This window comes from Vigna umbellata, chromosome 2 (genome assembly GCF_029865625.1).
Source record: "Vigna umbellata cultivar VRB3 chromosome 2, Vumbellata_1.0, whole genome shotgun sequence".
NCBI classification, from domain to species: Eukaryota; Viridiplantae; Streptophyta; class Magnoliopsida; order Fabales; family Fabaceae; genus Vigna; species Vigna umbellata.
The window spans coordinates 18,883,036-18,955,124 of NC_142166.1; the positions used below are offsets into that span (position 1 = coordinate 18,883,036).

At 35.6% G+C, this 72,089-nt stretch overlaps 4 protein-coding genes across 6 annotated transcripts in view; 2 read left to right on the forward strand and 2 right to left on the reverse strand.

Annotated features, from left to right (window-relative positions):
• Positions 1 to 14,661: 14,661 nt before the first annotated feature.
• Positions 14,662 to 16,020, reverse strand: LOC124848221 (uncharacterized). The gene has a single exon (XM_047325859.2). It carries the CDS (start codon positions 16,018 to 16,020, stop codon positions 14,662 to 14,664), a length of 1,359 nt encoding a protein of 452 aa, XP_047181815.2.
• Positions 16,021 to 24,662: 8,642 nt separating this feature from the next.
• On the forward strand, positions 24,663 to 31,955 carry LOC124848227 (protein HEAT INTOLERANT 4-like). The gene is made up of 14 exons (XM_047325867.2): positions 24,663 to 24,970; positions 25,148 to 25,186; positions 25,275 to 25,328; positions 25,424 to 25,487; positions 25,611 to 25,669; positions 28,179 to 28,303; positions 28,400 to 28,459; positions 29,735 to 29,793; positions 29,942 to 30,021; positions 30,155 to 30,193; positions 30,720 to 30,782; positions 30,867 to 30,914; positions 30,984 to 31,112; positions 31,598 to 31,955. The coding sequence occupies exons 1-14, from the start codon at positions 24,851 to 24,853 to the stop codon at positions 31,643 to 31,645; spliced, it is 987 nt and encodes a 328-aa protein (XP_047181823.1). The 5' UTR covers positions 24,663 to 24,850; the 3' UTR covers positions 31,646 to 31,955.
• Positions 31,956 to 36,967: 5,012 nt separating this feature from the next.
• Positions 36,968 to 40,642, reverse strand: CPR5 (protein). 2 transcript variants are annotated; one of them, XM_047325860.2, is made up of 5 exons: positions 40,153 to 40,642; positions 39,811 to 39,867; positions 39,305 to 39,340; positions 38,345 to 39,184; positions 36,968 to 37,867 (listed from the first exon to the last, which is right to left on the reverse strand). In XM_047325860.2, exons 1-5 carry the CDS (start codon positions 40,408 to 40,410, stop codon positions 37,334 to 37,336), a joined length of 1,725 nt encoding a protein of 574 aa, XP_047181816.1. In that variant the 5' UTR covers positions 40,411 to 40,642; the 3' UTR covers positions 36,968 to 37,333. The 2 variants fall into 2 exon arrangements, with proteins under 2 accessions (XP_047181816.1, XP_047181817.1); XM_047325861.2 differs by lacking the exon at positions 39,305 to 39,340.
• A 24,651-nt stretch (positions 40,643 to 65,293) lies between these two features.
• Positions 65,294 to 72,089, forward strand: part of LOC124848217 (protein ACTIVITY OF BC1 COMPLEX KINASE 8, chloroplastic-like) — a 15,822-nt gene continuing 9,026 nt past the window's right edge. Inside the window, exons 1-6 of one of the 2 annotated variants that reach the window (XM_088106354.1) lie at positions 65,294 to 65,886; positions 65,973 to 66,108; positions 69,439 to 69,605; positions 70,720 to 70,840; positions 70,934 to 71,034; positions 71,803 to 71,901. In XM_088106354.1, the coding sequence (XP_087962480.1) occupies positions 65,419 to 65,886; positions 65,973 to 66,108; positions 69,439 to 69,605; positions 70,720 to 70,840; positions 70,934 to 71,034; positions 71,803 to 71,901 (1,092 nt within the window). In that variant the 5' untranslated portion in view covers positions 65,294 to 65,418. The remainder of the gene's footprint in view (positions 65,887 to 65,972; positions 66,109 to 69,438; positions 69,606 to 70,719; positions 70,841 to 70,933; positions 71,035 to 71,802; positions 71,902 to 72,089) is intronic. The other variant, XM_088106355.1, reaches the window with a different exon arrangement.

A 72,089-nucleotide genomic window follows, 5' to 3' on the forward strand; every position in this document is an offset into this window, starting at 1 on the left:
TCTTGCTAATTTATCCTTTTCTCAAGGTGTTATATGAAATTATAAGACTTCACTAATTCTACATCTTGGAGTAAGTTGTGATGTATGTGTATGCCTTGCTCTCACTTGGAGTGGTGGGAGCATCGGTCAATTTCTTATGTTGTATGTCAGGTTGACCTACTCTAGTCTCTTTGAGTCTGGCATTAAGGAGAGGGGTTTAAGCTCCCACGTGAACTTCATTGAGATGGTAGGATGTGCTCCATATGGGGATTGCAAGGGTATTTTCATGGTAGTTTGCCTGAGGTTGGGGAGATGATCTCTCACTCTCTAGGTCGATCAACCTTTGTTGAAGTCCTTGATGTTCGTGATGTTCGCCTGTCATTGAGCGCGCATGACCTCAAGCTCAATATTGTATTGCTTGTGCTATTCGTTGTTATATTTGAGAGTCACCAACAGGTTGTATTCCATCTCGTGGGAGAACTGAGTTTGACCTCAGGTGGTGACATCATTATTGAATTTGACATCGTCGTTGTTCTAGTCACCAAACTCAACCCTAAGGAAATCGTTCTCTAGGTAGCGACAACTGTTGCGACATAGGGATGGTTTTCAATAAGTCATTTTTTCACTTTTCGCAAATGATGATGACAATTGCTTTCATTGTTGCCCTTTCAATCCTGGACCCGAGCTTGTCGATGTGCCTGAGAAGAGCATTTTCATGTGCTGCGATGATTTTGAGTCTTGGTCCTCCATACCTATATCGTTAGCAAGTATACAAAGCAAGAACATGTTACTTGTGAGGGGCAATGTTGAGATGATGGCATCCACATCCCGATGACGTCGACATCATTGAGATCAAGGATGATGTTTAGGACCACCGAAAAGCTTCTCATGTTAGTGAGTTTCATGCTTGTGAGCATCGCTTGTTTTTACAAATCAGCACCTAGCATGGATAGCGTCGAGAGAGAGAAAGGCAACATATTTCATATATGGAGATAGGATAAAGTTTTACTTAAGCCCCACAATGGGCGCCAAATGATCTTTCCGAGATCTCGTGACATCCATTGTAAAAAATAAAAATAAAAGAAATGAAAAAAAAGAGAATCTAAATCTTCATAAATTGATGATTTCAAAGAAAACAAATTGACTCAGCCAAAAAATGTCAAATAGTTTTATAGTCTTGCATCATGTACAAAAATCAAAAACCAAAATCATGTACATATCTTCATAAACTGTGAACTTGTTTTTCATGAATGTTTATCATATCTTCTTCCTTCAAAAAGACAATAAAACAACAATCAACATACAACAAAGTTTATCCTTCAATTTCAAAATTTACATCAATCATGTCTCTCTTACATATCGGGGTTTCAATACCCTTATCCTTGTACAAAGTTCCAACACCTTGTTTATCGCTTTAAAGTCATAGCTTCAACACTATGCCAAGGTTTTAAAACCTTGTTTCTCATATTTCTGATCAAGCCATTTCAATGAAATTGTCACTAATTTCTTTTTCAAATAAAAACATTCAAACAAAATTCACCAAATTTAAAAAGTTTCCAAATCAAAAATGATCAAGCAATTTTATATTTCTATCATTGGTGTCTCGACCCTCTGCAAAGCATTGGTCGAGCCCAATTTAAAATTTTTGTCATTGGAATCTTGATCCTCTTTTATGCAATGATCGTTTTCTGGGATATTGACCCTCTATTGTGCAATGGTTGAGCCCAATTTTATTTTTCTGTCATTGGTATCTCAACCCTATGCTAGGAAATGGTCGAACCGAATAATTAAACTTATTTCTTTCATCCTCAATCACTTCATCCATAAGGGTTATGACACCCTCCATGAGGTTGTCACCTCACTTCACTTCATCCATAAGGTTAGGACACCCTCCACGAGGTTATGATACCTCACTTCACTCTTCCATAGGGTTAGGACACCCTCCACGAGATTGCGACACCTCACTTCACTTCATCCATAGGGTTAGGACACCCTTCACGAGGTTACGACACCTCACTTCACTATTCCATAGGGTTAGGACGCCCTCCACGATCACTTCATCCATGAGGTTAGGACACCCTCCACGAGGTTGTGACACCTCACCAAATTCATTCATGTGTTAGCATAAAGCTAAAGAGCAAAAATTTTGATGATGTATCAAAGTCAAGTCTCAAGTGCTCTTATTGCAGGAAGATCTTCATGAAGACTTGTTTTTATATTGAAGTTTTTATAATTTAGTAGATTTATGTATAGGATGTGGTTTATATTTGATTCTATGTATTGTTTGTCTTAGGTTGCGTTAAAATTTATTTTAAATCAGAAAACCTCATTTTATACTCAAAATAATTGATTATCAATTTATAATAATCGATTATCAGTAATCAGTTATGACTTGCCATAATTGATTATAGTGAGCAATTATGAGAATTTTTAAGCAAACTTTTTTACCGTTGTGCATTCATTAAATGCATAATTAATTACGATAATTGGATAATTGATTATCACACGTTAATTAATTGACAACAGATTTTTGAAGGTATCCTTAAGTGAGATCTCTATAAATTTAGATTGGGACTCTCATTCTAATATACAAAATACAAAATACGAAATAAGTGTATTTTGAAAAATCTTATCTACAATGTGCGGTGATAAGTGTTATAGGGTTTGTTGAACCTTTGTGTTGTGGCTTTGAGAACTTGGTGTGTTGGCATAAAGCAAGAACTTTCACAAGGAGTATGATTGAGTGTTGTTGTTGTTGCTGAGTTAAAAGCCTATCATCCTTCGTGAAGCATTCGAAGGAGGTGTTCATCCTTTGTGAAGATTCACAAGAGGTGTTCATCCCTTGTGGGTTATAGGGGAAGTGACTTTCATCTCTTGGGGTAACAAGAGAGGTGATTTGTAAACTTTTACAAATTGTTTCTTTGTGATTGTAATTTGTAATTGTTTTGTGAGTAGTGAATTGTTTATCTTTATTTGAGATAAGCGATTGGATGTAAGATTGGTAAGATCCGAACCAAGATAAAATCATTTGTGCAAATTTCTCTCAACCTTACTCTTGTTATTCATTTATATTATATGCTTAGTAAGTAAAACTGAGAAGAAATTTAAAAAGGCACACTTTATTACTAAAACCAATTCACCCACCCCCCTCTTGGTTTGTTATTCACGCTAATCATTCCGCTACAGCCGCTCTGACAGTTAGGACACCCTCCACGAGGTTACGACACCTCACTTCACTCTTCCATAGGGTTAGGACGCCTTCCACAAGGTTACGACACCTCAATTCACTTCATCCATAAGGTTGGTACACCCCTCCCCCCCCATGAGGTTGCAACACCTAAACAAATTCATCCATAGGGTTAGGACACCCTCCACGAGGTTGTGACACCTCACTTCATTTCATCCATAGGGTTGGTACACTCTTCACGAGGTTGCAACACCTCAACAAATTCATCCATAGGGTTACGACCCTCCACAAGGTTTGCACCCTCAATCTCTCATATCTTATATACTTTGTTCAAAATTTATTGTTGTTTCCTTTCTTCTTGTTCATTTTGAAATCCGAACAAAATTAGTGTTTTTATCTTTACTTATCTTTTACTATGATAATATGTAATACTAAATTTTCATATCATCTAGTAAAATATAAGTAAAGAGGGACAGTTGTCAACATCCAATTTTGTCCGGATAAATAAAATTCATCACAAAAATAAATAAAAAAAAAGAATAAATAAAAAATAGTACTATTTGTTTTACTGTTTGTACCCCTAAATTGAATTTTTAACTCTTAACCCAATGGCCCAAAATAATCCTACATTTTTTTACTTCCTCACCACTTTTTTTTTTCTTATCTCACCCATTTTCCACATCATCCTCCACATTACCTTCCACATCACATACATTTTTCATTTACTAATACATTTTTTATATATTTATTTTTATTTAATATTTTTTTCTAACTTTTCTAATTTTTCCACTTACCTTTCTTTATTATATTTTATTTCACCTTATTTTTTCATCCACTTTTTATATTATTTTTTTCACTTATTTTTCACATTAACTTTTACTATTTACTATATTTTATTTAACCTACTTTCTCCACCAACTTTTTATATGGGTTAAATATGTTTTTAGTCCGTAAACTATTGGCCGTTTCTGGTTTGCGTCCCTCTTTCAAAATAAGGTACAATTTGGTCCTCATTCTTTTCAAAATTTTGGTTTTAGTCCTCGAAAACTAACACCGTTAAAAATGTGGTAGTTTTCGATGTTAGTTTTCGAGGACTAAAACCAAAGTTTCGAGGACTAAAACTAGAGTTTTGAAAAGAATAAGGACCAAATTGTACCTTATTTTGAAAGAGGGACGAAAACCAGAAACGGCCAATAGTTTAGGGACTAAAAACTTATTTAACCTTTTTTATATTATTCCTTTCACTTATTTTTCACATTAACTTTTACTATTTACTATATTTTATTTCACCTAATTTCTTCACCCACTTTTTATATTATTTCTTTAAGTTATTTTCCACATTAACTTTTACTATTTCCTATATTTTATTTCACCTACTTTCTCCACCAACTTTTTATATTATTTCTTTCACTTATTTTCCACATTAACTTTTACTATTTACTATATTTTATTTCACCTACTTTCTCCACCCATTTTTTATATTATTTCTTTCACTTATTTTCCACATTAACTTTTACTATTCACTATATTTTATTTCACCTACTTTCTCCATCCATTTTTTTATATTATTTCTTTCACTTAATTTCCACATTAACTTTTACTATTTACTATATTTTATTTCATCTAATTTCTCCACCAAATTTTTTATATTATTTCTTTTACTTATTTTCCACCTTAACTTTTTCTATTTTTCCACTCATTTTTTAAAAAAATTATATTTTATTTAACACTTTCTCCATCCTTAACTCTATAAATACTCATTCATTCTTCACTCTATTTTTATACACAAAATTATATAATATTCATCTCTTCTCCCTCAAAACCTCTTCATTTCATCCCAAAACTCTACTTCATTTTTCTCTCATACTTTACTATTTCCCAATACCTCTATACATATTAAATCTCATACCACATTTCTACTACAAAGTCATCTTCTTCACCTTCCATCTTCCTCTTCTCACAACTTATTACAAGTAAAGTTTTCCATTATTCAAACCCTCAACAAGGTACACATATTCTTCTCATTCCCTTTATGTATGCATTTTAATAATTTTTTTATGTTTGTAAATTTATCTTGTTTTCTACCACATTTATTTTATTTTATGCTTTTTACATTTGTGTCTAGTAGATCTTTCAACTCACCTCTTATTAAAACAAAATAATTAAAAAAATAAAAATGATAAAAATATATAAAAATTTAAAAAGTATATAATAATATAAATAGTCGTCTGAGTACTTGTGTCATCATCTATCTAGTACTCAATACGCAAAAGAATAAAATAAACCAAAAAAGTCGTATGAGTACTCGTTCCATCATCCGCCTAGTACTCAATACGCAAAACAATAAAATAAATCAAAAAGTCGTGTAAGTACTCATGCGATCAGCCTAATACTTATTACTCAAAACAATAAAATGAAACATAAATTTGTATGAGTACTCATGCGATCAGCCTAGTGCTCATTACGCAAAATCTAAATATTATATTAAAATACCCAAAAAATATAAAATCTCCAAAAAGCTAAAAATATATATCAAACTTTCATGCATTTAATCTATGCTAGAACTACGTGATCCTTGATTCTCCATCAAAAGTGGAGATACGTAGGAGCAAGGTCAATCCTTGTCAAGCTCACCTCCCAAAAATCCAAAATTTTCCTCAATCATTTTCCAAATAAATTTCTTAAACAATTATCCAAACATATTTTCCTAAAGAACTACATACCCCTAATTTCTCAAATGAGAATACGTAGGAGGAAGGTAAATCATTGTCGGGCTTCCAAAAAGTAAAAAAATATTTTTCTTTCATTTGAATTGTCTTGCATTGTTATTTTTGGGGAAAATGACATTTTGAAAACCACATCATTTTGCACATTTAGTTAAAGGTACTATTTTTGGGGAGACGTTGTAGGGTGCTAACACCTTCCCTATGCATAACCGACTCCAGGATCCATAATCTCTTGTTTCGTAGAACCAGCCTTATTTTTATAGTTTTTTCATAGTTTTCAAGAATAAACTATAGTGCCGACTCCAAACTCTTATTTTCAAATAATTAATTAGTTTTAAAGAGTCTCGTGAGTCATTCCTCGTCGCAATCCCGGTTGCGACAAGTATGAAATGAATCTCTTTTTGCTGAGAGGGGGAAATCCACCTACAATATATAATAACATAATAATTAATAATCATAACCATAATACTAAATTGTCCAAATTAGTAATGATGTATAGATATTTTTCCAATATATAAGTTTGAACTGCTTCAGAATGAAAAAATTTTAATGAATCTTGTTAGATCATACTCTTTAGTATGTTTATTAACCAAATAACAACAAGTAAAATTTAGTTTTTATATTAAAAATAATAAATTATGTATATTTTCTTTATTGTTTCTAAATGATAAAATTTAATCACTCTCGTTTCATTACATGACATATTAGGGTTCATTTAGATAGGGTAACATAAACTTTTATTAATTATTGGGTAAGTCGTTGAAGGATTTTTTTTTAATAAAGTTATTACTTATACTATATAATTTGCTATGTTTCTCAATTACTCAACAATAGTTTTTAACCACTACTTACCTTAAACCTGGTTAATTAGCGATGTGGCCGGCCGGTCTCCCGAAGTTTGACTTTACGACCGCCCGGCCCATATAGGCAATCTGGTTAGTTGGCGATATGACCGGCCGACCTCATATGAGTTGTTGTTTATCCGGATGGCAAGCGGCAAGGTTGCGTAATCATGGACATACGGACGTCCGGCCTATCACGCCCGACCCCTCCCGATGGCGAGCAGAAGGGTAGCGTGGTTGGACCATTATGGTTATGCAGACGTCCGGTCTGTTTGATGTCGGGTCCCAACTGGTACACAAACCCCCCAATCCCCAATATACGTAGTGTACGTAGGACTTTGGTGTTTGCCCTGTCCGTGGGGTAGCGAGGATCAATGGACTGGTATTGGGCTGGATTTCATGGGCTTTGGGATCTCGACTTTTTCGATTTGGATTTGGGCGGGAAATACACGTGTCACGTTTGCAGTGGCGAAAGTTGAAGCGGTCTCGCATCTGGAGCGGTGATCGTGCTAGCCTTCGACAGTGCAGATGTGCTCGACGGTTACCGAAATTTTTCTATAAATAGGGAGAGGGGGTGTTGTCATTTTCACTTTCTCCGCTTTCATTCAAGCTCGTTATTATTTTTCCCTCAGGTAATGAATGGCTGCAGTCCATATTGAATCTTCTTCTGAGTCGTCGAGCGGAGTCCGGGGGAGTTCGACGAGGGGCGATGGTGAGCACAGTGCTTCTCCGAGTTCGGTGTCGTCGTTGTTTCTAGAGGAGACCGTCCGGGAGCCTAGCTCTCAGGGCGGGGCTGATGGTCGGATCATCAACGGGATCCCCATCTTTTTACTCAAAGGCGGTTTTCGCGTCGACGGCTCCCCATTTGAGCCGGACGGTGATGGTACCGTGGTGACAAAAGACGACTGGGCTCCTTACGGTGCCAATCTATTTGCTTCAGCGTACGACGCTCGTGACTTACTCGCTTGGAGGGTCGGTCGTCTTCACATCGTCCGGGACGTGGGGTATTCTCGGTTGGTCCGGGCGGGGATTAGTATAGGAACGAAAGAGTTTACTATGGGAAGAGGTCGAGCCCGGACAACTTCTTCTATATTTATGCCAACGTTTTTGCTCAAGTCTTCGTCTGTGTGCTTTTTACGGAGTTTCAGATGGCCATCCTTCGGGAGGCCAACGTTGCCCCGGCACAATTGCATCCCAACTCCTGGGCGGTCGTGCAAACATTTTTAGCAATGTGCCTTACCGTGGGAGTGACTCCGACAATCCCCGTCTTCTTCCACTACTTCGAGGTTCGTCCGCCCTCTCAAGGCGGTTGGGTGTCTCTAACTTCCGTTCAAGATCATCATTGATGATTCCGGTCATCATGAGTTCCATGACTCCACGGGGAATCCCTTGTTCCCTTTTTACTGGACGAGGGAACCCCGAAAAATAAAAGCGTTCCTCGTGGGAGTGTTGGGTCCGGCCGACTTAGAGGCCGTGCGCACCATTAACGCCCTCCCCCGCTGAATTTCCGCCCGTCACTTGGTCGAATGCCTTCGTCATGAGGATTGTGAACGAAAGGCGTTCGGTATGGTATTACTACGTTGAATTCATTTTTCTCTAGTATGTCGACCTTAACGTTTCTGAGTTTTCTTGTTTTCTCCAGATCTCATGACGGCTCCTGCACCCCGCCAATCCAACTTCATGGCCTCCAAGAAGCGAGCCGGGGCCAGTTCGTCCTCATCCCGGGCAAAGGGGGCACCGAACGCTCCTCGCCCAACTCTCGTGAGGTGATCCTCTTCAATTGGCCGGCTGCCCCCGATACCCGTGGCACCACCACAATCGGCCCTCCTCGAAGCGACCAGGGGATCTGTTCCTGCAAGTCGGGCGCCCGTTGTAGATCCCGTCCCGAGCCTTGCGGCCGTGTTTATGGATCCGTCTTCTGAGGCGGCCACCGTCTCTACTGCCCCCTTGGTGCGAAAAAGGAAAGACCATGTACGCGAGGGTCACAAAGATAAGGAAGCTTCGTCGTCTCGGTCGGCGTCGAAGAAAGCTCGCAAGGGCAAAGAGAAAGTCCCCTCAGCGCCACTATCAGGCGGGATATTTAGTCCGGCATTCAACATGTGTGACCGGACAAAATTCCATATGAGCTCCTCTTAGCGAGCTTTGATCGAGCCGCTCTCTGAGGCGGAGCTAACCAACGCCATATTGGAAATGTCCACCCGGGCGGCCTCCCTCGCCTGGTATTTGAAAGAGTTTGCCGACCGCCGGAGGGTGGATGACGTCCGCGCCGAACTCTTGGCCGAGAAGAAGAATTCGGCCTCCCTCCAGTCGGCCATGGAGCAGTTGATCCTAACCCACGATGATTATGATAGAAGGATCGAGCTGCTAGAGGCCGACCTAGAGAAGGCCAAGAGGGAGTCAGCTGATGCAAGCGACCGCCTGGCCGTCGCCCGGGACGATCATGAACGGCTCTTGGAGGAGTGCAGCCAACTAAAGGCGAAGGTCGCTTGTCAAAGAAGCTTTGAGGTCGGGCTCCTCAAGTCAAACCAAGCTCTGACCGATGATCTCGCGAAGGCAAGGGAGAAGATATCTGAATTAGAGGCGGGTATCGTTTTTTAGCACGAGGAGGGTTTTAACAAAGCCCTTCGTCAGGCGTCTGTCCTTGCCGGTATACACGAGCCCTTTGCCTTGGGTTTTGACATTGAGAAAGACGTCTTTGATGGCGTCTTGGTCGATCTTAACACCATGGCTGATAACGCGGGGCTGGAGGCTGAAGGGCCCTCTGGTGCCGCGGGAGCTAACGAGGCGGTGGAGGTCGAAGATGACGATGAAGAGGCGGATGACGGCGATAATTGATCGCCTTTTGCTTTTTGCTTTTAGGATTTTTTGTTCAGATTTTTTTATGTATTCTTGAGGCCGCCCGTCCAACATTTTGGATTGTCAAAATGTTGGCCAGGTCGTCCTTTTGTTAATGCTGGCGTTTTTTTGTGCCTTTGCTAATGAATACATTACCTTTTCGTTCATCCGGTTGTTTTTATTTTCACGTTGTTATATTTATTTTCGCTTCTTGCTCCATTTACAGTTTGTCCAAGTTGAGAGTGGTTCTCGGGGGAACTCTCCGTTCATCAACTTGGACTTTTTGAAGGTTCGGACGGCAGTAGCTCTTCGAAAAGAACTCTCCGTTCACCGTCCGGCCAAGTTGACAGTGGTTCCCGAGGGAACTCTCCGTTCATCAACTTGTGCTTTCCTCGTGTTTATTGAGACTAGTCGTAAGAGAAGGCGGACGTCCTGTCATTGAATTAATCGTTGAAAATGAAAATACAACTTTTAAGAATAATTTAACTGAAATAAAAATTTTAAATGCGTGGCGTTCCAAGTGTTTAGAATTGGTCGTCCGTCCGAGTGTTGTAGTCTGTACGCTCCATTTCCTAGTGCTTCGACCACTCGGAAAGGTCCCTCCCATTTTGCCATGTGTGGTCACTCGGCGAGCCTCTCCAACCTTTCTCCACACTAAGTCTCCCTCCTAAAAGCTCCTCGGTCGCACCTTGGAGTTGTACTTTCTTTCCACCATGCGTTTGCATGCTTCGGCTCTTAATGTCGTCCGGTCTCTACGCTCGTCCAGAGAATCCAGCTCGATTCGCAGCTCTTGGTCGTTCAGCTGTAGGTCCTCTACCGGACGTCGTAACGAGGGCTCCCCTAGTTTGACCGATAACATGGCGTCAGTGTCGTACGTCAAGTTAAAAGAAGTTTCCTCGGTCGTTCCATGGGGCGTGCATCAGTAAGCCTACAGGACTTCTGGTAGCTCGTCGACCCATGCTCCCTTTCTTTCTCCCAAGCGCCGCTTCCGCTCGGCGACCAGGGTTTTATTCATTGCCTCCACCTGACCGTTCTTCTGGGGGTGCTCCACCGAACTGGTGACGTGCTTAATTCCCAAATTTTTGGAAAATTCGGCCAGTTTTTTATCGATGAATTGTCAGGCGTTATCCGTGATGATTGTCTAAGGGAGACCAAAACGACACATCAACAGAATTTCTGAACCTGGGGGGCCGTTACGGTTGCTAAAGGCTCGACTTCCACCCACTTAGTGAAATAGTTCACAACTACCAGGAGGAACTTCTTATGGGCCCGGCCTATGGGGAATGGTCCAACAATGTCCATGCCCCATTGAGTGAACGACCATGGCGCAGCTATCATATGCAAGGTGTGAGGCGGCAGGTGGGTATTGTTAGCATGTGCTTGGCAACTGAGGCATTTCTGGACGAACGTCTTCGTGTCCGCTTCCAAAGTCGGCCAGTAGTACCCCACTCTCAGTATCCGGGCTTTCAAAGCCCTTCATCCGGTGTGAAAAACGCAGATGTCGTTGTGGAGTTCGTTCATCACATAGCGTGTTTCCTCCTTTCCCAAGCACTTGAGGAGGGGGGTGGAGAACCCTCTTCTGTACAGGTCGTCCCCCACCAGGAGGTAGCGGGCGATCCTCTTTGCTTCGCTCGGTTTGACTGGCCGTCCGTCATCCTGTTGGGATATTATCTTTCGGATTTCCGAACGCCAGTCCCCTTCCTCGTTCGACACCGCCAGGCTTTCGATCGAGGGTTATAGTAGCACTTGTCGTACGACAGTCATTAACTGCCCCTTCTCTTTTCCCGAGCTGAGCTTGGACAGCATATCCGCCCGGGTATTCTCTTCCCATGGGATGTGTTGGATGTCGACCTTCTCGAACGATTTCGCCAGTTCTTTTGCTCAATGGAAGTACCGCAGCAATTGTTCCTCCTTCACCCGGAAATCGCCGTTCATCTGGCCCACGACCAACTGGGAATCCGTCCAGCATACGATCGTCCTAGCCCCCATGTCTCTAGCCAGTTCTAGGCCGACGACCAGGGCTTCGTACTCAGCTTGATTATTGGAGACCTTGAATTTGAATATCAAGGAATGCTCCAACAGGAATCCGTTCGGGCCCTCCAACACTACGCCCGCCCCACTAATCGATCTACCGGACGCCCCGTCCACGTACAGGCTCCACTCATCGTGGTTTGTGTGGGGCAATTCTGCTGCAAAATTAGCTAAGTATTGGCGCTTGATCGACCCCCTTGATTCGTATCGTAGGCCGAACTTCGACAACTCTACCGCCCACGCCACCATGCGTCCCGCCAGATCTGGTTTTCTGAGGATTTTGGAGATGGGGAAATCGATTCTGATGATCACCTGGTGACTTTGAAAGTATGGTCGGAGCCTTTTAGACGCGTTTAGCAAAGCCAACGCCACCTTCTCCACTTGTTGATAGCGAGTTTCTGCATCCAGGAGGGTACGGCTGATGAAGTACACCAGCCTTGGTTGGGGTCGTTCTTGCGTTAACATGACGCTAATGGCCGACTCCGACACGCCCAAGAAGATATGCAGATCTTTCCCCGACACGGGACGATTCATCACTTGCGGGTTAAGCAGGATGGTCTTAATATCCTGAAATGTTTGCTCGCACTCGGCATCCCATACAGAGCCTGCTCCCTTCCTCATCTTCCGCAGGACGGGTTTGACCCTCTTGGCAAGCTTCGGGATGAATCGCGACAATGCTGTAAGCCGACCGACAAGTCTTTGGACCTCTTTAAGAGTGGTCGGGCTTTCATCTGCAACCCCAATTCGCACTTGTCAGGATTAGCTTCAATCCCTCTGGATGTAAGCATGAAGCCCAGGAATTTCCCAGCGGCTATTCCGAACGTGCATTTGGCCGGGTTCAGCCGCATCCCGAACTTCCTGACTTGGCGGAAGACCTCCTCTAAGTCCCGTACATGACCAACGCCGTCCTCCGAGCGGACAACCTTGTCGTCCACGTAAACGTCCATGCATCGACCAATTTGCTCCCTGAAGATCATATCCATCAATCGCTGATAGGTGGTCCCGGCATTTTTCAAGCCGAAAGGCATTACTTCATAACAGAAGTTCGCCCTCTCAGTGATGAAGGTCGTCTTTTCCCGGTCTAGTCCGTACATCGGAATTTGATTGTACCCTCAGTAAGCGTCCAGGAAGCTCAGCATCCGATGTTCGGAGGCGTCGTCCACCAAAACATCTATGCTTGGTAAGGGGTGTGAGTCCTTTGGGCAGGCCTTGTTCAAGTCGGTGTAGTCGGTGCACATGCGCCACTTTCCATTGGCCTTTTTCACCATCACCACGTTAGCCAGCCAGGTGGTGTAGGTAACCTCCCTGACAAAACCTGCCTCCTTCAGTTTTCCCACCTCCTCCTCGACGGCTTTCCTCTTCTCCTCGCACATCCGTCGCTTCTTCTCTGCCACCGGACGGGCTTCCTTGAACAATGCCAATTTATGGAACATGACCGAGGGGTGGATCCCCGGCATGTCGACCACTGTCCATGCGAACAAGTCTTTGTTCCTCCACAGGAGCGACCTAAGCTCCTCCTCTACCTCGGGCTCCAAACCCTTCGCCATGGTAGTCGTTTGGGAAGAGTCCTTCCCTGTTAGGATGGGTTGGGTTTCTTCTATAGGCTCCAGTCGGTCCTCCGAGGTCGGCCATGGCCACTTTGGAATCGGTCGCTCTCCTCTTCCCTTGTCGGGTATATAGCTTGAGTCCGGCGACGTAGCACTCCCTGGCCGTCTTTTGATCCGCCCGGACAGTGCATATGTTTCCCTTATCCGATGGGTACTTCATTGTGAGGTGGGGAGTGGATACGATTGCTCCAAAAGCATTAAGGCACGACCGGTCAACCAACACGTTGTACGAAGTGTTCGCTTCCACCAGCAAATATTGGACCCTCTTCTCCTCGTTGGACCGCCCGGTCCCCAATCTTGTGTGCAACTCTACATAGCCTCGGGTGTCTATCCTCTCACTCGCAAAGCCCACTATGTGCCCGTTATAGGGGACGATGAGGTCCTCCAGTATATCCATCTGCTGGAAAGTTTTCCAGTAGAGGATGTTCATCGAACTCCCCTGATCCACCAAGACTTTGTTGACACCGTACCGGGCGATCTCCGTATTTATTACCATCGGATCGTCCTGGTCGGGGTCGGGGGCATGGAAGTCGTCGTCCGAAAATGTGATGGGCGGCATCGTGCGACAGGGCTTATCCACCGAGTGTACGGACTGTAGGGCCCGCACGTGTCGCTTCCGGGCGGATGAAGATGACCCTTCTCCAGCGAAGCCTCCTAAAATTAGAGCCGTCAAAATGGGTTGAAACCCGTGAGCCAACCCGGCTCATCACGGGTTTGAGCCGGGTTGGGTTGGAGAAAAATGTCAAATTTTTTATGCGAGCCAATTTTGACCCGGCTCACTAAGAACCCGGCTCACATGGGTTGAACCCGTGGTGGGTCGGGTTGGCTCACCAACCCACCTATTTTTTTTTAATTAAATCAAATTAATTATTTAAATTCTATTTTTTTATTAAAATTAAATTAATTAAATTAAGTATTCAAAATGTATAACTTTTACTTAGTAATATATAGTCTTTTCACAAATTAAATTAATTCAGGAATATATCATTTGTTTTATCTTGTTTTTAGACCTATCTACAAGCATGACAGTTTTATCTTGTGCTATATATTTTTATTAACGGCTATATGTAATTACGAATGTCTCATTAAACTAAATTGGCAAAATTTTATGCTTAATAACTTAAAATATATATAACAATATATTTCTTTTGTTTCATTTTTTTTATATTAATTGATCCAATTATTACTGCTTAAATTTGATCGATCAAAGTAACATGTTATAAGAATCTCGGAAGAAGAGAGTGAAAAAGAAGTTAATTAAGTGAGCCAATGAACCAACCCGTTTAACCCACCAACCCGTGGTGGGTCGGGTCGGGTTCGAATTTTTTCGACTCGCTAATAAATGAGCCGGGTTGGGTTGGTTGACTAAGTGACCAACCCGTGGTGGGTCGGATTGGGTCGGGTCGGGTTACCCGTTTTGACAACTCTACCTAAAATGGTGTTAATGTGTCCCCTCAGAGGACGCTTGCAACTTCTACTACGACTTCTTCTTCGTCGCCGTTCCGAGCGCGGGCGATGGATCCGATCGTTCTTAGACCTGTCGGGTTGGATGCTTGCCGCGGGCCGAGCCGTTCTACGGGTGCCTGAGAACGGTCAACCCGAATGTATTTTTTGAGTTGCCCCGCCCGGATTAATTCTTCAATTTTGTCTTTTAGGGTCACACACTCTTCGGTGGTATGACCCATATTTTTGTGGTAGACATAGTGTTTGCTCCCGTCCGCGCCTGATGGAGTAGGCCGCTTCATGGGTTTTGGGAGCAAATCCGCGCTTAGCGCCTCACGGAGGATCTTCTCCCTGGGGGTGTTCAAGGGGTTGTACTGCTGGAAGCGGGGTCCTCGTCTCGGTTCCTTCTGTCTAAGGCCGCTCGGCTTTCCTGCCGAATTGCCTGACTTTCCCCCGTCCGCCCTTTCCCCCCTAAGCTCCTGGCTTTCCTTCTTATACGACAACTTCATCTCTTCCACCCTAATTTCGTCCGCCGCCCGCTCCCTCAACTCTTCCATAGTTTTGGGGGCCCGTCGATAGACGCTGTCTTTGAACGGTCCTGGCTTGAGTGTGGGGAGGATGTAATGTAGGGCAAGCTCCGGGCTCAATGCCTTTACTCGTCGCACGGTCTTTTGATAGCGATCCATAAACACTCTCAACGTTTCTTCCTTGCCTTGCTTCAGGGTAACCAATTCGAAGACGGTCAGGTCCTGAGTGTTGTTTACGGCAAACTGCCGGATGAACAAGCACTTCAAGCTGTCGAAATTCTCTATAGAATTGGGAGGAAGAGAGTTGAACCATTCAAGTGCTTCTTCTTCTAATGATAGCGAAAATGCCCGACACCAGATGGCGTCATTGCCCGTCCTAAACGCCATCGCGTTCGAGAAAGTCTTGATGTGGGCCTCGGGATCCATGGTCCCATCATACATCTTGAATTGCGGCGCAACGAATTGTTCCGATATCTGAACATCCATGATTGGTTGAGCATAGGGGAGTAATAGTGTGGACGAAGGCTCAGGCTTCACCACCATCCGTCTATCCTCCGCGTCACTCTCTGCGTGTATTGATTTGGCTTTACTCCCTTTGGCCTCGGGCTCCGTCGACTTCCAGGTTTTATCGCGTCCGCTATTGTGCTTAGTGTGATCCTCCGCGGCGGCCTTTCCCTTCTCCTTCGCCCGTTCGTCCTCACCTCCCTTCCCAGCGATCTCTCGGGCTATCCGGGCCTCACACTCGGCCTTAACGGCCGCGAGCTCGTCCTCATGGCGCTGTTGCATCTCGTCCATCTTTTGCTGTAACATTCTGATCATCTCAATTGGGTCATCCATGCTCATGTTTCTCGTGGTCACCATTGGGTTTAAAAAGCAACTCGGCCCCACAGTGGGTGCCAAATGTTTCGGTCGTAGGGGCTGAGTCGTCCAATGCCTCCACGTCCTCCTCTTCTCGTCTCTCGAACGTTCGGTTCTCGCTCCTTACTTCTCGATTTCCTTTTTTGCGTGCGGGTGGGAGACCTGCGAAAGATTCTCCGATGCCAAAGTCAGTTTGAGAGCAATGACGTTTTTCGATAGAACAGTAATAAATGTGCAGTAAATGCAACCTATCTACCACTCACCCTAGATCTGTATTTATAGTTTTTGCTATGGGCTTGGGATTAGTGAAAAGTTAATCACGACCCAAATTTAGCCCAATAGTTTAACCACTACTTACCTTAAACTTGGTTAATTAGCGATGTGGTCGGCCGGTCTCCCGAAGTTTGGCCTTACGACCGGCCAACCCATATAGGCAATCTGGTTAGTTGGCGATATGATCGGCCGGCCTCATATGAGTTGCTGTTTATCCGGATGGCAAGCGGCAAGGTAGCGTAATCATAGACATACGTCTGACCTATCACGCCCGACCCCTCCCGATGGCGAGCAGAAGGGTAGCGTGGTTCGACCATTATGGTTATGCGGACGTCCGATCTGTTTGATGCTCGGTCCCAACTGGTACAAGTATATTTAATATCTTTATATTGTTTAAAAGTTAAATATAAGTGTAAAGGTAAATTTAGGTGGATTTTTCTTTTTCATTATTTTAAAATATTTTTTAAAAATAAAATTGTTCAAAATTAGTGTTGTCAAAACGGGCTACTCGGTCCAACCCGACCCGACCCATCACGGGTTGACCTTTTAGTGAGTCAACCCAACCCTTATTAACGAGCCGATAATATTTGAAGTCAGCCCGACCCATTACAAGTTGGTGGGTTAAACGAGTCGGCTCATTGACTCATTTAACTTTTTTTTCACCCTCTTCTTCCAAGATTCTTATAACAGGTTACTTTGATCGATCAAATTAAAACAATAATAATTGGACCAGTTGATATAAAAAAGGTTTTGCATAAGGAGGACAAGGGTTTGAGTTGTAATGTTTTTTGTTTTATTGAATAATTAATTAATTTCATTTCATTAAAAAAAATTTAAAAAGGTGGGTTGGTCCCTTCTCACCACAGATTCAATCCGAGTAAACAAGATCAAAATTGACTCATATCAAAATTTCAATTTTTTTTAACTCAACTCGACCCTAGAACGAATTGAAGTACGAATTTCAACTTTGATAATAATATCAACGATGAAATCAGAATATTAATGTTGTATTGAAAACGATAGTTTTAAGCACAAACGTAATTCCTTCCTAAATTAGAGAATAAAAAAGTAGTTCAAAGATAAATTCTTTAAGCCTCGATTGTAAAACTTATTTCAATATGAGACAATTATTTTTTATAACTTAAAACTTGAGGTTAAAAAATATTTAAATGGACCATTCTCTATTAATCCTCCTATACTTGATAAAACTCAAATTTTCAAAACCAGAACAACACTTTAAATGCGTCATTAGGGTATGATCTTAACATAATTAAGAAAAAAAAGACACATTTTATTAAAATTCATTCATAGATACTGAATCCGTCAATAATTCATTGGCAGTTCAGACACAATGTTTGCATCATCACAGTACAAAAGTTACAGTGTAACGAAAAACAGAGGCACCAAAATGAATGGAGGCATGTCAACAGGATGATGGTTCATTGAAAATGACAGTAACTCTCAATAACATACAACTTATTTAAAAAATGAATGAGGAAAAGGTGAGCCATACAAATGCCGAGAGGATCATGTAATAAAAAAAGAACAGAGTAATGTACGAATAATTGGTATTTATAGAAATTAATTACATGAAAATATTGGTTGAATGCGTTACAACATATTTAGCAATAAAATATGTTGAAGTCTTAGCATTTAAGTTTGAAGTCTTCATTGCTTACACCTTCTCCTTATGTGTGGTCTCTCCCTAGTAACAGTGACTACATCCATTTTAGATTTATAATTAAAGATACCCAGACTTTTATCTAAACTACCTAACCTATTTTCGAATATAGGATATATTGGAAAATGAACTATAAAATGGTCTTTTAAACAAAAATAAAAACAGTTGCAGTTTAACATTCCACTAATATAATTATGTTTAACCAAATTCTATTTGCAAAGTTAAGCATACGAAGAAACTTATTCCCGTCACGCAAATAATATTAAATGATGACCATTTTTTTTATAAAAGTAAGTATTTTTCAATGAAAAACAAATATTTGTAAATATAACTAATACAAAAAATATATTATAAAATAAGGTCAATTTGCACATGGAGTAAAGAGTTTTAAATATAGATGACATAACTCTCAAACATGTGAAACTCAAAATACAATAGAATAACTAATGCAAAAGAAATTTCATCCCAAATAAAAAATATATTTGAAAAGACTTTTTTAATCTATGTGAGACTTCATTCACTACTAAAAAGAATACATAAACAACGTTTTTTTTTTCTAATAAACAACGCTTTTTAGACATTGTCTATTAATAGACAACACTTCTAAAAAAACGTTGTCTATTGATAAGCACCAATAGACAACACTTATTTGAAAAACCGATGTCTATTGGTGTCTATCAATAGACAACACTTATTTGAAAAAGTGTTATCTATTGGCATTTGTCAATATACAACACTTATTTGAAAAATAATTGTCTATTGGTGTTTGTCAATAGACAAAGCTTATTTTAGAAAGAGTTGTCTATTGACAGCACCAATAAACAACGATTTTTCAAATAAGCGTTATCTATGATCCAATTTTTTTAAAATTTATTTTAATTTCTCATTAGACATCGCTTTCTCAAATAAACAATGTCTATGATTCAATTTTTTTAATTTATTTTACTTTTTTAATAGACAACACTTTTCCAGATAAATGTTGTCTATTGTCCAATTTTTTTTTAAAAATAATTTATTTAATTTTTCAATAAACACAATTTTTTTAAACCTACATAGATATTGGTCCAATACACACAATTTTCTCAAAAATGAATCCTCATTACTTCAGTGTATGAATACATGATCGCTCAGAGTACTAACCTATAAGCATATATACAACCATGACATGATTATCTAAGCATATGTACAATCATAACATATTAACCTATAAGCAATTACTAACGACATAAAAACATCAATCTTCCTAACTTCAATGATTTGATTATCAAAATATTGTTGACATTTACAATTAGGAAAATACTACAACAAAGGAAAATAACATAAAATTAGTCAATTAAAATTTGACTACAATTAATTATGTATAGAATTAAGATAACTTACATATGTAAGACAAATGTAATACCTGCAATCATTGTTGTTAGGTTGTTTTGGATACTAGAAAATCAAAAATATAAAACATTAATATAATTGGTATCAATATATTTATGTGTGCATGAATGGGAGGCATAGATTGGACCGAAAAATACAAATCCAAAAATACACATTATAGCAAGCAAAAACCCATACAAAAATCACACCGTTATTTAAGCACAAACTAGCCAAAAATGCTCCTTTACAAGCATTGAAAACAACATTCAAAAATAAGCAAAGTGGAGCAATGATACACCAACCAACATGCTTGGACATTCCCTACACATGAAATAAAACAAGCCAAAATAGTAGGACAATGTTTACAAAACCACACCAACATGAAAGACCTCAAAACCTAGGAACTAACCATCTAAGATAACCAAAACAACTCCCGCCCTGAACTCACTACATCAAAACCATAAATATTAGCTTATCATAAATCAACTTAGAAGTTCAAAGCGTTGCACCTAACACCCAAAATTGGTTCTACATTGTCTGCTAAAAAAATTAGTTCAAGACTCACTTAGAAAGCTTGTCGAGGACACACAAGGTCATATTATACTCCATCTAGCCCCTACACCACATAACCATGAGCATCTTATGTCAAAACTGAATTATGGCCTACATAAAAAGACCTTGAACAACTTCCACCAAATTGGATTGTGGTCTACCCAAAATGCTTATGCCAGTGGCCAATAATTTGCATCAAAAAGAGTTTTAGTCTGCCTAATGCTTCTGTCAGGGGCCATTTCTTATGCCAACAATTAACCACAACCAAGTCTCCAAATAGCCAAATTATCTATAACTTACTGTTGCAAAATGGTCTAACCAAAACAACCTATACTATCTAGAGACAAAGCACAAATCAAGCTGGAAAAGCACCACAACAGTTAATTCGTTTAAAGAAACACACAACACCATCTTAGGTTGGGTGCACCTAGCAGTTAGAGATATGGCCACATGAATCGGTTTATGACTTATTTTATATCATCACAATCATTTAAAAGCATTAATCACTTGAGATAAATAATTGCAATGCACCTTTATTAGTGTCCACTTTATATTGTTTAACTTAGAAGTCATGTATCCCCTTTGAGCTCGGTAGGTTTGTATAACCCTAATTAATACATAAGTTTAAAGCATATGTATAAGAAAAACATTACAACTAAAAGTATACATATATGTGAATAACACTTATATTCTTACATGTCCAACAACTTCTTCAATTCTTGCCTCATATTGATGTTTACTATGAATGGGTCAAGATAATGAATTATCTTTAGTTTAAATTTGATTTCGAACAAAACCCATTATTGGCTAAAATATGAAATAATCGAACAACATTAGAATTCATGCATCTAATTTTGAAAATAATACATTGTTGATAAAGTTGGAAAATAAAGTATTATCCCGATACGTGCAAGAACAAACTTATGAATCACCTCATTATCAAGAAAAAGAGAAATTATTTTTTGATTCTCTCTTTCATTGATGGTTCATGTATTGTGATTTGCGGTGATAAAAGAAAGAACACCTTATCATTTAATAAGATTTTAATATAGATACCTTATAAAAGAAAAATATAAGAATATATTAGTAATATGACAAGAGATGTCAAAGAATGAACTTAATGATAAAATGTAATATGTTGTACCGAAATTGGGGTGTTAATATATATATATATATATATATATATATATATATATATAAATATAAATATAAACTTATGTTTATTCTTCTCTGATAGAATATGAAGTGCACTTATACAAATTATGTCTTCAAATGTTTTTTTTAAATAGGTTTGTTTTTTAAGAAAAAGAATATCATATAATTTAATATATAGTTGAATTATAATGTTTATCTTCGGTATTCAAACTAAATTGTTACTAATAAATCTATTATATATTTTTTAATTGCACTCAGAATAACACCTGCAATCTATTATATTATTATTATTATTTTTAGGGTTAAATATGTTTTTAGTCCCTAAACTATTGGTCGTTTCTGGTTTTCATCCCTCTTTCAAAGTAAGGTACAATTTGATCTTCATTCTTTTCAAAACATTCGTTTTAGTCCTCGAAAACTAAACACTGTTTAAAAATTTGATCCTCATTTAGCAACAAATGAGGACTAAAACCAAAATTCCGAGGACTAAAACGAACGTTTCGAAAAGAATGAGGATTAAATTGTACCTTACTTTGAAAGAGGGACGAAAACCAAAAACGACCAATAGTTTAGGGACTAAAAACATATTTAACCCTTATTTTTATTATTTAAGTTTTGATAAGTTTTTTTATTCAGAACTAAATTAAAAAGATATTTAAGTTTTGACATGTCAGAACCATTAAAAACGCACCCAAAACCCCTCTGAACGGACGCCAGGTGTCAAGCGACGAGGATCCGAAAATCAGATAGTGGAATGCAGGTGTCAGCAGATGAGCGGACGTTTGTTTTAAACAAAACTGAGTTTTTGAAAGTTTACGTCACACTCTCTGCATGCATCTTCTTCTCCAAACTCTGATATTCTCAAATTCTCCTCCTTCTCACTAAAAGCTCTCCCTTCTCTCTACCAAATCTCACCTTTTCTTTTCTTCGATCACCGTTCAGGCACCGTAGAAGTACTTTTGGCGTCCAGAGCTTCAGTTTGAACCGAACAGTTTCGAGTTCTGAACTGGTAAGTTCTTCTTATCCTTAGCCGTTCGTTCTCTGGTACATGCAAACCAAGTACCGGTTGCTTGCTGTTATCTTGTCTGAACCATTATTGGTTTTCTGCTGTTTGGTTAGTTTGAAGAATTGTGGAACGTAAGGGTAGAAAGATTTGTAGTCAGGCGAACCGTATTTCTGTCGCTAGGACATTCGTTCCCGCTCAGAGGTAAGGGAAGCTTATTTAATTTAATTTGTATGTTTACTGTGCTGCATGAACGTTCGTTGTGTTGTTAAACTAAAGTGAAACATGATTGTTGAGATATTTGACTATATGAAATGTGATGGTTATTATGTTCTGATGTATGAGGAATATGAAATGTACTATGATATGAATGTATGAAATTATGAAGTTATATGTTGAGAAATGAGTTTGAATATAAATGAATTCTGGATATGAAATTTTCCTATGATAATGTACGTTCGTCATTGAACGGTCATTGACCGTTCGGTCGTACTAGTAACCTTGGATAAAATTGGATTCTTTCATTTGGAAGAATCCTAGTTGAGGACGAGCGTCTTCGTGTGGTAATACTATGCTTGAGCGTTCGACCAAGCGTAGTTGTACCTGAGTATTCTGTGATAAATTTAAATTTGTAAATATATATAATTGTATATTTTAGTTATTCTTAAACACTATTCCAATAGTATCTTATTATATTTATTAAGCTTTTTATTTATAAGTTTAGTAGTGCTTGGTCTTACACCAAACGCTCGTAATGAGTAGTGCTCGGTCTTATACCAAGCGCTCGTACTCGTTTCTTGTATGGTTTATCTTGATGAAAATAGCGTTCGTCCAACTTCAATAGAATTTGCTCTCTACCGTGTTCGGTCATTGACTAGCATTCAGTTTCTAAATGTGAATCCTTATAAGTATTTTCCTCTGAAGGTCTTAAAGTGTATACATCCATTCGGTTCCGGCTTAGAACCTTAGTATTTGGCATTATTCTTTCGGTGTTCGGTTAGAACTCTCAAGAGTCAGTTCATTTAATTGGCTCACTTTGTAAGTAACGTTCGTTTTAGTCATTCTTGCGATATATAGTTGTACTCGGTTTCTTTCGTAACCCGACAGTAACCCTCTCGGTCTTATTCTATTTTGGAACTAGAGACCTCTCTGTCTCGTTCCAAGTGTTCGTCCTCGTTCTGAGTGAGGATTTAACGTTCGGTATCTGGTGTCTTTATAAATCTTTGAACAAAGAGGAAATTGAAATGATTGATAATGAAAGATGAAATTGAGATGATGAATAATGAAAGATGAAACTAAGATGATTGATAATGAAAGATGAAGAGAATAGGATATGAATGAAATGTGTTGGATTATGAACTAGCGTTCCGGGGAGGAACGACTCATGAATGAATATTGGAATTTGTAAAGTATGAATGTGGTTATGCTAAGCTGGTGGTTCATCCTGATGTTCCGTGAGTACTCGTCCTCACGTAGAGGAGGGTAGGTCATGTGTGAGAACGGCAGGAGGTCCTAGTCCTTAGGGGTACTTTGGACAGATAGAACTAACCTCAAGTGGCAGCTGATGAGGACATTCTAGTTACTACATCACCCGGATGCACGAACGTCGTAGCTACACAGATTTCATACAGTCCGGACAGTCAGTCTAGTATTAAGCTTTATATGAAACGTATGAAGAAATATATCTTGTGTGTATGATTTTGTGAAAATGTATGTTTATACATGAATTAAATTACATAAGCTTACCCTGTGTTCCTGTCTTGTCTTGTTTTGTACGTTCGTCTTGTCATTGCAATGATCATCCGTGTGGATGTGAGCAGAAGGAGACGAGCTGTTGGAAGATGCACTAGAAGAAGAGAATTTGGTCGAGGTAGAAGTGAAGGCCGAAGAGTAGGACGTTCGGTCATTAGTGTAGTCTATTGTAAGGTGGTCGTTCGATCACCTTCCCTTTTATTATGTATGACCGTTCGATATTTGATTTTGTAAACCGTTCGGTCAGGTTTGCTTATCTTATATAGTTTATGATCACTCTTTTGTAAGGCCGTTCGACCGTAAACGTACGTTCGATTTTTAGTATAAAGACTGATCTGAATTATTAATTAATGTGATTATTCTATTATATAGTTTTGGACGGTATTTTTGGGATGTTACATGACAATATAATTATAATCTTATTATTTTTATGACAAGAAAGAATAAAAAATTATAATTATTGTTGTTATTATAATTATAAAATTAAGCATAAATTGTTTTTATAATTTTATTTTTAATGGTTTTTATTTATTTTATAGGTATTTTTTAATTAAAAAAATGATTAAATTTAAAAAATATCAAATAAAAAATAGTAAAATTTAAATAATTAATCACCTAAAAATAATATTAATAAAATAATTTATTTTAATTTATAAAAAGATATTTAAAAGATAAAATAAAAAATAATATAGACACGGGAGTGAAATTATATATATATATATATATATATATATATATATATATATATATATATATATATATATATTATTGTTATTTATTTATTATTTATAAAAACAGGTTTGGGTTCTCACTGTGAAATTTGAAAAGTATTTCTAACAAAGATCCCCGCCTCTTGTAGAGTTCGCGTTTGTCTTAGTTCAAATTTGTATCCTCACTCGCCGTCTTCCTTCAGCTATTGGCATCACTCATCTCTATTTTTCACAAATCAACCTAAACAAAATAATCACTCACAAATTTGCTATTCCTCTTTCCCTATTTGATCCACTTCTCTCTCCCTCTCTGAATTGACAATGAGCAAAGGAACGAAGAGGCAAGCCAAACAGAACCAAGAGCCAAAGCAAGGCAAGAAGCGATCCACTAAAATTAAGCCTCCCAAGCAAGACGAGTACTTCGAAGACAAGCGCAATTTAGTACTGCTACATCCTAATTTTTCAATTTCAATTTTTTTTTAAGTTGATTATGGGTCTTTGTCAAGGGTTTGAAGTGTAGCTTATGTTTCTTGATCCAATTTAGTGGCTGTGATATTTGTTTTGGACTGAAAAATTGTGCGGCTAATGATTGTTGCATTTTGGTATAAATATTTGTAGGAGGACTTGTGGAGGGAAACGTTCCCTGTAGGAACAGAGGTTTGTTTATTTATGTCGTTGATCTTCGTTCACAACAACATTTCTGTGAAGTTTTTTTTTCTTCTGAATGTCTCTTATGTGATGCCAGTGGGATCAATTGGATTCCGTGTATCAATACAAGTGGAATTTCTCTAACCTGGAAGTGAGTATTGTTGTGAACCGTTTCGCTTTCGATTATGGTGAATTTACTTAAGCTTTTTAGATTAAATATTTAATTGGTCAATAAATTGAGTTCAGAATGCATTTGAAGAGGGTGGTGTGCTGCATGGAAAAAAGGTTTATCTCTTTGGATGCACCGAGCGTAAGTAGCATGCAAACTTTACTGCTTTGTTATTTTGCCAGGACACCGCTTGAGCTTGATTTGTTGTCAATTTCCTTTTATTTGTTGTTTCATCTTACTGATTATCGTTCTTGATGTCTCCAGCTCAACTTGTGTGGTTCAAAGATGAAAGCAAAGTTGTCTGCATACCTGTTGTTGTAGTTGTAAGTTGTCAAACTTGGTACTGTTATCTGTTGGCTAAATTGTTTTGGGCTTTTTTTTTTGTTTGGACGAAAATTAGATTGTGCAAATTAGCAATAGTCATTTGTGTCTAAACCGTGTTGTTCCTTATGCAATTTAGGAAGTTTTATATTAGTCTTGCTGTATTTTTATTTTGTATCTTGCTATTATACCAGAATTATATATGCAGAATAATTCCATACTCACAGGGATTTGTTTCCCAGAATACTTCCCTATTTCCTAAAATTGTCAGCAGGTTCTTGTATATACAAATATAATGTATCTCACAAGTAAAGTCTCACAAATTATTCCTAAACTTGAGATGGTGTCGGTGCTCCTGGTCTTTAGGAGCCTCTAATCTCAACCCTAACACTCAACCTTCATTGCTACGTGACAACCTAACTGTAAGGTGCAACTTACATGGTTGTGATAGGTTCAAAGGGAAGGTTTAGGAAAACTGTATGACAGAGAGTTTACTGTATGACACACAGTTTATTGTATGACAAACAATTTTAACTGTCTGTAAAATAATCACAACAGATATATGAAACTTCACAGTAAGGAAACAGTTTTATTGAATGGAAATACACTGAAAGCAATCAACAACATTGAAGGGAAAACATTCCTTTCCACAGGAAAGCCCCTGTTCAGAAAATAAACACTCCACAACCAGAACTAGAACAACTCCCTCCTTAAAAGACTAAAACTGTCTAACTACTAATTAAAACTTCCCCTAACTGCTGTTTAAACTCATCCTAACTACCCCTAACCTGATGGCAAATGCTCTAGCTAGGACAAGCCAAATCTAGAAGCAAATCAAGCAATAAGTTCATGGATGAAGATTGCGGACTTTGGTGGTGGTGAAAGGTGTTGATAGCTCATGGTTTTGGTGAGTTGTATGGTGAGCGAAGATGTGTTTAAGGGTTTTCTAAGAGAGGTTGGGCCAACTCTTGGAGGAAGGTGGTTAGAGGAGGCCACTTGGGTTGCTCTAGCCTAGGGTGACCTTAAAAGAGTAGTATGACACAAAAATGGCAGCATAACTTTACTCTAAATCAAAGTTGATTACATGATGGAGAGCACCTCTATTTATAGGCTAATGTATCTCAGAATGGGCAGAAACTTTAACCTAAAAGAGCCACCTTGGTTGGCTTAGAGAGCAAGGAGAAATCCTCTCCAATAGGAGGGAGACAAGTGGCAAAAATCCTCTCAAATGAGAGAGTGACATGTGGCCACTACCTATGGAAAAACTCTCCATTCCTAGAGTGACACATGGCCATTAAATAGGAGGAAAACTCTCCAATGGGAAGCTTTCACATGTCTAGGACGAAATTCTTCTCCCTTGTTCTCCAAGCTTAGCCAAAATGTAGACCGCTTAATCAACACACCCATTTTGGAGGTCCAAGCATAGTCAACTTTGGGCCTTGACCCTTTGTTGACTTGTTTGGTCAAAATCTTATTCTACTTGGCCCAAAATACAAAGCCCAAATAAAATCTAGACTACTTGTCCCAAAATACAATGTCCAAAATTATTCTTACTACTAAATCTTCATGATGACTTAAGATGGCCCAAGAGAAAGAGTCTAGGCCCATCTTCCATAGTTGCCTCCAACTCTTCATGAATGTGCTAGGTCATGGCAAGGGGTATGTCATCATCCCCTCCCTCTTGAAAAGGATTTGCCCTCAAATCTTCAACATGGAACAAGGAAAACTTCCTTATCTTCTTTGGAGTTTTGTGTGCTTCTCCACCAAGGTCAAATACCCATTTTATAACACAAGTTAGAACAAATGTTATAATAATGAGTAAATGAAGAATATAGCTCCCAACAATGATACACCTTAAATCAAATTAATGATCTAAGGTCTTGGAGAGTAGGAGCATCTTTGAAGCTTTTATTTGTCTTGTGTTGGATGTATATGCTTGAAAGACCATCCATTCCAACAGAGTTAATTTTTAGGGATATGCTATCATATCCTCCCTTTTGAAAAGGATCTGTTCTCAAATCTTCTTGTTCTTTTATTTTTGCCACTTCATACTAACTTTTTCGTTTTATTTTTGCCAAACTATCTAAAAACTCTCTACAAACTGTCTAATACATTACATATCCTATCAGGTTGTACATATAAAAACAATCCCATAGTCACCAAGGATTTATTCGTAGAATAAGTTTTCTCTATTTCCCAAAATTGTCAACAGACTCCTATACATAAATCTAATGTATCTGTTGAAATGAATCAACAGTATCTATAAACTAATATCTCAGAATATTCCTAAACTTAAGAATTTGTGTTTTCTATCAGTGAGTGTGTTGTGCGTTACTCCTTGTGGGGGCATGGCCCTGGGCATATATATTTGGTTGGAAATTCCATTTTACAAACTTTTAGGCGTAAATGTTGTTGGAATTAGTTTTATCAGATTTATATCGATTTTGACTATTGTATTTTTTTTTTCAATTTTATTTAATTGTAAGATATTTCACTTCCTTTTGTATTCAGGTAGTTTCACCTTTCCCACCATCAGATAAGATCGGGATTAACTCCGTTCAGAGAGAATCTGAAGAAATAATACCCATGACACAAATGAAAATGGACTGGGTTCCATATATCCCCCTGGAGGACCGGTATTTTTCTAAATGTTTTCAATTTTGGAGGTTTAGTTTACATATTGCTTCATGATCATCTCTTCACTTCAATATACTTTTGTTGACTTACAACAGAGAAAGCCAAGTTGACAGATTAAAATCTCAAATATTTATCTTAAGTTGCACCCAAAGAAGGTATGACGCTCTCTGTCTTTTCCTTCAGTCTGTATCAATATCCTGTTTCAGTTCAGTCTTTTTTACTTTTCAAGATTAGTAATGCAATATTATTAAAGATGTTTGATTTGTTAAAACTTCCAATTTAATAGATTTACTTTGAGAAGTTATCTTTCTGATAAGAAACATTGCCTCTTGCAACTTTATATGTTTTCTTTGAGTGTCTAAATCCCTTGCTACCTTTGTTCCTTTGTTTTTGTTTCCTCTGTACTTGTTTGTTAGTTTCAATTGCTTTCCATTTTGAAGGTAAATTTTATTACCTAGAACTAATCATTTTATTTTTGTTTGATTTTTGCGTCCATTACATTTACCCTTTTCCTTCATATTGGATATTGCCAAAAGGATATAGTTATTTTTTAATTTCATGTAATTCCCTGGCTTTCAAATTTATTATTATTGTTTGATATGCCTTGGCAAATGATTGGTGTAGAGTTAAGCCCACTCTTTAAAATTAGGATGAAGTCAAGAAGGGTGCCCCCACCTCAAACTGGATTCTTGTGTCTCATTTGATAATGAACTTCTACTTATGTGTCAATCCCGCTGAATTGGAAAAGGTGGTCCTTCCTCATTGGAGGAGATACTACTCTTTAAAGCCAGGCCTTCAAAACAAGGGGCGTGCTTCTAATTAAAATAGTAGTTGTGTCGTAAACAGTAAACATAGAAAGCATGCTCTCTAACTGGTGCAACTGTGCTTGTGTTTGTTGGATTGAACACTTGTCAAGCTTATAGTTGATAGTCAAGGCACAACTTTTTTTACTTAAGAGTATAGCAGTCCAAGCACCGCAATTCGCCTGTGACTTCGCTCACTTGGTCTCCGTCACGACAATTGATGTGATTTGCAACAGTGTTGTGTGACAAAACATTATTTAAATTTTGTTCTTGATATGATAGGTTCTGTTGCCAAGTTTTTCTGCCTTTATATAATAAATAAACGAAAATGGGTTGAACTTTTCTAGATTCAGCTATACTTACATTGTCAAGTTCCCTTGCACGTAAATATTATCAAATAAATAAATGAGTATGTGATTTCAGTTGAATGGACACTTAAGTAAAGTTAGTTGGGAAAACTGAAAGTCCAGTGCTTTGATATTTTGTGCCATTTTCAGTGCTCTATATCTATGTGCAACTTGTCCATTATTGTAGCAACTAGCTGCTAGTTGAAACTTTAGATTAATAAGTGTAGCATGTTTGCTCATGACTGGCTTTTGTCTTGTGATATGGATCTTTGTGATACAGGGCTGCATTGAAACATCTGAAGTTGGAACGTGTGAAGAAATACGAGTACTGCTTACCTTGTGAGCTTCTAACTCTAGAATAAAATTTATCACATATGTATACTAGTCGTAACTTGTTTACACTAGTTAGTGGACAGAACATATAGTTATATCTTTTTACGGTTATGATTTGATTTGTTATGTCCTTTATTTGTTATTTATGCAACAGATTTCTACCAGCCGTTTAAGGAAGATGAACTTGAACAAAGCACTGAAGTTCAAATAATATTTCCAGCAGAGCCAAAGCCGGTAATTATGAGTGAGATAATTTCTGCAAATACGTGTTTATTGACATGTTTACATGAGTGAGGCAGGTTAATATCATATACTGAGTTTTCTACCTGTTTACTTATATCTACCACTTTTTCTTCTTTTCTTGCAGATTTTCTGTGAATTTGATTGGGAATTAGATGAGCTTGAGGTATTGAATTATCTCTCTAATGTTTGTTGTTTAGGATAAACTTAACTATTTTTCAATCCTGTAATAATATTTCTGTGTTTTGTCAATCTAAAATTGATAATCACTAGTTTTAATCTATAATATTGTGGGTCTATTTGCTTAAACTTTTTTTCGAAAAAGTGTTTTTTATTAAATAAAATAATCACTTATTAGGATTTTTAACATGTTTGGATAAACTTATTTAGAAAAAACAGAAGCAGAAAAGAAAAAAACAGGTTTGGTAGAATAGATAGAAGTCACTTTGAATTAAAAAGGTACTTTTCTCTTAGTGTAAACAAACACATTGATTTTGCTTATATAAGAATCACTTAAAATAAATCACTTGCTTTTTCATATAGCGTCATATAGACCCTGTGTGACAGTAATTAATTTTTATGTGTCGAGCAAAATGTTAAGTGATTGGCACATACCAGTACTGTGATGTAATGAATATAATAGATAATAATTGACAAGGTTCTCATTCATAAATTTGTTCTATATTCCACAGGAGTTCACTGATAAGCTTATACAGGAGGAGGAGTTATCGGAAGATCAAAAAGATACTTTTAAGGTATTGAGTAATGGGAAATCATGAAGCGATTCAAGTTTCCAACTCTTTCAAGTAGCAGTTAGACTGTTCATTTTATTGTTTCAGGAATTTGTCAAAGAAAAAGTACGCGAAGCAAAGAAAGCTAATAGAGAGGTACTTATACTTTTGATTCTGCCCATAGTGTTTTGTTTTATGCAATTTTACCTAGAATGTCTCCTGTAGGCAAGGGAGTCTAGAAGAAAAGCAATTGCAGAAATGAGTGTAGAAACTAAAGCTGCTTTTGAGACCATGAGATTTTATAAGTTCTACCCCATGCAAAGTCCAGATGCACCTGATGTATCAAATGTTAAGGTAAGCGCTTGCGCATTCTAACGCAGATTTTTGGACTTCCAATTCTTATGTTAACATCTTAGTACAACATTAAGCATCAATTACTGCCCTTAAAAATGAAAATGCTTCAGTAAAGTATCCAAGACTACTTGTAACGAACGTTGTAGAAGATTTGCCATGCAATTTCAGTTCACATACTTGCATGTGTCTACAAGGGGCCAAGCTGCCAAAGAACATTGATTAAAAGAAGTGTTTGATTTTTCTTTCATCTTTGGTTGAAAATATGCTATGCTTGCTGTATGAATGCAACTAGCTGGTCTTCAATCAGATGTGGAAAATCGTAAAATTGTTAAGCCACTCTATTTCTGTCATGTTCTAACTAATTAGAACAGTATTTATTTTAGAAGGATTTGCCCGATATTATAACTAGTTGATTAGTCGATGCATTCACAATATATTTTTCATGTATGCCTAATTATCGTGTACACACCATTCTGTGCTGGTAGTCTCCATTCATAAACAGGTATTACGGAAAGGCTCATGAGGTTCTGTAAGTGGATTCAAGATGATGACAAGTTCATTTGCAGGCTTCTTGTCAATAGAGATTTACTCATCTTTGACGATCAAGGGGCAACCACCTGGTGCCTCGTCAGCAGTGTAGCTGCATGAAGGAATACATGGGAACAAAATGTTACCATAGGAGGAATATTTGGGACGAGTTTCTGATTTTCAATGTGATCAGGAGCTTCAATTTTTGTAGCCCTTGCCTTGGTTTCGATTTTCGGATTCTTTGTCCATTGATGAGTTGTTTGGCTTTTATTAGAAGTTAAATGAAAATAAATTATTTGTTATTTTAACATCGAAGGATGATTTGGTGAAAGGACAAATTTGTAGAAATTGATATCGCGTAACGAAATGTTTTAGAACATGTAAATAGATACAAAACCAAGAGGGGAAGGGTGAATTAGTCTATTAAAAATTTTCACTTTCTTTTAGAAACAAGAAAATCACAAAAGATTTTTATATTGGTTCAAATCAAAAGATTCTACGTCCAATTGTTAATCACTTTAGAATGAGTAATTAACTTTTCACTAAAAATCAATTTCATGTTTACAAGATGAGTAAAGAACCACACAGAAAATAATACACCTTCCTTTGACACATGAGGGAATGATCACTAGCTTGAACAACTTGCAGGGAATTGCTTACACCTTTAGACACACCAAAACCAAGCTTCTCTTTCCTCAGGATTGGATCAAGCTTAGACTTAAATTCAAGAACTTCCTCAGAACCAATTTTATGTTTTTAATAGTTTAGGTAATATTGGAAAGAATTAGTAGACTTCTATTTATATGCCAGGGGTTAAAAAAATGAAAAGTCAACTCTCAAATGTTAGAGATAATCGATTATCAAAAGTGATAATCGATTATTTCAGGTCGTTATGGGTTTTGAAAATCGTGATGATCGATTATCTTTAGTGATAATTGATTATTGCCAAGATGAAGCCTTTTCTACTTTTACTTTTGATAATCGATTACCCCTTATGATAATCGATTATTGCTGCGAGAAATCAATAAAAAAGAATAAGTTACATGTCTTTAGAATGCTTACAATTGAAAGATAAACCTAATACAATTGTTTCTACAAAAGATGCTTTAACAATGTATGTGAAAGTTCCTTAAAGTCTTCAAGTGGATCATCATAAAGAAACTCTTCAAAGCATCAATGCTCCTAATTGGCAACAAAATTTTGTAGAATTATTTGTTGAGGTTATTATGCGTTATGTTACTACCACCAATGAAAGTACCGAAGGCTTTAAATAAGAGAGGTTGAGGGGAAGCTCATCTTACTTGTTGTAAATTTGGAGGTTGGTAATGGTTACAATGAGAAATTCTTGTGATAAGACCGGACGAGCTATCAACTTGACCTAAGGCTCATGAGCCAGTCCTGACCCATCTATAAATAAGTCTCTTTTTAGGAGATCCTCAATTGAGGGAGCAAAAGAAAAGTCCTAATTCCTAATGTTCCTTCTCAAGTGGGTTAGGTCAGGGTTAATGTGAGTTTAGTCTTACTACAACATTCATTAACTTTTAAAAACAAGATATTCTTGGATCACATATCAAGTCGTGTCGTTTTGGGACGAAGGTAAAGATGAGTCGACTTAGGTCAAAGGTACCAAAACAAAGGTTTTGATGTGTCAACCTGAGTCGTAGGTCGAGGCGATTGAACCCGGGTCGAAGGTATACGGGCCTTAATTTAGTTGAGTCAAACTTGGCCAAAATTTGGTCGATTTAGCCTTAATTGAATTTTAGCCTAGTTGGCCTTGCATAATATTCTTCTAAATTTGGCAGAGTCGATCCCAACCGAAGTTTGGCTGATTCGACTAAGTCAACCTGCCCAAAATTTGGCCTAACTCGGTCGAGTCCAACCCTAAACCAAAGTCAACTCCACCCTTATTTGAAAGTTGAGATGGGTGGGGTCTGCTAAAAGTTGAGAAGGCTTGAATCGAGTCAATGGTTGAGATGAGCTGGTCCGAACTAAAAGTTTAGATGAGCCAGTCTGAACCAACGGTCTAGACAAGCCAACCTGGATCGAAGGTCGAGACGAGTCAATTTGACTCAGATTGAAGGTCAACTCGAGCTAAAGTTTGAGACAAGTGATCTTGGACCAAAGGTCATAATGGGCTAATCCAGACTGAAGATTGACTATGACTAATTTGGCTAAAAGTCAAAACAAGCTTATTTAGACTAAAAGTCTACAGGAACCAACTAAACCAAAAGTTTATTTATATATTTTAAATAATTAATATGTGTTTCATGTTTAAAAAGAAAGTCCATGAGCCTTTTGGCCAATGAACTTTTTTAGTGGAGAGCTTTTTAACCTTATGACTGTTTTAGTTCCAACTCACATGAGTCAAGACTAATTGACTATATTGACAGTTTCTAGATTGGATAATGCAAATAAGAGATACGATATAAATATGCTTTATTACTAAAGAATTGAACATGCTTCTTAATTTGTATAATTTGGCTCATTTATGGCACACAGTGAATTGTTAAAAATGATATGCAGATTATCAAATCTATTTACTAACCATGTGAATGGGTGCATTTATCATGTTTCCTAAAGAATTTGTAAATTCTCTTAGATTAAACTATCTAAAGTTAAATTAGTGCATTTTTTTCTAGATTGTTTGAAAGTAAAGTATAAAAAAGAAAAGAAAAGAAAAATTTGCTTGAGCTAGAAAATGAAATCTAGTCAAAGGGGTAAAACTAATGTTCTATTGCTTGTAGATGTGTTTTTGTTATAAGTCATAAGTGACGAATGATTTGTGGATAAGAGGGACATTCACATTAACAGATTTGAGAGTGAAGGAAGGAGAATATTAATGGGATTTAAAGATTTTTTGAATCTCACTTTAACTTAGAGGATTTGAGGATGACATGTATGAAAAAATATTTTTACCCTCGTTAAATCACCATTTTTTTTCTTCACATGCATGATGTTGGAGCTTTTTCTTTTAGCGAGATTATGTGAGAGAGAGGGTGATGGTCCTTTCAAGTGAGTTGTTGACTGTGATGAAATTTGTGTGAGTGCGTGGTTGATGGAGTTCATGGTTGAAGATTAAAGGAAAAGGGAATCGATTCCTATTGAGCTGGAAATGATTCCACCATGAAGTACAAAAGCTAAGGGAATTTATTCTCATAAGACGTAGAATAGATTCCATTAAGAGTGAAAATGTGAAGAGAATCAATTCCTATAACACTGGAACCAATTTTAGCAAACCCTGGAATAGGGTGTAATGTCCGTGGAACTGGTTCCACTTCGTTGATGTTTTTGTTTTGTGCTCCACTTCAAGAGGTTATGCCAAGGTCAATTCTTATGACAAGTCTTAGATCTTCTTTGGACAATGCTTGCTTTCAAAGTGAGTGAAGACTAAGATAGATAGGCTACACAGGAATTGAATTCAAAATTTAAGTTACTGCATTATGCTTTTTATATGGTTATGAAATACGAAAAATCTACTAAAACACTTCAACGTATATTATACTAGTGCTTTCAAAATGGAATGATTAATTAATTAAAATCATAAAACATAGTGAATATTTACAAGTTGATTTTAATTTGGTGTAGTACCAAAATATATTGTATTGTTTATTTATTATAATTTCTTAATTTTAGTATTTCAAATAATTTTTACAAAACAAATATAACTTATATAAATATAATTTTATATTATTTTTAATATAAAAAATAATTTGATAATCTTAATTTTTTATTTATTAAAACATATTTTAAAAATTTATCTGAAACAAATAACTAGAAACTTCATAAATTTTACTTTCAATTTCATTAACTATCACTTCCAAATTCTTTAAAACATACACTTTATTCTCAAATTCATTCTTTCTTTCTCAAATTTATCTTTAAAATGAACACACCATTGAATATTATCCTTACAATTCCCACTTTTTATGGATTTTTTCTTTTTTACAATTTTTTGAAAAATATTATTTAGAAAATAATATATTTAAATTTGTAAAGTTCTAGAATTTATGACAAAACTTAGATTATATTTAGTACAAATTCATTTTCAATTTTTTACAGAACATTTTTAAAAACATTTAAATGTATGAAAACTAAAACAAACATTTTCTTAGAAGATTAAACTCAATTAAACACAAGGTTAACATTAAACTAAATCAACTCAAGTACGCTTAGACTCGATTCCATAGTTGACTTGTTAAACTTGTAATGCAAACTAATTAATTTTAACTTAGAGTTAAAATTTAAGTTTGCTAAAGACCAAACTCAACATTTTACCAATCACGTTTGAAACTCTTTTAGAAAATCCACTTTCATGCTTTCTTCTTCAACTCCAATAATCTAAAAATTTATTATCACATTATTGTCATAATATTTCCAAATTATATTATGATGTGTGTAAATCAAAACGTTAATATGCATAATCTACAATATAATATAATATGTTTCTGTATAAATTTGTGTACTGAAAGATGTACCTTTCCGACATAGCCTTCTTGTTTCCTGATATCTGACCTGCTCCACTCACTATAATTTCGCACTAGGAGTATGTACTCTGACACTCAAGTTAGACATTGCTCAATGAGCTTTTTCTCGTAAGTGAGTATTTAGGTCGTACCTCCCTTTGTGGTTTGCCTTTACATTTATAAATTATTCTATGAACCTAAAACTATTACATGTCCAATAAAACAGACTTAACTTTAAATTCAGTCTGTTATTCGTTTACAGTTTCTTTATAAGTTATCAATATCTTTAATCAATATTTTAATTGTTTCGTTATTTAAATATTATTTGCCCAAATCACTGACCCAATAATACTTTGCGTGTTGGCCCAATTACAGCCTAACATTAATGACTTAAACAAATGTCCAACATCAATGTTTTAAACGCTGGCCCACATTGATCTAGCTGACTATTGTTGTTGTAGAGGATGCACCGAACGGTGTTGACTTCTAACCGTTCGGTCCATGTCATATACCATACAATTTTATTTCGAAACTTAATAGAATTATATAATCTATAATATGATTCCAAATTTCATAATTAGAACCAATATTTTAAATTGGACAATCGAAAAAAGTTACATAAATCTAAAATATAGTCATAGATTATATAATTCAAATCAAATCCAGATATTTTCTAGATTATAAATAACAAAATGTGTTTCTAAATTAATTATGAAGTGTTATATGAAAGAATATATTGGTCTTTATATTAGGAGAGGAAAGATAAGAAAGTATGGGATAAAAGAAGAAAAATCCTTCTTGAAGTGAAAAAGACGTGCACGCCTAATATTCAAATTCCTCCCACTGTAAAATTTCCAATCTAAATTCTAAGAAATTTGACTCCAACCATGAAATTATAAAATGTAACATCCTGTTTACAACTTTAAGATCATTGTTACAAAAAAATCATAATTAACTGTCAAATACATTTACACCATTCTACATAAATTTATACCCTCAAAAAATTACATCTCCCTCAGTAAGAACTCGTGAACAGTCTTAAACCATAAAAGAATTCACCAGCAAATGCAAAGCAAGGTGGTGCTCACAATACAGTACTCATTCCATTACTTTGAATATCAGAGCAGAAAATAATTAGCAAATCATGAACTGAAACTGGACTTAGGCAAATAAATACAACCAATGAGGCTTGGCTACTGGTTAATTGGCTGACCACGACCAAACAGTGCTTTACCATTCCGATCCGTTAAAATCTGACCCTTCCATTGCAAAATGGTCTTTCCATTGACCTAGGCTAGCAAATGGCATGAGACCACAGAACAGTGGTAGAAACACTAGCAAGATAGTATAGAAGAGAACTCTGCGAATCCAATACTGAAAAATTGTTTTTTTTTCCGTTATTTGCCATGCAGTGACTGGTCCATGAAGGATTTGGAACAAAGCAGGTGTCCAGCAGAGGGAAAAGAAATGAAGCAAACATAGCATCTCCCAGTATAAGAGCCACACATTACCACTACCACCTAGTGTCTCCACACACAGCTTGCCACAATAGCCACAACCAACTCCCAACATTAAAAGGATGAAAGTAACAGGCATACTCTGTGATGATGATGTTGTTGATCGCTGCAAGAGCAAATATGCAACAGCAAAAATCATCAAGACACCAAACATCATTCGGCTCATTACTTGAACCTGGCACCACAAAATATGCAACTTTGAATTGAATGAGGTCACTGACTTGGGAGTCCACCAGGAGGAAGATTCCTAAAATGGAAAAGAAAGACATCATTAATACCTTTCAATTGGGCCAAGGCAATCCTGGAGTAATATGCATATGAAAATCACTGAAGTACTGTGAGAATAACATCTTACTATACATAGTGTGCATCTTAATTCTTAAATTAGAGCACAAATAAAGGAAAGACGACGAGTGGATCTTTGATCATGACAATGACTTACTTTAAAAAAAACATGGAAATCTTAACAAAGAACAGTTTTTTCTCTGAATAAAATTTCAGCAATATGCTCACTGTTAGTTATTTTTCACCAAACACTTTTAGAACAAGGCTACACTGACTAAAAGTACTACTAATGTAGCTATTTCAAACATAGAACCAAATACACAAGGCAAAAACTCTGATTAAGTTTTTCTGCTAAACCAAAGCACGATGCACAGTAGCCTCAGTATTTCATGTGCACCAAAAACATGTAACCAGGGAAAAACAAAAAGATTATACTTGCCTGGGTTGATGGTGTACATGATTCAGTAGCTTCAGCAATCCGTTCATAGGAATAGACATAAGCACCATAGAAAAGTGAGGATGACATAATGAGCAAACCAGTGATAAGACAGTCTATGCACTTCTTTTTTAGTTCACCATGCCTGGTATCTTCTAACTCAGTCTTAAACTTTTCAGCTTTGAAAGACGCCTTTGATTCTCCCATGGCTAATTTCGATCTGCTTAGACTATTCAAATCACGGTTGAGAGCCAATTCGTCCTTTTTCATGTTCAATTCTTCCATTTTAAGGCCAATTGCAAGTGCCTTGAGGTCATTAGAACGACCCTGCTCTGCGACATGCTTCTCAAAAATACTAACCATAGGATTATTGACTGATCCAAATGATATTTGAGAAAAAGAAACCATTTGATCTGATTGCCCATACAATGCGAGATCACGACTAACTGAATCCATAAGAAATTTATCTCTGCCCTCTTCAGGAGAATCGTCACTAACTGAATTTACATGAAAGTTATCCCCTCCCCTGTCCTCTTCAGGATAATCATGACTGACAGAGTCCCTATGAAAGTTATCCTTGACCTCTTCAACAAGATCACGACTGATTGATTGATGGATTTCAGTATCATATGGTCTAGAAGGACCACTCTCTCTAAAAGCATCACCTGAGCATTCTCCTTTGTCAACAGTCAATCTAGAACTCAGAATTTCCATCTTCATATTATTCAATTTATTTCCTTCATTGCACTTGGATGATTCGTAAACTGATTGGAGAGTACTCAATGTGCTACTAAAAGATTGCTCAAAGTTCCTTGTCAAACCATCTAGCTTATCTCCAAAAACCTGAGACCAGGTAGGAAAAAGTCAAATTAAGAGCTGGTTAATGCTGTTGATATGAACGGCTGTAGAAACAAAGTAGTAAAACTGCAATTAAATGATGAATCGCCAATTGATCTGGCTTACACTGGCAAGAGATTCCTTGATAGCTGATGTACACATCTGCATGCAGGACAACATTTTGAAACTTTTTCAATCATCAAAAAGCATAAAAAATATCTCCATGAGTCATTTCAGAAAATGTTTTACATACAAATGGTACACGCAGTGGCATCAAATAGGAAAAATTACACTTACTCCTAATCAAGTTCATTTCTACTCTTACGCTAACCTCCTTCAATTATTTGAAAAATTTTACATTGATGCCTTTGTACATTATACTCACAAGCACAATACACCTTCCTCTTTAGCCTTACACCATTCTTATTTAATTAATTGTAAGAAAAACATGTGCTTGTACATTAAATGAATACCCTAATATACTAATTGTTTGAAAAGAAAGCTTTAGACAGTATTAGCCCGTAGATGGAGTTGTTAATAAAAATGAAGAGAGACGTGTGCAAACTACAATCTAAAAAATCAAAAGGGGAATAAGCGTGATATGCTTTATCAAATATTAAGTTAAAATTTACCACGGAAAGATGACTTGGAGATATACTCTCAGCTGCTACATCTTGTCTATACAATACCTTCAAAATTAAAAATAAATTAATAAAGTTTCTCATACATAATATCAAGCAATAATCTTAACAGATCAAAGCAATAATTAACCAAAAAACTTAAAAACACTACCCATTAACCCTCACCAATGACTAAATGAATCAATGTTCATACAAGACACAAGTCATCAGTTAAATACACAATTAAAACCAATATTGAGTAATAACCGAAATTAGAACCAAGAAACTTCAATAAGCAAACTTTAAGAGGAGCAAAGAAAACTTCAAGAAACAAACTTTAAGAGGAGCATTTACCTGAGCCATAACTGCGGCGAATGACATTCCCAGAGGAAGGCCGATAGTGTCCACATTATTAGTCCTATGACGTCGAACAACCACGCTAGGGTTCCGTCGCTTGAATGATACCTTCTTACCTTTACTTTTTCTTTTCCGTGAGGAATTGGAGGAGGTTTCAGACATGTCTGAACTTTGCATTCCATTGTTCATCGAAATTTGACTCTGAAATTGGTTGATTGTTGTTGGTTCAGAAGAACAATTCTCAATCTCAGTCATGAGGGGCCCTCCTTTTAGGAACAAATTCGGTAAAAAGACCACACATTCTTGAAATTTAGTGTGATAAACCACAATAATCCTCAAATTTGAAGTGTCAAATGTTGCACTGCAATGATTAGGGCGCTAGAGAGTGTTTCTTTCTCTCACTTTTGGAATATTATGAAACTTTGCCGCCTTCCTTCTCTTATTCTCTTTTAGATCTAGCAGCCCATATTGCGAAAAGACCTTTCACTATTTAACACTATCCCGGAAATACAGGTTTTCCCTTATTATACTCCATTCAAAACTAATACTATCCTATATGCATCTATCCATTTATAACAAATAAAATTCAAACTTAAATATATTTATTAGTTTTGAATTATTGCAAAATAAAAATGATTTACATCTGTAGTATATAAAAATATATATAATTTTATTATTTTGTTATTTATATCAGTAATTAATAATAAAATAATAATAACACAATTTAAATATATATATATATATATATATATATATATGTAATTTTGTAAATTATCAAAAAATAACATCAAAAGAAATTATCAAATGATATATCCTCATTTATATAATGATATATATATATATATATATATATATATATATATATATATATAGTTTATAGTTATATTATATAGAGCATTATAATATATTATAAATATATAATATACTATAACTAGTTTATAATATATAACTTTTAAGTTATATAATAAATTATACCATATTTTATAAATTAACTATGTAAAATATTATATCATTTTATAAATGTATTATATAGTAATTATAGTATAATATTCCATAGATTATATATTATAAATTATTTATGATGTATTGTATGTTCTATAAAATATTTATAATATACTATATAAGACATTTATGATATACAAAATATTCAAAATATATTATGTATTCTATATAATTGAGAATATAATTTATACTTTATTTTTAATTTAAATATACTGAAATTTATTTTATTAGTATTTGAATACCGTATAATTTTATAACATATTTGAAAAAATATTTTATTATTTTCTGGAATATTTAAAAAGAATTATTGTTTCTTACATTAAATATTTACTATTTATAATAAATAAGAAAATGTTCTACCTAAAGAAATAAGTGTCTTTGCAAAATTGCTTGTCCCTTTCTCACATTCTTTAATTTGAAAGAAATGAAAAGTATATTTTCTTCCTCTCATTTCTAACCTTATTTGATTTTTTTTTATTTGTCCAATGGACAAAATCGCATTACCTAAGGAAAATTAATACTTTAATTGATGTGAGATTCTAAAAATTTTAATAATTAAAAAATATAAAAATAATTAAATTCTTTTAATGAAAAATAACACGGGTTGGTTGTTAGTTATAAATCAAAAGATTTTTTTTAATTTAAAAGGTTTATTTTTTAGAAGTTAAAATTTAGTGAATAATTATTTTATTAAAAAAGTTATTTTTAGATATTATTAAATATTTGTAAATATTTATGGATATTGTTATATATTATATATTTAAGAACCTAGAAAATAGAGTATTATATTAGATAGGTGTATTAAAATAATGAGATAGAGTATTTTATTTTAAAATAATCATATAATATAAATAGAAATTTATAAAGATCGTCTCATTATCTACATACCTTCTATGTCTCTAAAATATTATTCTCTTCCATTCCTCTGACTTCTTTCTAACCTTTCTCACTCCTCAATCATCTGTTCAACGACCAGGAAGTGCCTAGGCGACCCCTAAGGCGGAGGCTACTTACCTGTCCGATCAGATTTTCCAATAGAGCAAGTATGTTTCGTGCTCTTTTTCTTAATTTTCCCTAATCAGTAATCATGTCAAGAATATGTTCTTGCATGTATTAATATGTGTTTTTCTTCAATTCTTAGCTCAATTTAGGTTCTAAGGTTGGTTTTCCTCACCAATTGGTGATTTGTAGAGTTTTCTAGAGTTTCCTTGCGGTGCAAGCAAATTGTTAGGGTTTCTGTGAGCTGTGCTAGTTGATTGAGGTAAGGGAAGTTAGATTACTGTTTTAATTAGTTGGTTGACATGTAAGTGTGTTGAATTCTATGTTTACTGAAAATGTTTGAACTAAATTTAGGTTTTGTGAGTGAATTATATTTTATGCAATGTGATTGTTTAATTTAAATTGATGATCTGTAATGATGGACTGGTTTTGGATGATAATTAACGTGTTATCAGATGTATGGAAGGTTAGAAATAGATTATAAGGTTGATAGGTGGTGAAGAAAGTCTAAAATGTGAAGTTTTAAGGTAATTCAAGGAAGTGGGGTAGTGAAAATGAGAATTAGAGGTTAAATACTCAATTGGTCTGTTGGAGCAGCTTTGGTAAGTCAAATGTGACTTGCTTGAACCCTGAAATTGGTCAAAACATGTCAAAAGTGGTAGAATTAGATTTGGGTTCTTAAGTTGAGAAATTTGGAGTTTTGAAGAGAATTGGCTCTTAAACACTTTAGATTGATGGTAGAAAGGGTTAGAAACATTTAGTCAAGTCTAATTAGGTATATAACACAATTTAAAAGTGTTAGAAGTTGGGAAAAATAGTTAGAATTGGTAAACTTGGGTTGAGTTGCATAATTTTGCAGAATTCGTGTTGTAGAATTATGCAGACTCGTTGAGTGAATGGATTCACACAGCGAGTGGTCATGACGAGTTGCTATCTGTTTGAGCGATTCGCACAACGAGATGGTGCACTTTGCGAATGTTTGTGAGGTTTGGTCTCTGTTTGATGATCCACACAATGAATCAGTGCGCTGAGCGTCTGAAGGTGGTCTGGGGTCATTGCCAAATTAATTCGAATAGCGAAAGATGACACATAGCGAGTGTTTGGGGGGTTATGGGCCATTGTATAGACTTTTGCATAACGATTTGGGGCTCTATGCGAGGTGGTTGAGGTCTGGTGTCACTAAAAGTTTATTCGCACAACGAGTTTGGGTCGTTGTGCGAGAAACCTCTAGATTCGCTATGCGAGAGGGTGCGTTGAGCGAAAGGTTCAGGTTTAGTTCACTCTTTTCTTCTTTGTGTTAATTTAATTTAAATAAAGTGTTGAGTCTATTATGAAGTATGTTTGAGTGTGTTTTACAGTATATGATTGATTTCTATCATGAGTATTTTCCAAGAGAAGTTGTGTGAATTTTAAGTGATGGAAGAAGTTTCAATGTGGAATCTCTTGGTGAGATTCAAGTTTATTTAGAATGAATGTAGGAGCTCAGTCTTAGGGGTTATCCTGAAACTTCAATGGTCTTTCATTCTCATGTAGAGATGATTGATCCATGTCGTGAGGAGTAGCAGGAGGTCTTAGTCTTGGAGGCTTCCAGTATGCTCCAAGGCGTGGTACAGACTAACCTCGTGAGTGCGGTATGATGAAACTCATTGGCAATGGCTTTGCAAAGCAGTAGAGGCCACCACGAGTGCACAACGCGCCATAGCTCGACAATCATTCTAAGTCCGGACGGTAAAGTCTAAGTTATAACATGTTAGGATGTTTGAACTGGTTTATCTTGCTTGTTTAATCTTGAGTATGTTATATGTTGTGCAATTGTATGAATTCTTTTATATTTAGGTTACCCTTCTGTTTGTGATTGTGTTTTGTATGTTTGGTGTTCTTCCTTTGCAATGATAATCCTGTGGGTGTGAGCAAAGGAAGATGAAGTGTCTCTAGAGCAGACTCTGGAGGGTGATGATGCAGCCGCTTAATGTAGTTAGAATGCTTATTGTGGTGTATAGTTTTGATAACTTCTTGTATATAAAGTTTTAAATTTTATGGTTATTTTGGATGACTTTAAAGTTAATACTTTATTTACTAGTTTATAACTGTTCTATCATATTATTTTGTGACTACCATAATATGATTTTTGGCTATATTTTGGGATGTTACAATATATTGGTACAAATTAATATATTTTTTTATAGATACCATGAGATATTTTTATATATTGTTATATATTATTACATATAATAAATGATAATAAAAATAATGTTTTTTGTAAAGATATTAAACTTGTAAATATATAAGAAAACAAAATTTAAGGAAAAGTTTTAATAGAAACTATGTGACAAATCAAGGAATAAGAAAAAAAGATAAAGATTAAGTTTTTACGGGAAGGATTGATGAAGTGAAGACTAAGAAGTTCAAAAGGATTACTTACATTCTTGTGTCTTTTTTTACTTATTTGTTTATGTGTCTGGATTAAATTGTGGTTGTTATTGGTTTGATTATTATGTTGTGAAGTTTAAATAGTTTTAAATTAAATATGTTGAGATTGTTAAGGAAGGATAATTGATTTGGGGTTTAGGATTTAAAGAATATTTATTTTCTTTTTATAAAGATGACATTTGGATGAAAGAATGCTTTTTCATGATTTTGAGTTTCATGTGAATGAGGTCTGTGACAATTTTGTGTTGGAAGGAAAACTTATTTTGTTTGTTTGTTATTATTTTGATTGTGTGTAAATATAATTATTAATGTTAAATTATGGTTTTTTTGTGGATAGTCTTTTAAATGTTAAAACCAGAAGGATGACGTCTTTGGATAGAAAATTATAGATTATGTTTGTGTGTACTTGTTAGTGGATGTTCTTTAGAGTGTCAAAAGCGGAGGATTGATGTCTTTGACAGAAGACTCTATTACTTGTTTGATGTCTCTAAATTTATGAATGATTATTAAGATGTTTTGAGATTTTAAATTTTTAAAATAAAGATTTTATGTTATTTTGTTGGCTTATTCTTATATTTGTGGTGGTGATTTCAAAATTTTTTTTTTTTATTAAAAACATATGATAATAAAGTAACGTGAAAGTTGCATAATAATATATATTGTCAGGAGATGTTTGGAGAAAATTTTTAGTTTAATATTTTTTTTCCAATAAAGATTATGATTATAAAACAATGATTTTGTTATTATTATTATTGAGATTTTTAATAAAATAAAAATAAACTTTTATTTTAGTTATTTTTAATTATAGATTTTAGAAAATGAAAAATTGGAATGTTAATAATATTACGAGATTATTTCTTAATTATTAAGACTTCGTCGTGTCCTTAATTTATTGACTAAATAAAAGCACCCCATGTAACTAAAACAAACCACACTATTTCATTTATCATTCATATAAATATATAAAATTTAAACTATTATAAAAATATTATTTTGTTAGAAAAGGTTTTTTATGATTTAAAAGTCTTTCTAGATTTTAGAAGTTGAGTTATTTACATAAATATAATGTTATAACATGTTAAAGCTATATATTTATTTATTTATTTTAAGTATTAAACATGTGAACTTATTATAACACTAAACTTATAATATTACTAAAAGAAAAATTATACAATACATTAAGGATTTATTATTTTGATAAATTTATCTAGGCACACTTATATAAGATAAATACGAAAAGAGTAAATGAAATAGTTTTTTTTTTCATAAGCTTCAATAACTTAGATAAGTTTATAAATTTTGATATATTATTTTAGAGAAACTTTATTTTGTATGTTAAATTTAATTTATAAGAAACTATTTTTTTATTTTTCTCTATTATAACTATTTAAAAAACCTTATCATTATAAAATATGATAAGATAAAATAATAAAAACATAAGTAACTGTTTTCATACAAAATTACACAATTTATTGCCAGAATTTTATACTCTGTTTATATTTATTCCGTGCCTAAATGACAACATAAATAATTATTAATTTTTTTTTCCTTTCAGAAAAATTAGCAGAGTTGAAACATCTAAACAAAACCCATTTTATACATTTTAAAAAATATCAACATTTAATCTTTTATATGAAAATCAATAAAAAAAATGTTATAATTCAAATAAAACAATAGAAGTAAACAGTATAACATAAAACAATTTTTTTTTAAAGATAATCTCCAATTAATAATTAAGTGTATATATGATTTAACCGTCATGTTTATGTGAGAAACCGGACAATTATCTATTATGATATGATGTGTCGAATAATCCAACTATCACGAGATTACTACTAATACTAATTAGTTTGGAGCAAAGTATGAATATCAACAATTAAGTTGTGATTAAGCCGTCATTAATGCAAAACTCATTTTGAAAAGGTTTAATAGTCTATTTTGTCTCCTCTTTGGTTGTGTTATGTCAAAAAGGTCCCTTGTTTTAAAAGTGTTTGAAACGAGTCCTCACTTATTAAATTTTGCGACAGAATCGTCCCTTCCGTTAAATAAAAACAAACGGAGTTAACAGATTGATGATTTGGCAGAAGACAATGATGTATGTTCTGTGATGGATATTGATGTGGAATCTGATGAGATGGGTGTTGTGCCATTACATGTAAATTCTTTAGAGTTAGAATGCACTAACCCTTTTGCAGGAAACATAGATAAATCTGATTTGTAGGCACTTACTCTTGAGCTTAAACCGCTTCCAGAAAACCTGAAGTATGCTTACTTGGAGGATGAGGAGAAACTGTCGGTGATGATTTTCACCTCCCTTGATGTTGTTCAAGAGGAGAAGTTGCTGGATGTGCTACGAAAGCATAAGAAGGCTATTGGTTGGACCTTGGCTGACATTCCTAGTATCAGCCCATCTACTTATATGCATAGAGTTCTATTGGAGAATGGAGCAAAACCAGTAAGACAGTCGCAAAAAGTCAAAACCCGGTGATTTTGGATGTTTTAAAGAAGGAGGTGACCAAGCTACTCCATTTTGGGATCATCTATCCTATCTCGGATAGTCAGTGGGTGAGCCAAGTCCATGTGGTTCCAAAGAAGACTGACCTCACCGTGGTAAAAAATGAGATGGATGAGCTTATTTCTGCTAGAGTGCAGAACAGTTGGAGAGTCTGCATGACTATAGGAGGCTTAACCAAGCAATAAGGAAAGATCATTTCCCCTTACCTTTCATTGATGAGATGCTTGAACGGTTGATAGGTAAGTCTCACTACTGTTTTCTTGATGGTTTTTCTTGCTATTTCGAAATCCACATTGCCCATGAGGACAAAGAAAAGACCACATTTACTTGCCCCTTTGGTACTTTTGCCTATATAAGGATGCCTTTTGGCCTATGCAACATGTAACATCCCAAATTCTCATACTTGATATTACATAAATAATATGAAAACTGTAACATTTCTACAGTCATTCATTTGAAAATATAAAATATCTCACATTAATTACATAAATTTAAACTCAGATTTCAACTTAAAGATAACCCGAGTTTTTCTTTACTATCCTTCCTCCTCCGTCTTCACTTGTATTGGATTAGACGACGCTCCTTCATCTGCTCCCGTATAACAAATACGTTATACGATCATCGCAAAAATATGATTTTTCCGGTACATGCACAAATAAATAAGGGTGAGCTACCATGCAACCAATTATTAAAATGAGGCATGATACTACTACTACGCCTAACTCATATTTATGAAAATGATTTTTTTGCTAGACTCAATTATCCGGATCTAACGTTGATGGAAGTCTCGGATGGTCGTGCACTTGTGATGACCTCCACTCCTCATACTAAAAATCATGGCCAGATACAACTTGTCAACCACAAGGTTAGTCCGTTAACACTATGTCCAAAATTGGGACATAGACAAGGACCTCATGCCCCTCTCACCACCTAACTCATCCTTCTCTACTTGAGATTGGAGAGTTATTAGAGTATCCAGGATGACCTTCCATACAGGACCCTCAACATCAACGTGTACACAATACCATGCTACTACAAAATCTCTCCGCGAGACTCATATCATGTTCATATTTATCAACTCATACCATACCATTACAAAATCTTCTCATACTACTCATATCATGTTCAGATGCATAATTTCATATCAACATCATAAAATACATTCATCACAGAAATCATACAAGATAAATATATTACAAACAAATTAACAATAATAAAATATTACTATAAATTGTCACCGGAGAAGAATCAAATGTTTGAAGATCATTAAAATAATCTTAATAAAATTTCTTGGGGAAACAAGAAGTTGAATCTGGCAGAGCCGGTTAGACAACTTCTCATCCTTCCAGGAAGATGCAATAAAAATTAAATAGAACAATAAAAGTTCTGGGGAAACAAGAAGTTGAATCTGGCAGAGCCGGTTAGACAACTTCTCATCCTTCCAGGAATACAATGTAATTAAATAATAAGAATAATAACAGGTCTGGGGAAATAAGAAGTTGAATCTGGCAGAGCCGGTTAGACAACTTCTAATCCTTCCAAAAATAAAAACGAATAAGGAAAACAATATAAAGTATGGGGAAACAAGAAGTTGAATCTGGCAGAGCCGGTTAGACAACTTCTAATCCATCCAAAAATAAAAACGAATAAGGAAAACAATATAAAGTATGGGGAAACAAGAAGTTGAATCTGGCAGAGCCGGTTAGACAACTTCTAATCCATCCAAAAATACAACAATAAACAATTAATAGCATACATATGGCATAACATAATCAACATCACATTTTACAACTATCACACTTGGATCTAAACAAAGAAGCATGTTCTCATCCAAAATTCAAAATCATACAGAAACAAAATACTTCACATTCAAGATTTAAGATAAACTAAAAGCAACATATACAAGACTCAAAATAATATCAAACAAAATGTAACTCCCCTTACCTCTATTCCAGACTTAGGTTCCTCTTCTCAAACCGTTCTCCAGAAACTTCCAGAATTTCCCCTCTTCAACTAGAATTTCCTCCAACTCTCTCCTCTCACAATTTCCCTAGAATTTTGGTGCAAATCTTCATCCTCCCCCCTTGGCTATTTATAGCCAAAAATTTTTACTATTCATTTTTACTATTCATTTTTACTATTCACTTTTACTATTCATTTTTACTATTCAAAAATTATTTTTTATTCACCATTCTTATCTCTGAATAATTGATTCTACGTGGAGTGTCCTCTTCCACAATTTATTTTAATATTTTTTTTTAACTATTCACTATTCACTATTCACTATTCACTATTTACTATTTACTATTTACTATTCATTCATTTTTTTTAACTTTTAAAATAAATTCTCAAATTTTTAAACTCCTTCCTTTGAAATTATTATTATTGTTACCTATCATAAATTTTAATTTTTTTTTTACCATACTTTTATTAACTTTATAAAAATAAAAATAAAAAATAAAAAAATAACTATTTATTAAATTTAAATATTTTTTTTTCATGGGTCTTACACAACACACCTGATACATTTAAGTAGTGCATGCTAAGTATTTTCAGTGTCTTTCTTTAAAGTTGCATAAAGGTGTTTATGGACGATTTCATTGTGTATGGATCCTCTTTTGAAACAGTTTTAGACAACTTGGATAAAGTTTTGCAAAGATGCATTGAAACCAACCTTGTTCTCAATTTTGAAAAATGTCACTTTATGGTAGAACAAGGTTTAGTTTTAGGGCATATAATTTCTAGTAAGGGTATACAAGTAGATCCTGCAAAAATATTTGTTATTTCGCAATTGCCTTACCCTTCTTATGTGCGAGAGGTGCAATCTTTTCTTGGGCATGCGGGTTTCTACAAGCGCTTTATAAGAGATTTCAGCAAGAAGGCCCTACCACTATCCAACCTGCTGCAAAAAGATGTGGAGTTTGAATTTGATGAAAGATGTAAACAGGCATTTGATTCCCTCAAGGAAGCACTGACCACAACTCCAATAATTCATGCACCAGATTGGACAACCCCATTTGAATTGATGTGCGACACATCCAATTATGTATTAGGGGTTGTCTTGACTCAGAAGATTGACAAGCTGCCGATAGTGATATATTATGCTTCTAAGACTTTAGATGCTGCTCAAGAAAAATTACACAACCACTAAGAAATAACTTTTAGCAATTTTTTTCCTCTTAATAAGCTTATATATTATTTTCTTGGTTCACCTGTTATTGTGTTTATTGATCATGTAGCTCTAAAGTTTCTCTTAAAGAAGGCTGAGTCAAAGCTGAGGCTTATTCGGTGGATGCTTTTACTCTAAGAGTTTAATCTACAAATCCATGACAAGAGTGAAGCACATAATTTGGTGGTAGACCATCTCAGCCAAATTGAAATAGTTAAGGACAAAACTTATGTGTTGCCCATCCAGGATAACTTTTCTGATGAAAGTTTGTTAACGGTTTCGGTTTCTTACCCTACCTCTTGGTTTGCAAACATTGTGAATTTCTTAGCTGCTTTTGTTTTTTCTTCATTAGCATCCAAAGCCCAAATTGCTAAAATTAAGAGTAGTGCTGTCGGAACAATCGGTACCGTTATAGAGTTGCGCAGCAGAATAAAATATAGATAGCGGAAAGCGTGTAATGGTCACAACACAAGTTAAAATAGTTGGTTTCAAAAATTGATTTTCTTAGCGAACTTTTGTCAAACAGTTGATGTGCTAAGAGTTTAGGGATCAAGAAAATCAACACAGAATTTTTATCCTGGTTCGAATCAAAAGATTCTACGTCCAGTCGTTAATCACTATAAATAGTGATTAACCTTTTTCACTAAAAATATAGTTGTACAGATTACAAGATAATGAAATGAGCAAAGAATAGAAAACACCTTCCTTCGACAAACGAACGGAAGAACCTGCTCAGCCAACTTGAAGAGAATCGCTCCGACCTTTGACACACAAAGCGCGAGCTTCTCCTATTCACAAGACCAGGCAAGAGCACTCTATCACTTTGAGAACTTCCTTAGACAAACTGTATTCTCAAAATGACATAGATCCTTTTCACTCACAGAGAGCTTCTCTTAGGCACAAAGCTCTAATACTCTCAATTTGAAAAGTTTTTTTTCTAAGAGCTGTGAATACCTCTATTTATAAGCCTAGTTTCATGCAGGGTCAAAAACTGAAAAGACATCTCCTAACTGCCACTAATAATCGATTATCATAAGTGATAATCGATTATTTGTGTCCGCTATGGGGTTTTCAAAATGGTGATAATCGATTATCCTGAGCAATAATCGATTATTCCAGAGACTTGGACAGAATTAAATAATAGAGTGATAATCGATTATTCTGTGTAATAATCGATTATTTGCGCAAGCAACTCTCTTCTAAACTGGCTCGTGATAATCGATTATTCCTCTTGATAATCGATTATTTGTGCAATGACTCACTACATACGAAAACTGCTAAGAGTTTTTACATCATTACATTTTATCCTATACATTTGTTTCTACAAAAGGCGTTTAACAAAGATGCATTTAGAGTCTTCAATTCTTCAGCTTTTATCATCATCAAAACTTTACAGTAGCTTTCAAGATACCAATGCTCCTCATTGGTAACAAGTGCTAAGTACTATATATGGGATGACTCCTATTTATGGAAGTTGTACAGTGATCAAGTAATAAGGAGGTGCACACCCGATCATGAGATAGACTCGTTCCTGTAGTTATGTCATTCTTCCTTCCTTGGTGGTAATCTTGGAATACAAATAACAGCTCGCATGGTGCTTGACTGTGGATTTTGTTGGCCCACCATCTTCAAAGATGCGGAGAGGATTTGTAGCACCTGCGAGCCATGTCAGAGAGCAGGAGAATCACTTTCTTGGAGACAACACATGTTGTTCTGTGAGGTATTTGATGTTTGGGGTATTGATTTCATGGGTCCTTTTCCTGTCTCTTTCTCCTACATTCTTTTAACTATTGATCATGTTTTGAAATGAGTGGAAACATGAGCCACCAGGACTAATGATGCTCAAGTTGTTGTACATTTTGTTAAATCTCACCTCTTCTACATGTTTGGAGTGTCCAGAGCCATTGTTAACGATCAAGGAACCCATTTCTGTAACAGATACATGCAGGCTTTGCTCAAGAAATATGGGGTTGTGTGATAACGGTTGAATTTACCATTATTTAATACTTACTTTTGATTCTAAAAACACCCTTTTTGACTTAGAAACTAGCTTGGAATCATAATTTTGACGAATAAGAGAGTTGAAGGTGAATTTAATGGTTTTGTGCTAAATTTCCTTGTTTTCAATAGGAATTGAGATGATTTGGAAGAAGAGTTGAAGTAGTAAGGAGCTAGAACTCAGGAAGAACTGGAAAAGCATCAGAAAGGAGGATCGCAGCAGCGTTGAGCGCCACTTTAGGGGCCCTCAGCGCCAGAGTACACTGTCTCACGCTTGGCTGCCCTTTTCTGGAGCCCTCTGCGCAGGATACCCCTAGCTCGCGCCTGGACGCACTTTTCAGGGGTGTTGAGCGCATCTTCCTTGAGTCGCACCACGCCTGCTTGCCTTCTGAGCTGACCCTAAGCACTAGTTCTGACTCGCGCACTGCCTGGACGCTCTAAGTGGGGCGCTAAGCGTTAGTCTCGTGGGCTTGGACCCGTTTTCTATTATTTTTATGTTCTATTTAAGGACTTGGACATCCTAGGGTTCACATCTTAGGACAGAATAGGCACAAAAACACATTCTTTGATCCCTCGGAGGTGGATTTGGATGCAGAAGCTCCTATCTTCAATTTCTAGGGTTTTATCTTTCATTTTTTTTTTCCATTATTCATCTAGTTTCACCATGTCAATGGTGAACTAAACTCTATTTGTTGTTGGGGAATGATGTAACCTTTGTAAACTCTCATATATTGAATTGATTCTTTATTATATATGCTTCTTTCATTAATTGTTAGGATAATTCGTCTTCGCATAATGCTTGATTTATTTAACTCATTCTTTAACATGAAGTATGATTTGCATGAGTACCAGATGGTATCTTACAATTCATGATCTGGAGAATTATTCCCAGAAGTAGTATTGCTTAGGAATGGGGGTATGAGTTCTGGTTGTCTTAAGCTTCTGCTCTTTAGAATTAATTATTAGGAATGCTAGGAATCGTATGAACTAATAATTAAGTTTAGACTTTCTTCGCCGAGGAATTGGGTTTTAAGTATTTTAGATAGTGACATTGACATTAATGAAGAAGTAGAATTCGTATATACATGACAGTAAACTAGGTGAAATCTAACCCCAACAACATATTCATTCCATAATATCACACTCGTTCATCTTTGCACTTTTTTCCAATTGATCAAATTGCATGCATATTTACTTTTCAGTATTTGCATTCTAAACCTAAGAGTTTGTTTTCAAGTCTTATTTAATCAAGAAATCACATAACTGTTTAGGTTGTGAGTCTCTAGGAAAACGATACTTGGTTTTACCATGTTTATTACTTGATACGATTCGGTACACTTGTCGGAGTCCTAACATTGTGCACAGAGTATATACACTGTACAACCCCCAAACCGATGGACAAGTTGGGATTTCAAATAGGGAGATAAAGAGTATCTTAGAGAAGACTGTCCAGCTCAATAGAAAAGATCTGAGGAACAAGCTAGATGATGCTCTTTGGGCACATAAGACTGTCTATAAAGCAACTATAAGGATGTCTCCTTATCGGGTTTTCTTTGGAAAGGCGTGTCATTTACCCGTTGAGGTAGAGCATCGAGTATACGAGGCTGTGAAGACCTGAAACTTCTCTATGGATTAGACTAGAGAGGAAAGAAAGTTGCAACTAAATGAACTTGATGAGATCGGTTTGGAAGCCTATGGAAACTCAAAGTTCTACAAGGAGAGAACGAAGAAATTCCATGATAATTTGATAGTTAGATATGACTTGGAGATTAGGTAGAAAGTTTTGTTGTACAATTCTAGGCTCGGACTCATGGGTGGTAAGTTACGGTCAAAGTATATTGGTCATTTTGTTGTTACTGATGTTTATCCTTATGGTGCAGTGGAGATCAAAATTCAATCCACACTACAAGAAATGCGTTTTATACCGGCGGAATTTTACCGAAGGCCTTAGGATCGTCGGTAATGCTTTGGTGATTTTAAATAGCGAAGGACCTTAGGCCTTCGGTAAGAGGGTCGATGAATTTAGATAAAAATTTGGGATTTTCCTCTCGTGAAATCATTTCGTGCTATGCAAAAAACCCATTTGCTCTTTCTTCCCTTCCAAAATTAGTCGTGATTCTTCCTAGGCAAAGATGCTCTTTTGTTTCGTCGGCGAAGGTGCATTTGGTTCATTTAGTCATGATTATGAGGTAAGGTGCGTGGGCCATTGACGTTGTGATAAGGATGTTGGTATGGTGAGCAGAGGCGATTGGTGTTGCGGTTGGTGGTGTGGTTGGGGGATTGTGGTTGAAGGCTCTTAGTGGACGATGATTCCTACACATTCTTCGGCTATCGTGGTGTAGGGAGGCCGTTATGGAGGTAGGGTGTCGAGAATCATCCCTTTCGTGCAGGTCAAATCTATATTGTTTTTAATAGGTTGCTATTTATGATGCAAGTCAATTGTTTTGGCGTTGTGGGTTTAAGGTTTTTTGTGAAGGGTTGGTCCTCTGGTTGAGGGTTTTGTTGAAGGCTGGTGGAAAGGCATTGGTACATTCTTTAGTGCTGCCCTGGGGTAGGGAAGCTCTTGTGGAGCGAGGGTTCGAGAATCCTGTGTCGTGGAGGTCATTTAAGGGAAAGAGAACCTTATTTGAAGAGCTAACGCAAGAATAAGAGTGGTGAGGCAGTGTTAATTGGTTGGACAGTTGGTGAGAATTCAGTTTCTTTTTGCTTGACTTGGTGCTTACTATTTTAAGTTAATGGTTTTTGCTGGAAGCCGTCGCATGGGAATAACTAGAGTGTAGTGATAATTTTGGTTGGTTAGTAAAAGAAATTTAATTCTGTTTTGGGTTTGGGGAAAAGGGTTTATCATGCTTTGTGATTGTGTGTTTTGTTAAAATGCAGTGTAAGGATGAATTAATTGAGTTCTTTTGATGAAATATGGAATTTGATTGTTAACATAGTAAACTGTTTCACTGTAACTCATTTTACATTTGATTGACTAAGTTCTATTGAAGTTAATAAAATTTCATTTGCTTGGTGTGAATGTATAATTACCGAAAAGATTGCTTTATTTTCTACTTGCATCTAAACTCTGTTGTACTCTATACAGCAGGATCATTCTAGACATAAACATGTATATATATATGTGTGTGTGTGTGTATTTGAATGGAATTATATCATGTTACAACTTCTTGTTGGTAGTTTATGGTTAATGATTGAATCTTGATTGTCTAGGGTGTGATTATTTCACATACTTAAGAGTTTGATATGTGGCTCATTACTTTCTATGGTATTTAAGTTGGTATGAATTACTAAGTATAACTTTCGGTCAAAGCAAAGATAGGTATGTTATGTTGATCACGTATAATATCTAAGCTAAGTTGATTGTATGGAATCAAGTTAACATATAATGAAAAGGATAAAGTAAGTGTTATGTTAAGCAAGCATAAGTATTATTGATATAAAAAGAATGTGCAAAAGCATGAGAAATGGTTTAATTAGGCATGAAAAATTGATATAACATTAAAGTAAATGATTTTTGCACTGCACTTATCTGTTTGCTAAATGAGAGTATGATCTTAATTGCTGAATTGGAGTCAATATATGCAGAAAACCTTATTGTTTTAGTTATAAAACTCTGCAGAAAACCTTGTTGTTTTAATTATAAAACTCTGCAGAAAACCTTCTTGTTTTAGTTATAAAACTCTGCAAAAAACATTTGCTGTCTTAGAAACAAAATTCTACAGAAAAGCTTTGCTGTATTGTTGTAAATTCTGCATAAAATCTTTGTTGTTTTGGTGTAAAATTCTGCAAAAATACCTTACTATTTTGCTGTATAACCTGCATAAAAATCTGGTTGTTTTGATGGTATATTCTGCATAAAAATCCTTGGCTATTTGACATTTGTTAATCTGATTGAGTAGTTTATAGCTTTTGGAGATATTGTTTTATGTCAAGTAGGTATTATTGTTGTTAAAGGTTGTTGTTGGACTATGTATAAATGTTGAGATTGTGACTGTTTTAGTGGACACAATATTGTTTTAATGCTCAATTTCAGTTGTAGTGGTACTTGATATTTTTTGTACCTTTTTGTGGTTTGTGGTGCATATTAAAGACTATTATATGTTGCAAATGTGGGTTTTTGGAGGAAGACCAAGTGTTCAATTATTAGAAGTTGGTGCCAAATTTTGAGGTGTTGCAAATTGGGAGAAGTTGAACCCCTCAAAAAAGTATGTAGTTAGTTATATTTAATTTTATTTTTCAAAGTCTTGTTATTGCTTCCTGAATGTGCAATTATTGTAAAACTTGTTGGTTATGTGCTAATTTTAGCATTGTAGATAAACTTAATGGAATAATTTGAACTATCGACTTGTGTTTGATATAAATTGTGATTTGTATGGTCAAAACTTGATCTCACTCTCTCCCTCTCTTTCCAACATCCAAGCACATTAGCACTAGAATTAAAAACACACACTAGAATCAAACTGTACAACATAAACAAAGCTAAAGGAAGTCCTAATTCACTAGATCTAGGTACAAAATCTTAGGTAGGAGATGTTAAATGGCCTAAGACAACAAAATTCTGATGCAGTTTTGGTCATTTTCATACATATTTGGCTATAGTAAGTATGATTTGTTGAATCTTGTTGTGTCTGTGCATATACAACATTTGAGCAAGTTGATTTTGCCATTTTAAAGTTGCATGCACTGTTGAAATAATAATTTTTATGCCTATATGTAGAATCATGTCTTAAACCATCAAAATTGGCTTTAAAATGGAAGTGAACCAGTGAATTCACATTGCAATCTGTTTTCAAACTGTTTCAGTGTTTAAATATCTTTAAAATGATGATAAAAATTTGTTTGATGCATCAATTGAGTTGTTGAATCACTTCCAATCAATATTGGGTTTAAAACCACCAAATTAGAAGCATTTTCCTGGTGCAGTGTTCAAATCAAGTTCTGTTTGAAAATTTGTTTGCTCCAATTTTCGATTCTAGGTTGGCATGTGCAGGTTTATGTTTCCAAATGCAAAGTCCAGTGGTGCATGACAGGACAAGGTTCAGAACGCCCTTCGGTAATTACCGAAGGCTTTTGGCCCTCGGTAATTACCGAAGGGCGGAAGCCCTCGGTAAATGTTAGCGACAAGGGATTTACCGAGGGCTCTTTGGCCGTCGATAAGCCGTCTGTAATTACCTTTTACCGACGGTTTTGGGCTGTTTTCGAGGGCTCCTGGCCTTCGGTAATGCCCTTCTTTTTTGTAGTGCCATAGATAAAGCTTCAAGGTTAATGGGCAATAACCTTTCTTCAGCAACCCTTCCTTACTGGACGCAGTTGTAAAGGAGACGTCTCTACTAGATCCTGCTTCTCTTTCCCCCTGACTAAGGTAGTTTTTTCTATCCCCTTCTCCACTTTTATTGCACTTTGTCCATGATCTTTTGATTGCACTGATTGCTCTGATCTTATGTTTGTGACACATTAGGGACATTGTGTAGTTTAAGCATGGTCTATTTGGAGAGATTTTTCTTTGTTCAGTTTTTTCTTTTCTAGGTTGTTTTTGTTATTTTGAGCTTGTGTCTGTGTACATTTTTGCATGTTCCCCTTGATTTCTGGATTTTTTTTAGGCTGTAGGCTCTTCCTTCACTTCATTTATAATGTTTGGTTTGAAACCTTGCTTTTCTCTGCTTGGAAAGATGATTATAATGTTTGAGAGGTTGATTGATTGTGACATAAGTACTCCGTGTGAGGATTTGAGCCACTGGATGTTCTTTCTTATGTGTTATATCGCTTGATTGCTTGCACATATGCCTTGGCTTGACTCTTTTTTATGATTCTTGATTGATATGCATGTTTGGAAGTGATAAAGACAATTTTGTTCTTGAGCCTCTCTAGCCAAATAAGCTTACCTTGGTTTAATCTTGTGATAACCCCTTTGAGCCTATGTTTTTCCCCTTTTCTTTGTTTTGAAGCTCATAAATTAGCCTTAAGTGAAAAACCTTAATCACCTTAACCTTAGGAAATTTTGGAGCTTTGAAATTGTTTTGGGAATAAGTGTGGTCTTCATTAGATTCTTATGAATTGGCTAGTTGATTTTCTTGGTTCTGCTTCTTGTTTGTTGTGTAAATATGTTTTGTATCTTGTCTCTTACAGTTTGTGTTCTAAAAAAAGAGAGAATAAAAGAGACAAGACAAGAAAAGAAAAATCATAAAAAAATAAAAAAATTTGAATGCTGGAGTCAAGAAGAGGATTGAATTACAAGTTTTGGGTGTGATTTGGTTATGTTTTCAATTGTTCCCCATTGCTCCTTTATTCCTTGTGGTTTGTAACTTCTCATCTATATCTCTTCCTCCCTTGTCCTTGGCCCATTACAACCTAAAAAAGACCTTTTGATTTGAACATGCATATATTTTGAGTGTTGATATTAGAAGCTTGCCAAGTCTATTTGTCGCTTGCTTTCTTGAGTGCATTAAGTTGTAATTCTTTACTTTAGACACTTGAGAGATACAATGATATTACATCTGGTGAGGTTTTGTTGCTTTTGATTCACCTCTTGAGCTGATTGATTATTTTGACATGTCTTGAGTTGCTTGGATGATTTCCATGAGTATCTGATTTCTTTGATGCTTTATGTGTTGGATGTTGTCTACTCCTTTTCTTTTTCCAGGATTCATTGAGGATTGTGCAAATATGTTTGTTTACTTGTGTGTCTTTTTGTTTTTGTTTCCTGAGGTTGTGACACTCTCTTGATGTCTTTTGAATTGTTTCTTGATGTCTTTTGAATTGTTTCTTGATCTGCATCTTGATTTTGCCGAGGAGTGCAAAAGACTGAGTGTGATCTACTTTGATGAATCATTATTTTGTCATATTCACTTAGCTTTCCGCACTGAATTTAATTAGTGAATTGTGCTTAATTGTCCAATATTTCCCCAATTTTGCTATTTGGGCTTAATTTGACCAGTAATACTTATTTTAATTAATTTGAATTATCTGAGTTTAATTTTTCCCTTATTATTTTCAAGGCAATTTTATGATTATATTTTACGACTCCAAGAGGGTTGCGACGTCAACAACCACTCTCCACATCAGCATTTTAGTTTAATTTCAATTGTAATTTCGTTTTCTTTGTTTTTTTTAGGTCAGACTTAACACTATTAGGCCCATTTTTGGTGAACTTGGAGAGACCCATTTTCTCATTCAGACTTGGCCTTGCTGCCTAGAGTATTGAACCCATGCAACAGCCACTACTTAGCCTCTCATTCTTTTATATTATTCCATTGCATTGTAGAAACGTGAATAACTCCTCCTTTGAGGTTTCTTTTGTATTTTTTGTTTTGCAATTTAAATTGAAGTTTGTTTATGCACTGTGTTTGCTTACTTCACATTTTTGAAGACCAAATGAACTTTCGCTTACTTTATTAATTCGTGTTGGATTATGGGTGAGAGGAGCGTTTAATTTTTTGTTAATCAAGGATATGAAGCATTGCAATTGATCTAATGACCAACCTGTTTTAGTTTGTGTCTTGTAGTCATAATTCTTTTCACACAACCCCCATACTACGTGTTTGATCCTTTGACTGAACTAAACATATTTTCTTGAGAGACGACCTAGGAGTTACTCCCTAGTATACTACATTTCTAATTGCACATTAATTTGATTCGAGTACAACCTCGATCACACATATACGAATTATTTCACTCTTAGGTACTCATACTGAATTGGGTCCTAGTTTGTTAGATGCATACACTTTCTTCTTTTCAGAAGATAATGTATCAACATTTGACCTAGTGAACCTAGTGTGTTTGGTTTTATTAATGGGTTTTGTGTTTGCTCTTTTATAACTTAGACCTTGTTTGTCAGAAGGGTGTCTACTTTCTTTGAATAAATGATCTAGCCTAATACTCCCTTGAAGAGTTCTATTTAATATCTTAATAAAGGTATCATTTTCATGCTTAAGGGATTCTATGTATTAAAAACTTTTGGTTACAGTTGTACTATTGACAAGCTTTTTATCTTGCAACCTAGTTTTATTCTTTTCATGTTCTGAGGCATTCAGTTCTTCCCTAAGATTACTAATGTTTTGCTGTGATGACTTCACATTAATCCTAGATGAAGTTACTTCCTCTTTTAAGTTATTTCTTTCTATAAAGAGTTCTCTTCTTTGTTTGCATAAATCCTTAAATGTGATAGACAATTTGGATGAATACAATAACAATTCGTACTATGCATTTAAAACTAAGTATAGGTCAGAGAGGCTTACCTCATCATCAGAGTCATTTGATGTATTCTCGACATTTTCTGCTACAAAGCATACTTTGACGTCTTCATCCTTGTTAGATGTGTCCAGGTCTTCCTAGGTATTTTCTTCTTTTCGTATCTAGGCCCGACTGACTTCTTTTTCATCCTTTCAATCTCGGGGACATTTTGATTTGAAATGTCCATGTTTATTGCACTCATAATAGACAATTGTGTCTTCCACTCATCTGTCTTTTAGATTGTTCTTAGAGCCAGATCCAAAGCGTAAGCTCTTGAACTTGTGCCTCTTCTTTTCCTCCACCTAGATTGAAGCTTTCTCGAAATAAATGAGAGCTCCTATGCTTCGTTCTCGTTCATGGAGTTTTGTTCATCGTCAGACTCCTTAGAGGATTCATCATTTTTGAGAGCTTTCATGGACGTCCTCTTGACAACTTTGAGCGTGAAACTTTTCTCCTTTTTTATTGCACCATCTTGTAGGAGCTCGAGCTCATATACTTTCAAAATCCCGACCATCTCTTATAGGCTCATTACGTCAAGATTCTTTGATGTTTTAAGAGCTGTGACTTGTGGTCTCCATTGTCTGGGAAGACTTCGTAGGATTTTATCAATATAATCGAAGTTGTCATATGACTTTCCTAGATATTTGAGCTCATTTAGGATTGTTTGGAGTTTGCTAAACATGATCTAGATGTTTTCGTTTTGCCGTATTATAAACAACTCATACTTGTTAAGACTAAATCGTCTATGCGCCTAAACACTCTCATGTTTTGAAGTTTAACCAAATAAGATTAAATAGAATAATAATTTGAACATAACATAGGAAGAAACATAAGACTTAGAGCCAAAATTCCCAACACAGAAAAGCTTAGGAAAAACAATTAGGATTTTAGAAAACAGAAAAAGTACAAAGTCAAAATTCCCAGACGCAATGCTAAACGACTGATAAGTCAAAAGCGTCTAAGAGAGTATCGAAGTTTCCTTGTAAAGTAGTGTTAATTTGATAGCTTCAACGATAGTGTACCAATGAGCTTTCATTCATTTCAATAAGGCCCCAATCAATATGGAGGAAAATGAAAGGCCCGATATTCAAGAGTAGACGTTTCAGATCTGGCTCCAAGAACAATATAAAAGAGAGACGACTAGAAGACACAACTGTCTGTTCTGAGTGTAATAAACCTGGACATTTCATATCAGAATGTCCCAAGATTGAAAAGATGAAGAAGAAGTCAGTCGGCCTAAATATGAAAAGAAAAAAGATGTTGTTGAGCACCTGGGAAGACCTAGACACATATGACGAAGATGAGGATGCCAAAGTATGCTTGGTAGCAAGGAATGTTGAGAGTACATCGGACGACTTAGATGATGAGGTAAATTTTTCTGACCTACACTCAATTAGAAACACATACTATGAACTGTTATTATATTCATTCAAACTATCTAGTTTATATACGAATTTATGTAATCAACGAACATAACTCCTAACATAAAGAAATAATCTAAAAGAGGAATTAACTACATTTAGGGATAATGTGAAGACATTACAACAAAAGGTTAGTGATCTTAGGATAGAGTTTAGTGTCTCAAAACAAGATAAGGAAGAAACATGCTACAAAATAAGAAGCTTGTAAAAGATATAACAATAGTTAAGAACATAACACAGATAGAATCCCTTAGGAATGGAAATGATACCCTCACCAAAATACTAAGTAGAACACTTGAGGGGAATGCTAGGTTAGATCGTTTGTTAAGAGAAAGTAAGCATCCATCCAATAAACAAGGTCTAGGTTATAGAAAACCAAACATAAAACATAATAATAAAACTAACTATATTAGGTTTACTAGGTCAAATAATAATACATTGAGTTTTGAGAAGAAGAAAATGTACGTGTCTAACAAAGCAGGACCCAACTTGTTATGGGTACCTAAGAGTCAAATAATTCCCCTTTTATATATGTTTGATTACCGAAAGAAAAGCCCTATCATGGTACCTGGATAGTGGCTGCTCACGTTACATGACAGGAGAAAAATGTATGTTCCTAAGCCTGAGGGACGAGAAAGGAGGACCAATCACATTTGGAGGAAACCAAAAAGGAAAAATCATAGGAATTGGAAAGATAGGTAAAAACATTTTCCCCTCTGTTGATAATGTTTTGTTAGTCGATAGCCTTAAACATAATTGCTTACCATGAGTCAATTATGTGACAGTGGATATAATATTGTTTTTGAAAAAGGCCAATGTAGGGTATTAAATAATAATAACTCCTTAGTATTTATAGCTAACAGACAAGGTAACTTGTATAAAATAAACCTAGATGCATTGTAGTCTCAAAGTGTCTCATGTATGGTATTTATGAAAGATGAGACATTAACATGACATGATAATTGTGGACATGCAAGCATGAGATTAATCTCAAAGTTGCAACGCCATGATCTCGTTAAAGGACTGCCAAAAATATCATTCAATGATACAATCTTTTGTAGTGCTTGCAGGAAAGGAAAACAGGTCAAAGAATCTTTTAAGAGTAAAAACATGATCTCAACTAAACGACGTCTTGAGCTGGTTCATATAGATTTATTTGGACCTACAAGAACTGAGTTTATGAGTGGTAAACACTATGTGTTAGTAGTAGCTGATGATTATTCTAGATGGACTTAGTTTCTATTTATAACTCATAGGGATGAGACTTATAATGCCTCTTGCAAACTTTGTAAAAGGAGAGGCTGAAAAAAAATATTTGAAAATCATATCTATCTTAAGTGATCATGAAGGAGAATTTGAAAATGAACTTTTTGAAAACTTTTGTGAAAACTCTTACATCAGGCACAACTTTTCAACTCTAATGACTCCAACACAAAATATAGTCGTTGAGAGGAAAAATAGATCTCTACAAGAGATGGCTAGAACTATGTTAAACACTTTTAATTCTCCTAAACACTTTTGGGAAGAAGTAATTAACATTGTCTACTACATTCAAAATAAAGTTTACATTAGGTCAATCCTCAACAAAACACCTTATGAATTATGGAAAGAAGGGAACCAAACAACCTACATCGTCTAATCATTATCAACGGAGGCAAATACAGCAGGAGAACCCTACGTTGAAGTTGAGAATCAACATGAAGAGTCACTCAACGATACCAGTGAAGAAAGAAAGGAACCAAACAGCCTACATCGTCTAATCATTAAGGATCATCCTTTAGAAAAGATTATTGGAAATCTGGAAGAGCACGTGAGAACAAGATCGTATCACAAGCCCCTTACCACAATGTCATCTCTCAAATTGAGCCGCTAAATGTCAATCAGGCTTTGGAAGACAACTCTTGGGTTGAAGCTATGAAAGAAGAACTTGATCAATTCAAGAAGGATGAGGTATGAGAACTTGTTGAGTTATCCCTTAGAAAACATGTAGTCAGAGCTAAATGGGTTTATCGCAACAAGCTAGATAAAGAAGGGAACAATATCAGAAACAAAGCAAGACTAGTTGCAAAAGACTACTCTTAACAAGAAGGAATCGACCGGTTACACAGAAACCTATGCTCTAGTAGCAAGGTTGGAAGCCATTCACATTCTTCTATCATTCACAACGTTTAATGGAATCAAGCTATATCAAATGGATGTTAAGAGTGCATTCTTAAACAAACACATTAAGGAAAAAGTATATGTGGAACAACCTCAAGGCTTTGAGTGCCAGACGAATCCCACACACGTCTTCAGACTTAACATAACATTATATGGATTAAAGCAAGCCCGGTCTTTGGTATGAACGGTTAAGTCCCTTCCTTATAAATAATGGTTTCACGAGAGTTCACGTAGATACCACACTCTCTAGAAAAAAAATTCAATCAAGACTTCATCATCATTCAGATATATGTTGATGACATCATCTTGGTGCTATTGATTGAAAATTATGCCAAGACTACTCGATCATGATGCAAGAAGAATTCGAGATGAGTATGTCAAGGAGACAAACTAAAGTTCTTTCTCGGACTACAAATCAAACAAGAAGACAACGCAATCTACATCTATCAAACAAAGTATATCAAAAAGCTACTCAAACAGTTCAAAATGAATGACACCAAAAAAATGAAAACTCGAATGCATCCAACAACCAGCATTGAGTTAGAAGAAAACTCAACAAAAGTGAACAACAATCTTTATCGTCATCAAACTTTAAAATAGATATGTAAATAATATCATTTTTTATTTTTATAATTTTAACGTAACTATTACTTATATTTTTAATGACATTTAATCAAGTGTAAAGAATAATACAAAAGTTAAATTATTTGAATATTTTATTATTTATAGATTTTCAAATAATTTAAACAACCAAAAATTATAATTTTTTTATACTTTATCAATTTATTTTACTTCTTTTTACATATTTTTCCTTTAATTAGTGTCGATACATAAATTATCAAAATCAATATCTAATCAAGATTAATATCTAATGCCTGTTTCACCAACATTATAATATTGTTTATTTCATCGCGTCAGAACCTCATTAAGAATAACTTACCATCAATAAATAATAAATAATAAGTGACTGAGTAAAATATGTGATAATAAAAAACTGTGAAATTCCATAAATTAATAATTTTTGTTTTGAAAGCACATAAAAATCAATATTCTCATTTTTCTCCATGCATACTTTCATTTCATATCCATGACATCAATAAAAGAAATTAATAAATAAACAAAAAATAAATATTTGTATGGCTCATCTTTCTTTCATAATGCCACGTGTTCCCTTCCTCTCCACCCCTTTCCCTCCTTTCTGTGTGTTCCACTCCACTCTTCCTTTGTCTCCTTCTACTTCCGTTCTCCACTGTCACATTGGTTCTTCACTCCCCACGCCATGAAAATCACGCTCAAACTATAATCCTTAGCTATTCTCTCTCTACAAACTTCCATTCATGGCTATGTCTTCTCCTCTCCATTTACCCGAACTCCATTTTCTCTCTCCTCAAATCACCCACAAACGCCGTATTTCTCTCTCCAAACTCCCCTCCTCAGCTTATTCCTTTTCCCGCCACGCCGCCTCCAACGTCACTCTCCGCGCCGCGCGAATCCGCGCCTCCAGAGATGATTCAGCGTTGGCTGAGCGAGTGGATGATGTCAAATGGAGCGGAAACGGCGTTCCTGCCGCTAATGGAAGGGATCGAGATGTTGCCGGCGGCAATGGCACCGTCGAGGGATTCGCTAACGGCGCCAGTAATGGGAGCTTGGTGACGTACGGTTACGAAAATCAAAACGGAGTTGCTACGGAGGTGGTGGTGGAGAATGAAGCGTCGAAGCTGAACGAGGATGGGAGGAAGAAAAGATTGGAGGAGATTGGGAAAGAAGACGCGTGGTTTAAACAGACCGGGAGCGAACAAGTCGAGGTTTGTCGTTTTGATTATTTTGATTGCTAATGAGTAGGTTCTTTGTGTTGAAATGAAATGAAGTATGGGCGTTTGGTTTTTCGCAGGTTGCAGTTGCGCCTGGGGGTCGTTGGAGCAGGTTCAAGACTTACTCTACAATACAAAGAACTTTGGAAATTTGGGGATTTGTTGCCACGTTCGTTTTTAAGGCTTGGCTGGACAGCCAGAAGTTCTCTTACAAAGGTTTGTCTACTCAAGAGTTCAGAAATTATTTCGATCCACTGGAATTTGTTTTTATCATCACCAATATTTTGGTTATGGCCTTGTATTTTTTGTGTAACTTGATTCGACTAAGCTTGTAGGAGCTTTGGTCATGCTCTAAACAAATTTCCTCATACAATACTGTGTATGAAGTGCTCAAAAATCTGTTGGGTTCATGGAATTTAGGTTACTTATTAGACAGATACAATCAACCATGACTCGTTACTGGCTGACATTCTAATATTATGTTAATCAAGTAGTGATTGCAATCATGAATCACATTTGTTGGGATGTCAACATGTTATGTTATAGTTGGAACAGTTATAAATGAAAACTTATTCACTGACTTGAGTATAGAATATGTGAGGTCTGTGTGATTTGGTATATTATTTTTCACCACTAACACCTTAGTTTTCTTTTTGAATGTGAGGTCTATATGCCTTTGCAACTACTTTAGACATTTCTGTGCAAAATTAGGTTATCGAAGTCTAGAAATTTGAGTGCATGTCATGGTAGGTTAGTGTTTTAGCAGTGTTGATGATTAATACGTTCTCAACTCTTGAATTCCAATTTGAACATTAATCTTACCAAGTGTCATTATCATTTTTAGAAGGACAACGTATTAAGATATTGTTCATATCACTTCTTAATGAGATCTTAATGTACCCTGTCACGTGTTGGACCAGACATTTAGACTGCTGACAAATGCAGACGATCCAATAAAAGTCCGCTTTACACTTCAGAATAAACATCCATCTAGAGTGCGAAATTATAGTGGACCCATTAACAAATTTTGGATAGACCTTATATCATCTTAAGAATTTGGACCTAGGGTCGAATTCAACCATTTATAAACTTCTTATAAGGCGAGGATTGTCAAGCTTTTTAAGAACTTCATTCGAGACTTTCTGAAAATCCCTTCATGCCCATGGCTTCAAGTGTATTAATGTGGTAGCCTAACAACGAATCTAAGATAACTTTGATATATCTTAGAATTTGGAGTCAGGGCCTAATTCAATTCTACTAAACTAGTTTATAAGGTGAGAATTACCTAAGCCTAGCGAGAAAATAATACATTAGCCACATCTTTGGTCAATGTGAGATCGCAACGCAGTCCCTTACACCCAAGATTGGACATCTAGATCAAGGACAAATGTGGGTCATGACATATCGAGCATTGGCAAATATGAGTGACCAATAATTGATTTATGATAGGCTTTGATATTTTATCATTTGAGTTTAAGGCCTAAATCCTACAAAAGTGACTTATATTGTGAGTGTTGCCCAAGCTTTGAAAATACTACATTGGCCATATATCTTAGTTTTTGTGGGACTGATCATCCCTTCTCATACCCAACACAATCAAAGGGGTTCAAAGAGGCTGCAACTAAGTTGAACTAGGGGTGATTGGCAAGGAAAATTTTCAACGCACCTCATGCACTGGGCTATGAGCTTGAATCATGGTAATATAGGTGGGCTAACAATGGATCAAGGATAAACTCTAATACAACTTAAAATTTGGATTTAAGGCCTGACATAACTCCCAAAATCAAGTCGTAAGGTGAGAATTGCCTAAACCTTATAAGGAATACGTTAACTTTCATATCTCTTATGAGTGTGAGATCTCAACACACCTCTTCACATCAAAGATTGAACATTGAAGCATGGGTGATTCAATAAGAACAAGCGCAGGTTTCGGATTGAATACTAGTTCATGTGTACACATGGTTATCAAACTCACGAGTTAACTCGGTCGAGTTTACGACTTTAGTCAGTGTTTCCGAGTTAACTCGGAAGCAAACTCGGAAATGGTGTAAAATCGGTAGGCTCGTTGGTGGACTTGGTAGACTCGCTTGAAATCACGAGGTTGCTTCCGATTTGGCGAGCTTGTGAAGAAATTTTTAAAATGTAAAACGAGGTCGTTTTTGGCACACTAGAATAGGTTTTCTAATTTAGGGTCAGTGATGAAGCTCATCTTCTTCGTTCCTCTCTTGCAATTCACCATGCGCTGCTCACGTTCTTGCAATTCATCTTCTTTGTTCCTTCTTGCAGTCTCACTTGCACCCTAGCTCGAGCTGTGGCGAGTGTGCTTATTTGCCGTCACGAGCGGCTCGCTTGTCGTCGCCCTCCATCTCCCTGTCAATGGTGGTCACATGCCTCCTTCGTGTGCCTTGCTTCGCACTCAGCAGTGGTTATGATAGGTTTTTGATAAAGAAACCTATAGAAACTCACACTGACACACCCAAACTGAGAACGCTGTATAACCTCTCTTTGTATTATCAACAGTAAAGAATACAAAGTACACGAATGATGAGAGCTTAACCTCCCCCCTTACAGGACTAAAGAATTCCTGTCAGACTAAAATTCTCCAAAAGTCCCCTCTAACCAAAATACAATGCTTATTTATACAACCCCTTTCCGCCTTTCCTAACTGCCAAGGCAGTTAGGCTAACTAATGTTTCTTTCTTCTTTCATACACTCTCAACCTCCTAACAGGTTATCATCTCACAATTCTTATGTTTTTAAGTTAAGCTCTACACTGTCTTCAAAGTGGTCTCTACACTGTTTGGTTGTTTGTGTGCCTTTGTTAAGTAAAATGTTGCTGTGTATAAGTTCTAGAGAAAGCCCTCTACTACACTGCTTGGTTTTTATGTCTTGTAGTGAAAAAACATATATTATTTTGGAACCGCATCAAATTCATTATTAGAGGATCACAGGATTACACTTTTTTTACATTTCAATTTATATTTCAATTTATGTTTTAATTTATGTTTTATAATATTTATATGAACAATAATATTATGATTTTATTTATTTGAAGTTATATAATTTTGTGGATTTATTTGAATTAGAATATTATTTATATAATTTTTTTCATGTAAAGTAAACTCTTACGAGTTTATGATTCGAGTTTATCGGACTTTTACGAGTTTACTTAAGCTTTCGAGTTTAACAACCTTGTGTGTACATACATTTAACCTAGATACAAATTTAATATAGGCTTTTATACCATTTTATAATTTGGGTTTAAGGCATAACGGAACCCATAAAGTTGGGTTATAAGGTGAGGATTGCTCAAAGCTTCATAAGAGCTAAATGAGCTAGAGATTGTCACAATTAAGGCAACCCTTGTAAAGCCATCTTTTGTTATTGGTCTTTACAATGTTATTTTATGGTATTTATGATCAACACGTGTTTAATGACCTACTCCTAATTACAACCAAAATATCTGTTAATCTATGTAGTGTTTCTGTGTTGAATTTGTTGGATATCAGTTTCTGTTTTCATTTGATCTGAAGTTATTATTTGCAGGAGGAATGACTGAGGAAAAACAAACCTTAAGGCGGAAGGCCCTTGCCAAATGGCTGAAGGAAAGCATCCTGAGATTAGGTCCTACATTCATCAAAATTGGCCAGCAGTTCTCTACGAGAGTGGACATTCTTCCTCAAGAATATGTTGACCAGTTGTCCGAACTTCAGGTTAATTAGAGTGTTGAACATAATTTTATGAGATTATTTCCCTGCATTGAGATCTTTGAATTAATTTTTGTTACCAGTCATATTTATCGTTTAAAAACAAGATGAAAGACTAAAAGTGTCACATATAGAGTTTTCTTCCACTTGTTTCTGTATGCAAGGGACGTGGCTTTCTAATTGTATTTGAGCATTCTGTTGATTGTTCCTTATTCTACTATGGTTTCTTTTTGTGTCTCACAAAGTATAAGAGATAAATAAAGTTGGGGGTGATTATAGTGACCTCCCTTAAGGTTAAAAATTACACTTACACTTGTTCTGATTGAAAAATTATACCTCCCTCCATTGCACATCCCTTGCTTTTGTTATTTTTAAAGATACTGTGATATAATTTATTTATAAAAACGGGGAAATATGTGTACTTTAGAAAATGGGTAAGCAAGACTTTAATATAAAATAAAGGAGGAGGTTGGTGTAATTTTTCAATCAAGAAAGATACTATATTATGACTTGTACATAAAATGGGGGAAATATTTTAATTTTTTATAATAAAACATGTGCATGAACAAGCAAGACATTGATATATAGTAAGGTAAGTCAGTGCAATTTTTTAATCAAGAAGGATGTAAATGTCATTAGTGCTAGCCACTAAACTTAAGGAAGTTTAATGTTTTAATTTTGTAAATCTTGTAATGAACTTTCAATCTAGTCAAGAGTAATTTTAGATTGAAGTTACATCTAAACTTTATTATGCAAAAATACATTTTCATTTCTTATCGTAAGTTGTCCCTACACAACCGATGTCCATAAACGGAATGACAAATGACCTAGACACATTTTGATGTAATTTATTATATGAGAAACAAATTTCTTGTTATAATAAGATTGAATGGTTTGTTTGTATTCTTGTATTCTTGTGGTCCAAGATTTGCATCTTGCTCATGTACTTTGGCAGCAAGTGATAAAAGAACTGTTGAAAATGTTTCCCTTTGAGTTCTGAATCTGATGACAAGATGATCTTGACATAAATCTACTTGTAAAAAAGGCATACAATTAAATAGAAACAAATTAGGGAGGGTTGCATTTTTGGTGCCTTAGTCACTTTGTATTTTGGGTTCAGGATCAAGTTCCTCCATTCCCTTCAGAGACCTCTGTAGCTATTGTTGAAGACGAGCTTGGATCTCCTATAGGTGATATATTTGATCAGTTTGACTATGAACCAATAGCTGCTGCAAGTCTTGGTAATCAATGTTTTACTTTATCCATCCTTGTATTTAATGTATCATATTTGATGAGAAGATGGGAATAGGCAGCTTCTATTTTTTCTAATACAGGTCAGGTTCATCGTGCAAGATTAAAGGGACAGGAGGTTGTTATTAAAGTGCAAAGGCCTGGTCTGAAGGATCTTTTTGATATTGATCTTAAAAACTTGAGGGTCAGTGTGATAACATAAGGCTTTCCTGTTATGCTTATGGTGTTTTTTGAAAATCTGATTTTACTTTTTGATAATTCTGTTATTTCCTCTCAAATTTATCCTCTAATAATTTTTAACACTTCAAAAGTACCAAGTCCTCTTAAAAATTTGTCCTATATTAATTTTCACCCTTTTCCTTGCATAGTGACTTTCTTGTTTGCATGTATATGAACATATATTATTTGTATTCTTTAGGGAAAATTTCACTTACCTATTCTGAGGTTATTCTTAGTGACACTTACATCTCCTCTAGTTTTAAAATAAACATTCATCCCTTTTATGTTTTAATAACATAACATTCACTTGCCCTCTAGTTTTTAAAGAGACAATCATTCACCTTCCTTTTGTATTTAGTACCTGACACTCATTTCCCTTATATTTTTAAAAGTACCATACGACTAAGTTAAATGAAAAATTATGAAATTAAAAACTAAAGATCTAGAATATAAAATTAAAGAATTTATAAACAAAAAAAATATAAATAAGATAAGGGAGGTTAGTGTCATAAGAGAGGTGAGTGTCACTATTGAAAACATGGAGGTGAGTGTCATTTAGAAGTCTATTTAAAAGTTATAAGAATTGTGGGTGTCATTTTATTAGAAACATAAGGGAGGTAGGTGCAATTTTCCCTATACTTTATGGAAGTTGCTGGTAGCAGCACTTCTATCTGCGTTAGTTTTTACTACTGCATATGGAACACTGGTACCGATATCTTTTCTTTAACCCCAGGTTATTGCTGAATATCTTCAAAAGCTTGATCCAAAATCAGATGGTGCAAAGAGGGATTGGGTTGCTATTTATGATGAGTGTGCCTCTGTCTTATATGAGGTGAAGATTTCTGGAATTGCTTCTTTCTTATGTTACTTGAGTTTACTGAACTGAAATAAGTAATTTGTCTAGCTCTCCATTATCTCGGTCTAATACTGTTAGAAAGTGAGGTCCAATAATAATTTTGTAGAGAAACACTTCTTTTTTAGAAATTGAGATTTGGCCGAGGCTTGTAAGTGTTATGCTCT

Excerpts from the sequence above, each read along its gene's own strand:
- LOC124848221 (XM_047325859.2), bottom strand. The coding sequence starts at position 16,020 with ATGAGCATGGATGACCCAATTGAGATGATCAGAATGTTACAGCAAAAG.
- LOC124848227 (XM_047325867.2), top strand. The coding sequence starts at position 24,851 with ATGAGCAAAGGAACGAAGAGGCAAGCCAAACAGAACCAAGAGCCAAAG. Across the intron at positions 30,783-30,866 it reads ATCAAAAAGATACTTTTAAG|GAATTTGTCAAAGAAAAAGT; the intron begins GTATTGAGTAAT and ends TTATTGTTTCAG. Across the intron at positions 30,915-30,983 it reads CAAAGAAAGCTAATAGAGAG|GCAAGGGAGTCTAGAAGAAA; the intron begins GTACTTATACTT and ends TGTCTCCTGTAG.
- CPR5 (XM_047325860.2), bottom strand. The coding sequence starts at position 40,410 with ATGACTGAGATTGAGAATTGTTCTTCTGAACCAACAACAATCAACCAA. Across the intron at positions 39,185-39,304 it reads TCAAGGAATCTCTTGCCAGT|GTTTTTGGAGATAAGCTAGA; the intron begins GTAAGCCAGATC and ends ACCTGGTCTCAG. Across the intron at positions 37,868-38,344 it reads CATGTACACCATCAACCCAG|GAATCTTCCTCCTGGTGGAC; the intron begins GCAAGTATAATC and ends TTTCCATTTTAG.